This window comes from Gigantopelta aegis, unplaced genomic scaffold (assembly GCF_016097555.1).
Source record: "Gigantopelta aegis isolate Gae_Host unplaced genomic scaffold, Gae_host_genome ctg2600_pilon_pilon, whole genome shotgun sequence".
Taxonomy (NCBI): domain Eukaryota; kingdom Metazoa; phylum Mollusca; class Gastropoda; order Neomphalida; family Peltospiridae; genus Gigantopelta; species Gigantopelta aegis.
In genome coordinates, this window is record NW_024532969.1 from 6,605 (window position 1) to 70,341 (window position 63,737).

Below are 63,737 nucleotides of genomic sequence, written 5' to 3' on the forward strand. Positions count from 1 at the left end.
TTCCAGCATCTTTTGGAGTTTCACAATAGCACAATCTCCCATACAAATGAGAGGGATGATGGTTGGGATGTGGTTTGCCTCTCTTGGATGTGGTTTGCTCATTAATATCAATACAAAATATCCTTTTGGCTGTGATGATAATTTATCTGTCAAAGTTTCTATTACAACATTACTAGGAGTGGTTGTTATCTTTATTATACATGTTAGTATTCATAGTACTACTAAATGGTACAAGTTACGTGTGAGAGAGAATGAAATTAATATAGTTCAAATTGTTGATGAAACACTATGAAAGATATATGAACCAGAAAGAAGAATATGAAAGAGAAATATGAACTTTCTACTGACTGATACTTTGTCTTAAAAATTTATCATAATTGCGTTAGTTGTTTGACAAATAGATTGTTGTAATTTTAACACATTATATATATAATCTTTTGATGACACATTTAAAATTATTGATGATTGTCGTTAAGTTTGTTAAATATCAAGTTGAATTATTTTTTCATGTAACCTTAATAGCAATGGGACTAAAAATACACTGACTACATCCATTAATAACAACATGTAATAATTTAGTGTCATTGGTTATAGCCATTATGTTTAATCCCATTACATCTAATAAATGTACTGGGATTAAAAGTCTAAGAGTTTAAAAGATCTTAAATGTGATTTTTTACAATAATAAGATTATATTGAGAACACCATGAGCATTACAATAATTTAATTTTTCATTTACTATCCTAGCGTACTTAGCTTACTGACAATGGAATGATAAGTTAAATATAAAAAAAATTCTGATATAGTAATTATAAGATCCCTTATTTATTATTATATAGATTTTATGATTAACAAAGGGAAAAATAAACGATAAAAAATTGTCATAAAAGAATATAAATTAATTTTTAAGACCTCCTCTCTTATATATATCATTTACATATTTAGTGTTTGTCTCATAGTTAAACAACTGCACTGTATTTTTAGCCTTCATAAAATTTTTAATAAATGGAAAATGATTACAAGAGCTACTGCAAAATGTTAGACAAAGTGGAATTATACAAATTAGAATTAGGCAAAAATGTCAAGATACACCATATAATATTTGCTAATATAAGTGACTGGACTAACAATGGTTCATAGTATATGAATTGTATATATATAATAAAATGGCAGCCTAAAGTGTCATAACATAGAACAATTAGACCAGCATTTTATGTCAATGTTAATTTATACATATATATAATATAGTTTTCTGTATAGTTTTGTGATAATGTTTTATTTGAAATATTACATCTCATTTATTATCACAGTTATTGACATATGCACATTTGTATTTCAGTGAGTTAGTTAAAACACAACAGTCATCCATTCTTAATGGAAATAGTTACAATTACACCACACTGACATTCCATTTTGAATGCATGATCAAATATGGAACTTCCTTAAGCTCCATGTATTGTGATCACAAGCCATCTTTAATAAACAGCATATAATTATATAAGAGTCATTTTGATTATTTCAAGATGTTATTACATCATCATAAGCTCCTTGCCATGGTTAAAGATGATCAGAATTATTTTATTTATTATGTCAATTAATGGTAGAAAATATACAACTATACTAGTATATAAATAGTTGTGGTACGGAATATCCTCCATTTGCATTTTATAAATTGCTCTGAAAATTGTACTAACCAACAATGCAATGTAATACTGAATTTGAAGTCCTAGTTTCCATACTATACCCTTATAATAAATTTAACAATAACTTGGACTGCATTAATTGGTATAGCTATTATTATGACAGAGATCATCATAGATTACTGAGAAATATTTGATAGTTGAATTTTTACTGTTACTGAGCCATCTGTGATTGAATCCATTACTCAAGCAAAAGTTCTTATCCAATGTCAACAAAAAGGTTGTGGTGATGTAAGCAACTAATGACGTGAACTTGTGTTCTTCATGTAATAAATTTCACATAGAGTTGTTGTATGTGAAATTGATCAGTTATGGTAGGAGTGTGCTACAAGCCAGTACATACTGTAACCATATATACATTGTAATTTAATTATGTTTTAAAAAATTATTAAAGTTATAATGGCAGCTTACTTGGTAATTCTTTTTATCTAATGATTCCTGTTGGCTTTCCTCCTCATTTGTATCTTTTGATGATGTAACTGAGTAATGATTTTATCTTTTCTCTGTCAATTGAAGAGTTAGTGAGCTAATCATCTCCTGTAATTTTATAATCTCTTGTTGTCTGTCAGTAGCTACACAATACACAATATAAGATGCTGTACATTTTGAGTAGTTATATAATACCTTCTCTTCTTGGACAGTAGATGTGAGGTCTTCTAGTGTTTTCGTCTTGTCAATCAGCTCATATGCATCTATGTCTGATGACACCAAATAAAGTTTTATAAAGAACATGAGTACCTTCTTGTTTGCTATCAAGTGGTTCCTCAAGTTTTTGACTTAGAAGTGGATGACTAGTTTTAAGGAGATCTCTCACCTCTAATATCCTAGACCTCAGATCTACAATAGATAAAGTAAAGAACTATACATGTTGTTAATATACCTTTTATGTTCTCTGTTAAATGAACATTTCTTTCTCTCTTTGTTTCTTAGTTGTAAAGTAAGAGATGTTATTATCTCTTGTAATGATTGTAGCTCCTTCTGTAATTCTATAGAAATACAAAGCACATGTACAACACATGTATATTAATATTAGATTTAAACATAATAATTATATATAATAACAGGAACACATAACAAAAAAAAGACAACCAATGGAACCAGCAAGAAAATCCATCCAATTTATTAAATTCCATGCAGGTATAGAGAACTTAACAGATATTATGATGACATGAACACATATTGAGAAAAGAACATGAAACTTCCACATCATTGATTAAATGTCAAGTAAAGCTCTAAAGTGATATGAGGTTGGGAGAGCTATGGTATCAATTTTAATAAGTTATTGATCTAACTATAGTAACAGTAATTATAGAGCTCACCTTTCTGTGTACACTTTAACTGACTAACTTCTAATGACATTGTTTTTTTTAATTTTGATTCAATAATTCTTGGATCTACAATAATTTATATTAATGATAATTATAATGTTAATTGAGTCCTATTTAGAACAATTATAGTTTTTGTGTAGATATATGTCATAACATTTTATATTTTACTTACCTTCATCTTCTCCATTAACTGACTAATTCCACTTTCTTCTCTCTCCATTAATTGTACATTTAGTGATTTTATTTCCATTTGTAATGCCTCAATCTCTTCTTGTTTCTCTACTAATACTTTATCAGTAGCTATAGAACATAACCATATATGGTATGTACTACTAACAGTACTATACCTCACCTTCTTTATGTCTGGTTAAGTTTTCTATCTCTAAGGTCTTTGCCTTGCTCATTTTCTCTGATAGTTCCATCTTCTCTGTTTACATTAGGTACATAGTTATATCTCAATTAATGTATATGTACCTGATAAAGTGTCAGTTAATGATTGATACCTTTTCGTTTTATACCACGTCTAGCATAAAAAGTTTCTATATGATGCATTGGTTCATGTTCAATAGGATTCTCCATATACTTTATATTGGATAATGATGACTGTGTAACAATTGGCTCACATTGCATGTCATCAGATTCTATTTCCATTTATAAGAAAATATAAAATTAACATTATATCACTTGACAACAGTAGGTAGTATAGGTCTAAGTACGTATGAATAAAATAACTAACTTTGTTTCGTCTTTTCTCTCTCTAAAAGTTCATTAAGAACATCCTCTTTTTCTTGTAGTAACTTAACAAGTAGAGATACTTCTGGTTTCTCAGAATATGACCTAATATGATCATAAAGTGAGAATATATTTAAAATAATACTTACAATACAGTCACTAGATCAACATTAACTTTGTAAGATTGACTTGACTTGTCCCATTTAATGTAAGTGAACAACTTGGATTCAGGAGAGCTTTTCTCCAATATTACTATAGGAAGACTAAATACTAATTCAATACAACCTTCATAGTAATTCTCAAAATGTAATAGTGCACTAGTTTGAAAACCAGTAGTTTGGCAAGGTTACGTTGAATAGCTTTTACTTCATTTCCAGTAATGTAGACATCTGCTGACACTTTAAGAAGAACTTCAGTACGTTGAGATTGAGTGTGGGGAGGAGCACATGGTATTTCGAAAATAGAGCGTTTCAAATAAGGAATGAGATGTATATCTTCATATTTCTTTTAAACACTTCCTTTCAGATTCATCTCCTAAAAATCTTAACTATAACTTTAAGTGCGTCATAGTTGAACCATGTACAGTGTTTGTGGACAACTCAAAAAGCACATCAGACACACTGTCATCTCTTCTAAAGTCAAACACCATTGGGTTCATGTGGATCCTTTTTGGAAGTGTCATAGCTACATACAATTAACTGAATATCTCTTGGATTAACTTCACGCTTTCTAAATGATTTCATAAGTTGAGAAACAAAGACAGCATAAGCTTCACGTACATCACGATTGTCATCCATTAGCTGGTTTCTCACAGCTCCTGGTCACTCTCAGTTAAATCTTTCCAGTTTGGATAACGATTTTTTTCTTTCTCTGGAGCAAGGTAAAACATTGTTGTTTGTGGCAATGATATCATTCTCTTCAAAAGATATTTTAATATAGATTCAGCAACAAAACGATCTTCCATTTTCAAGAAAGCTTTTACCAATTCTTTGGAAGTAGCTGCACTACCATTCTTTCTTTTCCATGCCCACAACACCTCAATCTTCTTTTGTACATCACTTTTATCACTTTGTGAAATACTACGCACTTTTCTGTTGATAAATTGAGACAATGACCAGCTGCTATATAGTCATCATTCATATGTTGTGAGACCTCAATGAAAACTCCATCATCACACTCTTTATCTACCTCTTCATATGATAGACCATATTGACTTAATAGACTTGAAAGATCTAATATAAAAAGATATTGCAATTATATATTATACAAATATACAAAAAAACATAATTATTAGTGATACTTAATTTTTAATTAACATATTTTCTAGTCTACTATTGTATATTTTGGGTGGAGTCAATATCTGTCTCACTAGGTAAAGCCATGAAAATTAAGACTCAAAATATATATTGTAAAACATGAGAATAGATCAGTACCTTAACTTATTTTATAACAATACTAAAACTTAGCAATATCTCATAATATGATGATTGTTTAACTGTTTGTATGACTAAATGTTTGGTGTGATTATTATCAATATTGTCAATTTAAATATAATATATTATTTTAACTAGTTGTATTGTAATAGTATAACAACAAGTTATATAGTGAGTAATTAATTATGGATTTCATAGTAATCCACCTATGAAAACTGTATAAATAATTACATAGCCATGCCTACTAGCACTCTATTAATTCTTCATACACTACATGTGTGAAGAATATATGATATATGAATACTGTTAATAGCTATAATCAGATTCTTTACTATTAACAGGAAATCATATACTCTGTTTATGTTAAGAATGAACATTAACTCATTGTCTAGTGGGGAATGACCAAGAAAGAAATGGTTTGTACCATTCAAAACACCTTAGATGTCCATAAACGTTATCAGAATACTAGAGAACTAGTAATCTAGGAAAAGATGCTAGTTATTTACTCATCACAGACCAGAAACCTTACAACATAGTACTATAGTAATTGAGTTTCATTCGGTTACATAACAATGAGCTTTTTAAAAATATAGACTTCTTTCAAGCAACATGGTCTTCAATTAAATGTCACACTTAATTAATTCTATTTATTCTAACAATATTAGACTGGGAATGTCTCAACGTATTGACATTGACATACCTCGGTACAGAGGACCTAAAGTTGACAGCTCTGCAGCAAGATCTCTACCAACAATTGCTGCTGGTCCACCAAGATCCTCAAGAATTCTAACAAGACAATGACAATGTGTCTGTATTTCCTCTAAACTCTTCCTCAACTTCAATCCAGTTTTAAATTCGTTAGCTATGTCAGCAAAATTCTCACTTCTCATAACAGACTCAGATATCAGACTAACGGCAAATGCTTCCTCAGTAAATTTTGTTATACATCCTTGTAGAGCTGAACTGAGGTTGGCATATTGAGAATTAAAGTGTCGATAACGGCTTTCCTGTAGCTTTCGAGCGAGTCAACCATTGTCATAAAGAAGGCGAGGCTTGTAAACATTGAAATAACCCCACCCTATTTCGACAGCTATTAATAATCCTATGTACAAAACAAAGTACCAAAAATGTTAAAATTGAAGTTTAATAATTCCATTCAACTACATGGAAACACAAAAAGCAGATGACGTTAATAATTACACTATAAAACAAAACAAAACAAAACAAACAAAGATATTTAAAATATTGATATAAAAAATCATTATAAAGTTTAAAAATATGTAATACAATATTAATATTTATTTTTGTCTATATTATCATGTAAGTTGTCATTTATGATGTACTTCAATATTTTTGAAACAATATTTATCATTTGAAAATATGCTATAAACATTGAAGCTGGAACATGTGTGTAATAATAGTGACATCATTTCTCTATGGCACCTTAATGAACAATAGCTACTCACAGATGTCATTACAGTATTTCATATCAGCTCAAGTTTATAATTCTTCTTGTAGTAAGTCTTATGTCCATTTTTTTTTTTTCTTATATTTCATTGTACATGATAGAACATGTATACTTATAGCTGAAAATATTGCTAAGGGATCAGGTTGATGATTTTTGAAATTTGGCAACTTTGGATGCTACACTTATTTTAATACAATACATTGTAAACTTTATTCTCTCCATTATTCATACTATATTCAATACAGTACATGTACATGTACTATGCATTCATGTCGGTACATTTACAAATGTAGATAATAACATTCTTAACTATAAAGCTAATACTGACACTTTCCTTATATGAGTGAATTCATACTTAGCTTGTATGTTTGAAACTATAAACTATGAAATAGAATATAGTCTTCACATTGTATACTCAACTCCTCTATCTTGTGGATATCTTTTATAATACCAGTGGTAGTCTTAGGTACTGATGTCAAGAGTAACTATTTCTGTATTATTTGATAATGTGTTTGTTGTTGTTGACGTCTTCATCTCTAGTGACCATGTGACTTATTGTTATTTTATTTGTTGTGTCAATTAATGGTAGGTCATATACAACTATACTAGTATATATATAGCACTAAATAGTTGAATTATTATGACAGACATCATCACAGAGACAATACTAACTGTGAAAACTGTTTCTTTGTTTTTTATTTCTTTGTATCTAAAAGACTGCAGTCATTATAACTCATCCGTGTATTATTATATGAGAATATTGAATATTGAACTCTTTGTATTAATATATCTATTATATCTATAATATTATATTATATCTATAATATTATATAGAGAGAATTCTCTTTGTACAAGAAGAGTATAATAAGAAACATAACTTAAAGAACATGGGACAATTCATATCAAATTATTCAATTTACATATTTCAATTAATACTATTACACAAGTAGATCTGTCATATTGTATGTAATTATATACTATATTGTTGTGACTTCACTTGAATATATTAATAATTGAACTGTTACTTGACTACCAGTGCTACTAACAAAGGAACAGGGAAATCAATGATTTAAACTAGTACTGTAGTCTATTGTTATATTGTTATAATATATTTGTATTGTCACTATTATCATAATATATCACATGGAGAACAGAACTATAATAAAATGGTTCAAGTAAGTATCCATATTTTGAATTTTGGCTAGAAGCTGAAGAAGGACCATCCGAAAAACATTTATGATATTTCAGGAAATTTACTTTAGTCATGTATAGCGTCAATTATATTATTTGGAAAGAATTGTTATATTTATGATAACATTATTACCAAAAGTTTATTTATAATATATAATGTAAAATAACAGATTATTGTATTAAACAATATTACAAAATTATTTTGTATACTCCATAAAAGTATAAAATGGTTCTATAACAACAATAACATTAACCCTCTCATTCTAAAGTGTGTTTGTTAGGCAATAATATACCTAAATGTCCTAACATCACTAAAGACTATTGCAATGATAATAATATAGACACTAACTTGATGATGTTCCAGGAATATAAGAAGGTCAGTGATATAGATGGTATAAGAAAAGGGATAAAAATGGCCACTTGTCCTACATCTTGGGCTATTAAAAAGAAATGGGAAGAGGACTTATCTTATAGAACTAATGATTCCAATTACCTCATGCATCCATCTGTCTAGCTATATATTCATCTACTCACTCATGTAATATTATATCTATCCATTCACCATTAATATGTATGTCAAACTGTCCATCCAGTCTATTAATCCATCCATTTATCTATTATATCATTATATTTTTTAAATACAGAATCCACAATAGGTTGTGGTGTCTCATTGTAAACGTCTGCCTGAGTAGTATTAGTTCCAAATACCAAATCAAAAGTGAAAGTCTTTATAAGTTCTCTTATACTTTTAACTAACTAGCAAAAAACTGCTAACTATTAGATACAATCTAGCTACTAATGTTAATAGAACTAAGTTTGTTTAGTAGTAAGTTAATAGTTGTAGTGTTATCAAGAAATCTTCTGTAGGAGTGGTCAATTGGACAAGTTGAGTTTTCATTATAGAAGAAGCGAAATATAAAAATTGTTAACTTTGTTAGAAGACAAAGACTGGAAACTAAAGTATTTAACTAAAAATTGACTTATTTGAATTGGAAAGAAAAATATTTAGTGAAAATGTAGTACAAAATTATCTAATAATTAACGGAGTCTATTATGATTAATGTACAAACTCTTCAAACTTTTATTTTTAACAGCAACCTTTTGTAATTGTTGTTCACCAAATGTAGTAATTTTAGGACATTTAATGAGAGACAGATATTGTAATGTGTTATTGTTAACGATGAGATGAGAGAGATGAGGTATATCATTATCAGTAATGTTATTATCATTATATAACCATAATCCCTTGATTATTTTATTATCGGTTACAGCTGTTGTTAGTAAGTGGTAAGTATCTGGTAAGAGAGGTGAGGAGATAAGACGTAGGTCCTTCATTGTTTTGTTATAAGTTACTACTTGTGATAGTTGACTGATACAGTTACTATCAAAATGAGTGTTCCTTATATAAAGTCTCCATACTTGACATTCATTAATATCAGTTAATAGTGTTAATAAACTTTGAGGAGATAATGAGATGAGATCAATACTTGTTGTATGTTGTTGTCTCTTTAATTGATGTATCACTTTCTTTACATTCTGCCACAGTAGATGAAGTAAGTGTAACACTATCACTAGTCCACTTAACACTTCCAGTGTCTCCTATAAAAAACATAGTTACTATATAAGTCCACTCAATACTTCCAAGTCACATAAAACATAGTTACTATAGCTAATACACACTAAACAACATAGCTATACACACTCTACTAGCTCAACTATGACTATAAAGACCTAACAAAGAAGATGACACCATTAATAGTGTTAAGTTATTATAGCAACAATGTACAGAGATGAACTGCTTCTAAAAATGGACTTAAATTTACTGAGTGTTATACTAATAATTTACTCTATTAGATGAACTGAGACATGATGAGGATCTCAATATTTACTAGAGTGACAAGAGGTACACAGGGTATTGAACTGTCAGATAGTCATCAGTGAGAATGACTCAGTCATGTCACTAGTCAAGATGATTCACAATTAAGAAGCAATGCTCTAGCATGAATCATCATGATGTCTGATAAAGATTTTTTTGTTTGTAGTTTGTCTTTTGTGTGTTTATATCAACTTCATTGACGTTCTCTTTTTACTTTGCAAATGTCATGTTGTAATAAAACATTAAATGTAGTGTTGTGATATGATAACAAATTAATCACTACAGACAAAGTAAATGGATTACTTTCATAATGGCTGGATTTGCTCCCATCCTTTTTTTAAGCTAGGATAATGATGTTTTGATATGCACAATTGAAAAGCTGATATGGTAAGTAACAGTGTCAACAATTGAGAGTTTAGTATACTACTACTACTACTAATTATTATTATTATTATTATTATTATTATTATTATTATTATTATTATGGTCTTATTATTGTAATGTATTGACTAGCTATATATATAGCCACTGATCTGACTATTTTGTTCAGTATACTAACATGAGTTTATGAGTTTAGTCATGATTGATTTAATCCAGACACTGCAGTAGTAAGTATTAGTAAAAAATTTGGTTATTCATAGCTATTCCTACTATACGTATTTTATGATATATTCTGACACAATTACTATGAATGCCTCATTTGATAAAGCTGACAGTAATCTGTTACCTCAGCCACATATGAAGGAAGCACTTAGTCATTCAGCAACTAAGTAACTAAACCAAAAAGCCAACATTGGGTAAACTTACTTTCACTAGATGGAGGTACAGACTTTACGTTATCAGGCAACTTCTCTTTAACAACTGGCTTGGTAAGTGGATCATCATCAGTATCTTGTAACTCTAATACTACAGACATAGCTTTCCTAAGTTAGCTGATAGGAAAATATTGTCAGTATCAGATGTTAGAAAAGCTTCACCTAATAGTAATAGAAGGCAGGAATTACTCATTAAACAACTATTAGTAAGTATCTTAACACATGCAGTAACTATCATGCATACCCCCATAATCAACTGGTGTTTTTGTTTGATCTTATTGGATAGGAAGTTTTAAATTTTACAATTATAACATTTATCCATCAGGTCTTGTTCCTTAAAAATAATAAACTCTAGTTTTAGATGTCATGTGATAATATAACAATATTCATTTTCCAACATTTGAACTGCAATTCATTAGACACAACAATATCAGTGAATATATCATTCATGTCCCAAGAAAATCAAAGATAACAAACTACTTTACACATACAACATGGTAGGCTGAGGAACAAGATGGTTATGAGCTTTTTTAATGCTAAATATTTTAATAGTGAACTCAGTAATGGAGTGAACTAAAATAATAACTTGTATACTACCTTTTAAAGGTTGTAGAAGACTGGATGACTTCTCCTTATCCTCTTGTTCTATTGGAATGTCATCTTTCATTGGCTGTGACTCTAACAAATAAAGATGGTCTCCTCATATAGATCTCACTACTACTCTATATACTGTAATAATATAATATAGCATTCTTTATATTTAGGTTTGTTTATTAAATTTATTGTTATTATCTATAAATAGTGTTGTGCTTTGCAGAGTATATTAAAACTAATATATCAACAACATCTGCTTATTTTGTCTTGTAAATAGAGACTGTAGAAAACCTAATGGCTTCTCTTTAACCTCTAGTCCTGGTTCTATTGGTATGTCATCTTTTGTTGCTTTCGACAATCCTTTCATCTCTGACTCTACTAAATAAAAACATTAAATGCTTCCTCTATACCACTACTCTATTGACAATATAAATTCAATGGGTATGTCAAATTTATATTAAATTGATGTGACCGCAAATTAACTATTTATACAAACATTATTGGCAGATTTGTTATTAAAGTAATTCACCAAAAATTCATTAAGGAGTATAAAATGTAGTGCTGTCTTTGAATATGACTTACTTTCACTAGTAAGAATTATACCATGAGTCCCTTCAATTGACAATGTTTTTTTTTTTTTTAATTCTAAAGTTAAGACATTTTTAGAATTATTGTTCATATATTATGACAGCTCTATTATAGATACATGTATGTTGTTTAATTTACCATCACTAGTAGAAGGTACAGGCTGTACACTAATATCAGATGTTAAAAATGCTTCATCTACGATAAGTAGTTACATTATCACATTACTATATTAGGTACCTTTTTGTGCTCTTCTCTGCAAAACACTTGTATCTATTTCAATCTCTTTTAATTTTGAGGTAAGTGATACAATCATTCCTGTAAAGATTTTATTTCTTCTTCTCTCTCTACTACTTTTGATCTTTAATGCTTTCTCTGAAGCTAGGAGAGTTATATCAATATACAATACTACCATATATGGTAATACTACATGTACTATATACTATAATAGTTTTTATATATAGTGATATGAGAAAGCTAGTATGAGGGATATTTTAATATTACATACCTTCCTTTCTTGAAGAATAGACATTAACTCTCTAATCTCTACTTGTTGCTGTTCTGATGTCTTCTTCAATAAATGTAACTCAACTAAAATAGAGTATAGTTTATAATATAGTACTTGTAATGTTATATACCTTCTTTGTCTTTAAGAATAGATTTTAAATCATCTATCTCATTGTTTTCTCATTAATTGTTATCTCCTGTACTTCAAGTTTAGTTCTCAACTTCAAATCATCTTTTGTTTGTCTTCTATATTTCTTGAACAGTTTTCTATAAAAGATTGTATCTCAATACACTACATACATAATACATGTTAAAGACATTGGATTACACTGATTTATAACATCATTTTGTCATACGATGTGGTTACTAACGTTATCTTACAAACTTGTTGTGTATCAAAAGATTAATATCTCATCACGTTTAAGGACTTCCATTGAGGCTAATTTTTGAGCATTTGTAATGCTTGTAAATAGGGGTTGAAATGATGATTTATGAACTTCATATTAAGAAATGAATGCAACGTGATTATAGGTGAAACAGTAAAAACTTTGCAAAATTAATTTGTGAAAGCACTGCTATTTAACCTGTATAACCTAAATGATCCACTATGTAGTATTACATTCTATATTGTGACAATTCATGTTTCCTTACTTTCTTTTTCTTTAAGGGCTAATTTTAATACATCAATCTCCTCTTCCTCTCCTTCAATTCTGACATTTGTGTCTCTGACATGAACCCCACTTTATTAGCTAATAATACAAAACATAATAGTGTAACAAATACAATATAACATATAGAAATAGTGTAAAACACCTTTACTGCCTGGCATGCCAAACAGTCCTACAGTTATTTAGAGCTATGCAGTATATAACATTTGTATTCTGCCAGCTCCCAGTGTTGAATATAACAATTTAAAACAACAATTAATTACATTTAACTACATGTACTCAAACCACAAGTGTCTGTCATTAAAGAAACAAACTCTTTAGCTATTTCTAATAAGTTTATGTTATCAGTACAGTCCTTATATGTATGTAACAGCATGACATGGTTTAGCTCCTCTTGGATCATAGTACTTCGCAGGTAATTTTTTAGTTGGATAAGGTTGAAAAAGTGTGTTCCGTTCAATTAATACTTTTGTTATAGCAATAAATTTTTACAGAAGGTAACATGACCACACAATAATATGTAGTGATTGATTGTTAATGTACACAAATTAACACAATAACCACTTCAGTCAAGAGGTTATTGTGTACATAGTCTTGAGTGCAAAACAGGGGGCTTAGCCCCCTGATTTGAAGTTGGGAGGGCTTCAGCCCCTGCAAACCTTTCCTACCGCTATGTATACAAGTATTACATTAATGGTTATGCGACATGTGTTAGAGTGGGAGCTTCTAACTAGCTTGCTTCTCTGCTGCTATCCTCTGGATATCTTATGCAAGCTTTCAAAGTCAATATCTTACTGTATTATCTTTAAAGGATGATTTTTACAATATAGTCTTGTTACCTTCTTGCTGTGTGAGTTTAGTTCTCAAATCTTCAATTTCCAGTGTCCTTTCTCCTACTAATTGTTTCTGTGTCTCCAATTGCTTCTCAAATGTTTTCTGGTTCTCTTTATCTCTCTTTGCCAAAGATTTCATTTCCTGTATCAATAGCATATTGATACTGTTGTAGTAAAAGTTTATATATACCTGATCTTTATTGTTGATATCCCAAATGATACAAGGACCGATAGAAAGTCGATTCGAATTAATCCTCTCTTCGTCACTAGTTCAAATTGTCTCCTGAGCAATGGCAATGAGTGGACCAAGTAGAGTGTGTGGAAAGGTACAGATAACAGTGATTGAGTTACTTCTTTAATGACAACTATTTTGACTCTTTTGGCTAATTTTTTTAAAGAGACAGCTAAAATATCTTCAATATCTTTCAGTGTGTAGTCATCAGTAGGATCCCAGTCAAGGACAAATTTTGCTGTCTCACATTTGAGAAGACAAGGGATTTTTGATACTAAAAAGTTTTCATTGAGGACATAGTTCAACTGCTATTCTTGTGTGAGAAATGTTCAACAATTTCCTTGTATGCTTCAATGTGTGGTTTGCTTCTTCAATGTCAAAACTGCTCTACAATAGCTTCTAGATAAGTGATATCAATCAATGTAAAGTTGTCATGCACCAGATTCAGGATATCGTTCAGCAATTGTTTTAGCACCTGCTAACTCTTCTGGTTTCAGGGTCAGAAAATAATAAAGCAAGCTTTTAACTTCTTGTGAGATGGTTGGCTTTAGCAATAGAAGAACGAATTTTGAAAATGGCCTTTGCAAACTCTTCCTCATTGACTTAACCAGTTGGTGTCATACTTTTAGGAATTAGTACTCAGTTGTAAAACACTATTATAATTATAAATTATACTATTAATATATTATAGCTATTATTATATTATATATTGTAATTATAGCAGTTATAATCACTCCATTCTTACTACTATGTACTTACTTGATCTGTAGTAGGAATTTATAGAACTTGCAGTGCTAAACTAAATGTTTTGCATTTGGTTTCAGCTCAAAACTTGCTCTTTAATACAAAAAAATACTATATGTTAAATCAACTATTAAGTTGGTTACCCAGTGGGAGTACTGAGAACTATTCTTATAACCAGATCGTTGGACAAGCATAGTGTCGCTGAAGCCTTTCGAGAGCGGGCCATATCTGTCCCGTAAGAGGTATCATTACAAGAATGGGGGGGATCTAGACATAACTCGTCGTAAACAAACTTTGTAGAATGGAAGGTTGCGCCACATTTACCAGGGGGCATCCATGACAGTAGTTTCAGTACCTGTCGTAAGGCAGTTCACTTTTTTGGTTGGGCTGCAACCCGCAAAAATGGTCCATATTATCGAGAAGTTTAGACTATCTCATCAGAGGTACTTTCCCAGGGGCACCGTGGGTTCCTGATGTACTATGTCGTGCAATTTTAAAATATCTGCACCACCGAAGTTTACCAATAAAATTATCCTGAGTTATACAGGGACAATTTGACCTAATTACATTGAGTATAATTTAGATATACAAATTTAGGAATATTGCAGTAGTTGCTAAATCACTAAAATATAAGTTCCAAGGACACAGTTAATAATATGCCTAAAGTACATCCCACATCCATACAGATACACTACAGTAACTTACTAAAGTCTTTCAAAATAGCATAGCTAATGGACGACATAATAGAAAACGATTTTGCAGGTAACACTGGCAAACACTCCAGGTTGTTATATTTGGTAACGGACAGCATACGTACTGCTCTCAACAAGACTATTCTTCTTGGACTCAGGGATTGTCTGTAGATCTCTAAATTAGTAAGTGTTTGTTCTGATCTTAATATTGAATCCTCAAAATGGAGAGTCGGTCCAACACCAACGGCGCATGAAGAGACTGTGATAGAGTGGCATAGTGACAACCAGAGAATATACAGCAACGACCAGGTTTCAAGGACTGATCTGATCACTGGGACCTTTATATATATTGCAAGGAGCACCAACTAATAAAGATGTTTCCTGGTCTTCTGGAAATGGTTTGAGATGATATGTAAAGGATTTATAGTTCATGTAAAAATAGCTATCAATAGTTATGTGTAGGTACTCACTATACTGGTTGGATAGTTAGTTTCTGCTTAATTCTCTTGTCTCTTCAAAATTTAGAAAACACGTTAGCTAGTACTTTGATGTAGTTCTTGTGATCTGAAGAACTGCAGTACGGTACAGCAGACAAGCGAGCTTTGTTCTCGTATATTATCAACAGAGACCTCTAGTGTCTCCACTCATCAAGGAGCGCTACTTCACTGCATACATCTCTCACCTATAACAGCTGTGGACATTTGGACAGGATAGATCAAAACTTGTGAGCAGGACTGCCGTTCTCCGTTACTATTAAATTATTGAATGTTATTTTCAAAAATAAGAGAAATTAATAGAAATTATTGCATTAGTTTTCATATCATACCTGGTTGTGTAAATGTTTTCAGACAAACAAAGGTTTCTTCATTCTTTAAAAACACTAGCTAGTTACATCCCATGATGGTCTTCCATTCTCATTACCTTGTCAACTCTGTCTCAGCCAAAAAGTTTAAACATTCTGAAGAATCGAAACTCATCATAGCGGTTCCACTCAATCTTTGTGCTAGTGTAGGCTGTAGTATACCCAACAACAGACCTACTCAAACCATCTCGATATTGGGAAATATGCTTGTTAAGATTTCCAAGACATCACTCAAGTGAGTTATATTGACAACGAGGTCACAAAATTTAAAAAAAAAATACCTGGAACGATTACCATGTATGACTGTAGCAGTCAATACTTCGTAGGAATATAATACAAAAGGGACAATTATCTAGCTATTACCTAGTTGAGCCTGACTCAGAATAGATATGCAGGCCGCGCTTCACATCACTTGTTGTTTCTTCGCTCTATAGCTCGCTAACCTTTGAGGTGAAGGGTCGGAGTATACGTATACGATTGTGCCACGACCATTGAACTTTATTTCATTTATTATACTATAATAAAGCTCTCAATAGAATAGGCGGATAGACAGACTACATGCAATATGATAGGATAAAAATGAGGGGCAGATATTGTCTATATAAGTACATAGAAATAAAAATTACTATATGAATAGTGCCAAGTGATCGATGCTTTTGAACAGTGTTTTAAGTGGTTATAATTGAAGGCAGGATTTATTAAGGTCACTAGGAAGAGAGTTCTTACAAGACACAGATGGAGGGGCTGAAGGGCAGCAGAAGATTAAGAGAAGGGAACTGAAAACATTTGTTAAGATTACAGTGTCTAGATCTTGCAGGGAGAGATTTGAAGTGATCATAATAGAATGTCCTTGGGGATTTGAGAGGAACCATTCATAATTTGAAGAGAAGATGAGCTAGCTAAAGATCATTATGTCAAGGTAATAATATATATGTATATATATATATGTATGGTATTGATGGCATAGACAGAACTGACATGAAGTGGAAATGATGCATTAACTGGTCATAAAGAATGATCTCTACCATGTACTACTCAGGGACAGTGTCAATTTGTTAATGCATTGATCTTATTATTATATTAGTATTATATATAAATTATATCGTTACACTAGTTGTAATACTCTTATGATGTGTTTTACATATCAAGGACTGTACTATCATGTTAATAAAAATATATACATTACTGAATATTCTCTGTGAAGCTTAGTTACTTATAAAATGGATATGTCACTTCATTCATCCATTATGAGTAAAAATATAGTTACATAATTACTACCTACGATTAATATATAGTGTGTATCCATACTGTACATCAACTTAATGTAATAAATACAATTAATACAGAGTTTGAATCGTGGGTACATTAAAAATTTTATTTTAAAAACAAAATATTTGGCAAACGCAATAAAGTTATTACATAGAACCATCTGTTTTTTAACTCATCATATAAATTGATCAATCATGTAATCTTGACACTAGGATTACATTAATATAATAGGACAGAAATGATGTTCGTTCATTGTTCTATAAGACAGGGTTACAAAATAGACTGTATATAACCAATTTGGTCATTAGGTTTCATGAACACCACAGCTAGTGACAATGTAGAACGATGAATCCATAGTTCAGTAAGATTCTCCTTTTGCCAATTGGTTCAGTCTTTCTACTATATATCAGCTAAATGGTGCACATTGGCAATCATTTGACTGTTTGTCATAGGAATATCTACTGAAATGAAACATCCACAAAATCAATATTGTGAGACAATATGGATTATGAGATCAGGAGAAGTGTCATATATCATCATAGCATAGAAAGGTCCCACATACCAGGAAGTAGTAGTGGTTTTAGAGAGACTACTAGTAATTATCTTTAGAGTATTAGATAAGAGAGGTGAGGAGTAAAGTAGTAGGTTTCTTATTGTATTGTTGTAAGTCAATAATTTATATATGTGACTAAATTGAAATAGGATCATAGATAATTTTCATGATCAAATATGTGTTATTTACTCATAAGATCTATCTGTGAACAAAACATCCGGCTTGATTGTTCTTTCAGTTTTAGTTCAGGGTACAAAAACTTTAATAAGTTTATATAATACATAGAGATATGCAGATAGTAGTAAACACAATATTGATTAAAATAGTGTTTTATTTTTGCTTTAAAGACATCAAATTATATGTTGTAAAAAGTTGTTACGATAATATATAAACATTATTATTGCCATTATATATTATAATACAGGAATTCAAACACTATAACATAGTTACTTTTGTATATTGTTACTATATATATTGTAGTATGTATTGTATATGTATAGGTACTATACATATGTGTGTATATATGGTATATGTACAGTATATTGATAGATGTATTATTGTATTGTGTAGATTGTAGTGTATAATTGTAGTATGTATAATGTACTATGATAATATGATATGCTATGTAGTATATATATTGTACTATGTATAACCACTGTACTGTACTACATATTGTATATATGTATTGTACATATATATAATTGTATCGGTATATTTATAGATTGATTAGTATATTAAGATACTGTGTATATTGTACTATGATATATTGCCCTATGTATAGTTACATATGCATTTGAAGTGCCAACAATGGCATGCAAAACTTTTATACATAGTTTATGTAGGTGTGGTCAGTTCTACTTGTATAAAGCAAAATGAGTACAAAGAGTATAGAAAAAAAAGATAAGCAAAAAACCTATGACCATTCATATCAAAATTATTCAACTTTCATACTTTAATCAAGGGTATTACACAAGCAGATCTGTCATATATATGTACTACATATAGCACACTGTAAAACTTACTTGAATAATATATATAAATGTAGATTGACAGCCAATGCTGCTGACAAAGAAATAGCTGACAAAATCACTGATTGAAATATACTGAATATATCTAATCTATAATTATTACCAATTTTTAGGTGTTATAATTCTATTTGTAAATGTTAGAAATAAACAATATCAAGCGTTTATGTTAATTAATTGGTAGTGAATGATAATGTCCAGTGGAGAGTTTAATTATAAAAATTGTAACTTTGTTAGAAGGACAAAGAACTAGAAAACTAAAGTATTTAACAAAAAAAATTAACTTATTTGAAATAAAAAAGTTAAAAAAATAAATTAATGGAGTTATTGCCATTAACAAACAAACCATTCAAAACTTATATTATTAACACAAACATTTTGTAATGTTGTGTCACCAAAGTTTAGTAATATTAGGACAGCTAGTAAGGTATAGCACGTTGCAATGTTTTGTTATTATCAATAAGATGACAGGAGATGAGGTATATCTTTATCATAATGTATGTCATCATACAAGTTATAATCTCCTTCATTCTTTATTATTAAGTACGTGCTGTTGTTAGTAAGTGGTAAGTATTGGTAAGAGAGGTGAGGAAGTAAGATATAGGATCTCCATTGTTTTGTTATAAGTTACTACTTGTGATAGTTGATGATGCAGTTACTAGCAAAATGAGTGTTATCTATATCAAGACTCCGCACTTGACATTCATTAATATCAGTAATATTGTTAATAAACTTGGAGGAGTTAACGAGTAGAGTTCAATACTCCATGTTGTGGGTGTTTGCCTCTTTAATCGATGTACCACCTCTTTCATTTGCCAAGTAGATGAAGGTAAGTGGTAACACTTAATAGTCCACTTAACACTTACAGTGTCCTATAATAAAACATAGTTACTATATAATATTGGACATACATAAACAATAGCGATACAACCACTCTAACATGCGTAACATGATTATTAAGGCATAATGAAGAGGACAATGCTAGTAATTGTGTTAGGGTGCTATGACAACAATATATAGGAAAATAACAGTGGCTGAGATGAAGTGGTGCCTGGAGCTACTTAACTTTGCAGCTCGTTTTCTTACAACTTATACATATCTATACTAGGCTAATGATAAATTACAGTAAACAATGACAGGTAATATTTATAATAATATCTAACTGAGGCGTGAAACAAGTCTGCAAATTGTGTGTATTTGATGTCAAGTAGGCAAAAAAAATTTTTGCTTATTAGTAATAATAACAAAAAATATTTATAGCATTTGAAAACCATACCTATTCCACTGAAGGTCTTGTGCATAGCTTGTAAGGTTGGTATTCTAACTTGTAATGTATGCAGTGTTGTTATTATAAACTTGTAATGTATGCAGTGTGTTATTATAACTTGTAATGTAGCAGTGTTGTTATTATAACTTGTAATGTATGCAGTGTGTTATTAAAACTTGTAATGTATGCAGTGTTAGTATTATAACTTGTAATGTATGCACTGTTGTTTATTACATGTAACTTGTAATGTATGCAGGGTGGTGGCGAAGACTGGTTAATCTCTATTAGATTTCTGTTTCAATCAACATCTTTTGTATTGTATTGTTATCATTGTATTTTAAAACAAGTGCCTGGAATATGAAAGATATGAAACGTACTAAAATTACAAACTAGTTTGTAGCTACAAATAGAGTTAGTCTCATCATCAAGCCACCCACTCTATGGAGACCAAGGGTAGACCCCAGGAATTTGCTATATGCCAATCAAAATTACTTAACCTCACTGCTATGACAATATATGATCAACATTTAATCCAGTAATTTACTAGATATGATGTATATGATATAAAATGACTAGGAACATGAGATGGAATAAAGAAAATAACTATGATTGGTGTCTAACTACATTGAGTCATCACATCTCAATGCAAAGAAAGTGAATAAATAAATGTACAGATACTCATACTCCAGTGGTAGGAGGGACCAAAGATATAACTGTATAGTATGTTCAGCCCCCCACCACCTGCAAATTCCTACATAAAGGGGTGTAGCTTAAGAATTATGTACAATTCTGTTTCGCAAGGATTACCCACACCCATAGTAAATAGTCTGATGTTTTAGCTTGATTTCATGGGACAGGTGCAATACAACAATTTATCCAGGTGCTGTTCTTAAAAAAATAACTCTAGTTTTAGATATCACATATAACGCCCCCCTAACAATATCATATTTTCAACATTTGAATAGCAAATTTCATTAGAAACAACAATACCAGTGAACATATTATTTCTTATCCCACAAAAAATAAGCAAAGATAAACTAAGACTACTTTTCAACAATGGGATATGGTAGGCGTGAGGATAAGATTGAAAGGCTGTGAGCATTTTTGATGCTGTATATTTAAACACAATGGTGGAGTTAACTAAAATAATAACTGTTATTATACCTTCTAGAGGTTGTAGAAGACCGGATGATTCGTCCTATCCTCTTGTTCTATTGGGAATCAATCTTTCATTGGCTGTGACTCTAACAATAAAAGAGGTCTCCTCAGTATAGATCTCACTACTATTCTATATATACTAACAATAATATATAGTATTCTTATACCTTTAGGTTCATTTAATAAACCTTTATGGTGTCATTATCTTAAAATAGTTGTTTTGAACAGAGTATATTAAATATATATATCAGTCAAAATAATAACATTTACTTACTTTTTTGTAAATAGAGGACTGTAAAAAACCTAATGGCCGCTTCTTTAACCCCTCTAGCTTTTCGTTCTATTGGTAAGTCATCGATTTGTTTCTTTTGACAAAAACTCAATTTCATCTCTGACTTACTAAATAAAAACCATTAAAATGTTCATTGTAAAACTACTTTAGATCTATTTGATAATATGAAATGAAGTTCAGTGAGTATGTCCAATTATATTAAATAGGGTGTGACAACAAGGTATAGTAACCACTTACATAAACATCATTGAAAGAGTTGAGTGCATTACTTTAAATTAATTTGCCAAAAATTCATTAAGGGGTTTAAATGTAATACAGTCCATTTGTATTAAATTTACCTGTACCATAGTAGAAGGTACAGGTTGTACATGATAGGGGAACTTCTCTTTAACATCTGATTCTGGTATTACATCATCAGTAACATTATCTTTGACACTACAAAGCCAAATAATATAAATATATATCACATACCTCCCGATGTAGTGTATTTACCTTTTAGTAATGGGACTCTTCTTGGCTAGTTTTTGTTTTTAAGGGATCCACATGAAGTGGGTCAGCTGTAGGGGAGTATTGTCACCCCCGCCCCCCAATATCAGATGTTAAAACAGTTTGCCTACTTATAAGTAGTTACATAACATACTTACCATATCACGGGTACCTTGTATGCTCTTCTCTGAAATATTTGTATCTATTTCCCTCTCTTTTAATTTTGAGGTAAGGGACAAAACATTTCCTGTAAAGACTTTATTTCTCTTTCTCTACTACTTGTGACCTTAAGGTGTCTTCTCCTGAAGCCTAGGAGAGTTATATTCAAATACCAATACTACCATATATGGTAATAAATAAATGTATTATAATAGTTTTATACATAGGGACATGAGAGAGATAGATGAGAGGATATTTTAATATTACATACCTTCCTTTTCTTGAAGAATGGATTTTAACTCTCTAATCTCTACTTGTTGATGTTCTGATGTTTGCTTCAATAAATGTAACTCAACTAAACAGATTATTTTATAATATAGACTTGTAATGTATATACCTTCTTTTATCTCCAAGAATAGATTTTAAATCATCTATCTCCATTGTCTTCCATTAATCGTTATTTCAAGTACTTCAAGTTTAGTTCTCAACTTACATCATCTTTTTGTTTGTCTTCTAATATTTCTTGAACAGTTTCTATAAAATATATTATACCTTATATACCCAATTACCACTATATACTTAAAATATTTTAATGAAATCTTTGTAATGTTTGAAATGATACATTATGATGTTTATGAACTTCTATTAAGGTGTGAATGTAATATAATTTGTGGATGTGGTGGTAAAAAAAAACTTGTAAAAAAAAATGTAAATTAATTTGTAAAACCACTGCTATTTAACCCTGCATACTGTAAATTGAGAAATATTAGTGTTGGTTTAGCTAAGATAGCGTTAGGTATAGGTATTTAAAGTCACTAACTTAATTAACATTCAGGACCACAGATCATGTGCACGCTCTCAGTTACCACAAGGAAAAGTGATCACTCTATCGATGTTCAAAGCTGGCATAGCACTAGTATGTCTCTTCTCAAATGGTTGAACTCTGTGAGTAACAAAGGGCTTCTCACTATTGCCACTGAAGATCAACCATCAAGGCTATTAACAGACAAGTGGAGAAGGAAATAACGAGCAAGGATATTAAAAGAAAGAAAGAGGGGACATACTACTTCACTTTATGATGACCCCCAAGACACGTGCAAAAATAGCCAAGTATGCCAGAGCCAATGGAAACAAAGCTGCTATTGATAAATTCTCTCAAGGACTTGGTAGCCCATATCAGAGAGTTCAGTACAGAAACATTGCACCAAATCTGTTTTGTGAAAACTTTGTGAGAACCATATTCACCAAGTTTTCATTCCAGCAGCAGGATGTACTGAAGAGTTGCAGCCTCTCAATCAGCCATGAATCAAGAATTCAAGGCACCATATGAAAATCTTTTTACAAGATGGTATTAAAATGAAGTAAAACGAGCATAGATGAGGACACCCCATCTGGAAGAAGTAAAAAATTGACTTAAAAAACTAGTATTGTAAAAACCACTGCATGCTAACAGGTCTTATTTTGGCTATATCTAAAAACTCAGGGAAAAATAGTGGACACTGTAGGTACTGGATTTGAGAAAGATGGAATTCTAGACTTCCAAACCCCAAAGATGGTGATCCTCATTAACAGTTATATCTAAACTTGAATTTTTCGCTAAAATTAAGTGTTCGCCAATTGTGTTCATTTTTCTAAAACGTTAAATATTTTGGACAATTAACTTTCTTGATTACAGTAAGTCTAAATAATCCACTATATAATATTAATGCTATATTGTGACAATTCATGTTTCCGACTTTCTTTTTCTTGTAAGTGCTATTTTAATACATCAATCTCCTTTCTTTCTCTTTAATTCTGACATTTGTGTCTCTGACATGAACCCCACTTTATACCTAATAATTACAAAAACATAATAGTGTAACAAATACAGTATAACATATAGAAATAGTGAAGTAAATACATTTATGCTGGCATGCAAACAATCCTACAGTTATTTAGAGCTATGTAGTAATATATGCATTTCTATACTATTAGTTGGTATTGGTTGCATGTGGACAATTTAAAACAAATTAATAATATTTAACAACATATACTCAAATTACGGATGTACACTCAATGATTAAGCTCCTATACTATACAAGTATTATATTAATGATCCTGTGAATTTTAGACTTGGAGCTTCTAACTAAGCTTGCCTCCTTGCTGGCTAGCCTTTGATATCTATGCAAGTTTCAAAGTCACATGTCTTACTGTGCCTCTTATTTAAAGGGTGATTTTACAATTATAGTCCCGTTACCTATCTTGTTGTGTGAGTTTAGCTTGCAAATCTTCAATTTCAGTGTCTTTCTCCTGCTGAATGCATATTGTGTTCTCCAATTGTTTATCAAATTTTTTCTGGTTTCCTTTATCTGCATTACCAAAGACTTTCATCTCCTACATTATAAAAACATGGATATGTTTGTGGTATAAATTTAATATACCTCATATCTTACTTTGATATCCCAAATGATACAAGGACAAAGAGAGTCGAATTAATCCTCTCTCTTTATAAAGTTCAATAGTCTCTTGAGCAGTGGAAATGAGTGGACCAAGTAGATGCAAAGGAAAGGTACACGTCACAGTGATGGAGTTGTCTTTTTTGACTGAAACTATTTTTCCTCTTGGATAATTTTTTTAATGGAAACTGCTAGAATATTTCTGATATCATAATAGTATAGCTGTCAGGTAGGATTCCAATCAAGGACAAACTTGGCTGTCTCATATTTCAAAGGAAAGGGAACTTTTGAGACTGGGGAAAACTTTCCTCAAGACACAGGTTCAAGTGCTACATCCTGTGAGAACTTTTCAACGATATCCTTGTATGTTTTAATGTGTTAGTCTTAGCTTCTTCGATATTGAATGTAACAATTGCTTCCATATAACTTAATCAATGACAGTGCATTTGTCATGCACCAGATGCAGGATATCGTCAATTGTTTTAGCACCAGCTAACTCTGGCTTCAGGTCAGGAAAACGAATAAAGCAAGTCTTTTAATTCTTGTATTGATAGTTGGCTTTTAGTGATAGAGGAAGAATGCTAAAAACTGCTTTTGCAAACTCTTTTATAAGTGATCTAAAGGTAGGCTCCATATTCAAAGGAGATAAATAAGTCAATAGTTGATAAAACAGTAGATACAAATACTGTTAGGATTATTTGATTTTAACAACTTACTTTGATCTGTAATCACTTTATATACATAGTACGTCATGGTTAATGATTCCTCTTGTGTGATCATTTAAAAGTATTTCTATGATTAATTACTATACAGTAAAAAACTATAATTACCTTTCTATTACTTGACTGTAGTCTTTCAAAATAGCATAGCTAATGGCACATTAATAGAACACGTTAGACAGAACTGGCAAAACACTCCCAGGTTGTATATTTAGTACGCACAGAGAACGTACTGCTCTCAAACAAGAATATTCTTATCTCTCGACTTCAGATGTGCCTGTAGAGTGACTAAAATTAGTAGTGTTTGCTCTGTAGTATTATTGAGTCTCAAACATGAAGGAGTGCACACACCAAACAGGGACTCATGAAGAGACTGGGTATAGAGTGGCATAGTGATAACACAGTACTATAACTTAGCACACGTCAGGATGAATATTTACTGGGACCTGGTACTACATTATAAGGAGCACTAGCTAATGAAACTGAATGTATCCAGATCTTTGGAAATGTCTGGTGCTCATTAAAAAATGTTTGGGGAGATGATCATTAAAATATAGAAAGTACAATATAAGTATGGTATTATGGGTATAGAGTACTAAATATACTGGTGCAGTCGTCTTATCTGTCATAATTCTCTGTCTCTTCAATTTTGACACACACTTTAGCTAGGACTTTGATATTCTGGATCTGAAGATACGGACAGTACATACCAGCAGACAAGAGAGTTGTGTTCTCTGTATTTTCAACAGAGACCTCTAGTGTCCACACTTCATCAGAGGACTCACTTAACTAATCTTTCACTTATAACAGCTGTGGACACTTGGACAGGAGTAACAGAATTGTGCAGCAGACTGCATTCTCCTGTTTACTATTAAAATGATCATTATTTAATATATAGTCCAGATATATATAGTGTGTCATATAATACCTGTCTGTATAATAGTTTTCAGAACAAGTGTTCTTCCATTATTCTTCGAAAGAACTACAAAGTTACATCCCCAAGATGTCTACCCTCTCAATTCACCTTGTCAAACTCTTCTCAACCAACAATGTGAGACACTCCTGAAGAATCGAGCTACATAATATGATGATCTGATTCAAATCTTGCTAGGTGTAGGCTGTTAGTTTACCACAACAGACGACTAAATGAAACCATCTGCGATATGGAAAACATGTTTAAAACGTCTATATATCACTTAAAGGTGCTATCTGATGAGGAAGGTACCAGATTATCATGATGACTGATATGTTCATATCATATAGATTATAATACAGAAGACAATTGTCATCACAATCTTACTAGTTGAGCCTGATAGAAAAAGGATATCAAGAGTGTAGCATCAAACTTGTTTCTTTGCCATAATCATGTTCGGGTGTTTCCGCTGTGAGAACCACTCCCACACATGGACGACAGTCTATTAGGGGGGGCTCATTATTAAACACGTGCGGCCACTGCGAAGGCTCGAGGTTAGGTAAAAATTTATCTTTATAGAATTAACTGATAATAAATGAATTTTTTTTTTTCTATAAGAAAAAAAAAAAAAAAAAAAAAAAAAAAAAAAAAAATAACAAAAAAAAAAGTTTATACAAAGTGCTAAAAATCAATATCTCATCTATGGTCAAAAAAATTCTTAAGTGTTAAAAAAAGATGAAGAAAGTAGGCAGTCTGAAAATAAAAAGCATGGCCTTGGACTCTGGACCTTGGAACCGGTCTGTTGAGGGTTTATTTGGGACTAATGTATATGATATTAACAGTTAAAGTAGAAAAAAAAGTACAGTATCTTATCAGGATACTACACTTTTATCTATCAGTACTATATGTAAATAGGTGCTAACTCAGATGTATTTAATTGATGGCAACTACAAGATCAGTGTTGAATATAAGATTGTATCTTGTTAGTCTGAGCCTAAGTCTCAGTACTGATTTGGACCTTGTCCTCTATCAGTTGTTGAGGGTCAATTTGAGACTACTGTTATATAGATATTCCCGTATAAGTAGATACTATTACAGTATCTTGCTAGAATCTTCTTGCATACTGTATTTAGGAGATACATGTAATATCGCAGTGCACAGATGTAGTTGGTCTTTAAGTGTCTACTACAAGGCTCCGTCTATACTAGTGTTGTGCTGTTCTTGTCCCTAACTAATACTTAATAACTAATGTTCTAATCAGTACATAGTACAGTGATTCCTATGAGAAGGGAGTATAATTACTATTTTAAGTTGATTCTAGATTCTCTATATAATTCGCACCATATTTTAACTAGATCAACATACTGATTCGCAGTTCACTGTAGTTGGTCTATGTGTCATGTGTACTGTACCTTACTATGGACAAGTACTGCTTACAAAAATATATATGTACCATTATATTTATATGTTGTTTGTTAGTATTCCTAAAGGAAAGACAATGGGTTGCCTGTCTTTTACTCTTTACTTAACTATCACTGTATGATTTAAATACATGCTAGTACATAACTATGACAAGTACTGCACAAAATATATTATGTATATAATAATCATACTAGTTGTTTGTTTAGTGTAGAAAGACAAAAAGTGCCATAGGGTACTCTAGGAGGAAGGTAGGGTCCATTGATGAAAAATTGGAGCAAATGTTGCAAAAAATTAGTTAACTTTATATAATACACTATTATAACATGAGAAAGTTTACCAGCGCAGTTAATAACCCAGATACACAAGATGATCATTTGATCTCAGTAACATAGCATCACCACTAATGACAGGTAATACTTCCTTCAATTCATTAACAACTGACAGTTACACAGTAACCACAACGATGAATAATGTTGAGTGTTGTGACTTGTTACTGATATTTACTGCCATAAAGTGAGTAAGGATCAGGGTACTCTACAACAGCAGCTGTCTAGAGGAAAAGAATTAAAAGGACCCTACTTAAGCAATGCAGGACTGGAGGGGGAGAGACCATATGCTTCCGAGTGTATAATATATAGATATACTTGTCTTGCTCGAGGGTCAATTAGAGATGACTGACCGAAGCGCTATTCTATTATAGCTACATTTACTTGCTAACAGTGGACAAAAACAACATACACAAACACTTTCAGTTGTTAAAGTGTTCAAGGGGTAAATGGGATGCAGTAACTAATGTGGTTTTCAAGTCTCCCTAAAATCCAATGGAAAGAAGAGATTGTTTACTTGTGTACCTGAAAATCTTGGTTGGGGATTCTTTAACCATTGGCCTTGAGGAAATTTTATTATTGCATTCATGACTATATTTTTATGATTGTTATACTTATACCCGGAAATGCAGTGAAACTTGTCGAAGTGGGGAACAAGGGAGTGGGGTATTCATCTATATCAAAATGTTTGTCCAACGTTGCGTCAGGAGGATATTGTTGTAACATCAATGTCATCCTAAACTATGATGCCAGTGCTCCATGACCAACTTTAATATGGTAAAGTAAATTAGAATATGTTAATATTATAATATTTCTACATTGATTCCATCCCATAACAGTCGTAAACTTATACATGTGTGTCCTGGATGAAGTACGCTAATGTTGAGGTAATGGAATTGTAATCTGCCGATAATCTGTTTGCAGATAAGCCTTGCCAAAATGGCAGATCCATGTATGGCTTGTTATCGTTCCATGCTAATTACACATGTGACTGCGTGGTACTGAAAAATATAGGGTACTAACTGTACTGGTAAGTTGTCATTGCTATGAGCAGTTAGGTTATATTAGTCGAGATATAAATATGACAAGAAACTAGAGCAAACACTCATAAAGTTCATATATTTACCAAAACTAATTCTTTTGTATTCAATATCTTTGGTACTTAGGACATTGAGAAGGCTGTCCAATTGTGTAATCTTAGTGGGCCATGTGTGTAAAACCCTATCACCTCCCTATATGCGACAAACATACCGTTTTCAGAGAACCAGTTGCTAGAATATGTTGTTAGAATTGAAGTTTGAGGTAAAAAAATAATTAAAAAATGAGACTGAAGTTTCCAAGCTATATAATTAAAATTTATCAAATTTATAAATAAAGTATCTCAAAAATTTGAATCACTTAGGCCTAATCTTTTGGATGTGTCAGTAACTATATAGTGGGAGGAGGTTTCTGATTCAACATATATATATATATATATAGTTGTTGAATGTAAAAGAGCTAAGGTTTTTTTTGCGTATACTGCGGATTGGGGTACCAGGTTTAATTATTTATTATCAATGTTAATTGAAGTATAAGGATAATTCATAACTCATCGTATAAAAGTTTTACCGGGTCAATGATGTAAAATTTCAGGATTTAGAAGGCACGTGACATGTTATTGTAGTCGTACAGGGAAGATTGACTTTAGCCGCTTTAAAGAGAGAATGACCTCGTATCAACCTCTATCTCATTCTCCTTCTACTCCTCAAAACTAAGAGTGAAGTTTGTTCTAATGAACCTCCAAGTTATGTGATACTTTAAGCTCTTCACAAATACAGATGAACGGCCATGATCAATCTTATCCCCTGTTGCTAATGTTATTGCACCCCCAAGTACTGCTGCAACCGCCGCACCGCACCACAGACGGGATTGTATCATTATCAACCTTGTCCAGCACCAGTGTGTGAATAGCATTTTGGAAAAAAGACCAATTCCATTGCGTTGTCCATTTGCCAGAAAAATGTGGAAACTGAGATTGTCTACGAATTCGGTGCGATGGTTTGGATTTGCTTGCTGGAATTATTTTTCTCTGGGTATTTTTTTGATATTTCCATTGTTTTATTTTGGATTCCATTTTTCGTTGATGAGTTTAAAGATATCCATCATATTTGTCCTAATTGTTTGTGTATATTTTTGGAAAAAAGAAACACGATATATGAAATCTTGTACAGTTAACATCTATTGGGGGAGATACCTATATAGACTTCATTACTAGTTGCAGTCATGTCAGTATGGTTTTGTTTTTTTTTAGTTATTAATATATTATTTAAAAGTACTATTAATAACGTTCCTAATTGTTGTCATGTTTATTTTCACTAAAATTTATTGGTTATCCTTGCTCGTTTGGTTACACAAAAATAGATGGTGTGACACTGAGAACGTAAATACCACACTATTCCTATTAGTAATAAACTGATGATCAAGTCGTTATAGTAACATGTAGTTGTTGATTGCTCAAGTTAATACATGAGATATGGTGTATTGTCTCAAGGTAATAACCACATTATATATGTACAACGTAGTGATTTACTATTCCACTTTATTAATTAATATACAAGGTGGGTGTTACTGTCTCCTAATAGGGAAACTATAGTATATGATTTGTATGCACCTTTAACTTGTGGCAACTGTAGTAAATAACAGTGGTGGTGTTATTACTAGAATGATTTTAATAGAAATGGACATATATACCCAAAACAAACCTAAAACTCAAACCCTTATAATAAAAACAATACTAATAACCATGGTCAAAAGCTACTCATTTAATTTAATAAACTTGATACTAAAAACTGTAACTCTTACTGAAATGAAAGCTCACACAAAAATGACCTGTGGAGTGTGGATTAGTACATCTATAAATTTAATACATCTATAAGTTATTAGGAATAGACTCTGTAGTAAGGTATTATCCAGATTTCACTGTAATTGTCTAATTCATCATCAAAGAAAGAATCATCAAGATTTACTGTACTTATATTTTGGATATAGAGAGAGCGAGCAGCAGCAAAGAGAGAGAGAGAGAGAGAGAGAGAGAGAGAGAGATGCGGTCGAGAGCGGTGAGAGAGAGAGAGAGAGAGAGAGAGAGCACAAAAGAATGAATAGATGGTATGAATGACAGTCTATTAATTGTATATTGATATTATATAAATTAATGTAGTTATTGTGGACTCCACATATTATTCCATCGAGATAACATGGTCATGTTAGTCTATCCACAGTAAATACTTTAGCACATATTGCTATTAAAATTAATTGTTTTTTTTGAATTGATTCATGTACAATTTGATTGCGTGCATCCGGCCTTAGCTATTTTTTTGGGGACGAGACTTTGATTCAATAATGATGATGACAAGGGAGAAGGGATTATGTGATGTACTTAAAGTAATAATTATATACCATGCACAGGATGTGACTTGATGATTGACAATGTTATTATAAAATAAAAAGCGGTGTCTGTGTACCCCAGGCACTCCCCTAGATCCGCCCGTGGACAACAATTCATAACTCCTAGTATAAAAAGGAAGTGGGGCGTTTGGAGGCGAGACTTACAGCGGTCACGCACGTTCTTGCCATTGGACCAAGAAAGAATGTCTTTGCATTATCCTCCATCTCACTCTAGCTCTCTGCGTTTATCCTCCATCTCACTCTAGCTCTCTGAGTTATCCTCCATCTCACTCTCCTCCCATGCTCAGATTCAGACTGAATGGCTTCCCAACATTACCTGCAGCTTCACAGATGCAGACCGAACGGCATTATCAACCTTATCTCCTCCTGCTCGATCGCTATCACCACCACGCCACCGCCACCGATTGACTTGTATCGTTATCAACCTTGTCCAACCAATGCTATATCACCAGTTGTGTTGAATAGACAGTTTGGACAGACACCTGTTTCATTGCGTTGTCCCAATTGCCAGAAAAGACGTGGTAACTGAGCTCGTCTATGAATCAGGTACAATGGTTTGGATTGCTGTCGGAATTATTTTTCTCTTGAGTCTTTTTGTGATAATTCCATTATTTTTTTTTTGGATTCCATTTCTCGTTGATGATTTTAAAGATATCACTCACACTTGTCCTAATTGTTGTTATGTTTTTGGAAAAATAACAAACGAATGTGAATCTTTTCAGGTACATTGAGGGAGATATACTATAAGACTTGATTGCTATTGCTGCCATGCTGCTATGTTTTTTTTTTTTGACTTTATCTAACATCTTACAAATCATTAATAATAATTTGCCCTAATTGTTGTCATTTTTATTAACATTTATTCTTCACTGTAACAATTGATATTGGTTGATTGTGGTCATTTTTGGGTTGAACAAAACACATGATGTGATATTAAGAAGTAAAACACGAGACCATTCTTATTAGTAATGATCAAATCCTGTAATGACGTGTAGTTGTAGAGTTATATATAAAGATTCTATGCAATGTCTTATTAGTTGCAATAAACCACATTAGGTTTTCCTGTTTACACCTTATGTGGGACACCTGTACATACATTCAAGGAAGTCTATATCATTGTTTGCACCAAATGTGGAAATGTAGTATTAACTAACATTACAATGACATCAGCTAGAACTATTAAGTTAACAACATTAAACAGCTGCACATAAACTAATAATACTGCACTCATTATTGATTTCATTTACATCAATGATGATGATGATGAACAGGGAATGGTTGGATAAATGAAAATGAAGTTACATTGAATATTGATTGAAGTGTTTTTATAATATGATTTGACTAAAAATTTGACTAAAAGTGAAGTAAAATAAATAATATAGCAATTTATCCATCTATTCTATATTGATTACTGGTCAAGAGAATTTTTTAAATATTAGGTTTCAAATTGAGAAAAAGGAAAGAAGAGCTACAGATAAATTATATTCAACAGTAGTGTTATCTCTCATGTAATACAATCTTTTGGGTGTGTCATTATGAATTGTTAATAATGTTTTACAACTGGTGGTAAACATGTCCTCTGGTGTCTTCTGGTTTTCTTCTTGTTTGTACTTAAACAATTATAAGTTAATGTGTTGAGACATGCTTGGAACATAGTCTGATAAAGAGATTGCATACTGCTAAATCTTTCTTTGAGTTCCTTAATGTGTTAATCTTTCTCTATAGCTTTCTTTTTCTGACAAGGTGGACGTAACTAGGTGGCAATGGCCCCTGTTGTAGTTGTCTATATATTACAACCTCCTGACTCAGATGAGGGATCTAAAGGTTTATTTGTTGAGACTGCCAGTCCTCATTGGCTATAGTGTGTATTAATTATGTAGTTCTGAAGGTATTGGGTTCATGCATTATTATATCCTCCTTATTTACACATTAATTTCATGCATGCCAAGACCAAGTGTGTTTTCCTAAATTACCTAAGATTGTTTGAATAGACTCTGTAGTAAGGTATTATTCTGTAGCAGGGAAAAAAAAAGAAAATAAGTAGCCCAGTGATTTCGATATCATCTGCCAAAACAATCTGAGCCAAAGGGAAAACACTTACACAGTTAGGTTAAGTGTTTTTAAGAACACTCAGAATGCTGGAAAGTGGTGATCTGGTAACAACTGCTCTCATCAGTACTTTGGCATCATTGACTAATACATTGATTTCTGTTTATTATAATTTTGTCTTAAATTATACAGGTTAATTATTCATAGTTGAATTACTAAGTGAAGTTAATTAATTGAATTAAAAATAATTATGTGGGTTGAGCTTAAATTTTTAACCCTGCTTTTCTCATCTCCACTATTGATCAAAAGTCCATCCGAAAAAATAGCCTGGCCCTACAAATATACAATATAAAAAGAGTACTATATATCAATTCATAGTGACAGCCCCTGGACCAGCATCTTATTATGACTAATTAAAAAGAAAATATTAGTTCTAATATTAACATAACAGTCAATTCAAAACACTATATGATGTTTAATTTTTGCTACATACAGCTGGTTAAATTAACCTCTTCTGATCGATTGATATATAGTAATACTAGTCATTGATAGTTGGAACAGTTTGAATGAAAGAAGTTAAGTTTCTTGGGTGTAAGAAATTTCAGATTTAATTAATTTTACTATTTATATAATATTAATTAATAATTCATACTTTTGTATCAATTTTTACCGCTCTGGTAGATAAATTTCAATGATTTAGAGACGAACGTGCACGTGATATATTATAGATTGAGCCTACCCTTGGAATAAGAGATAATGCCACATATTGTCCTCAAATCTCAATCTCCTCTTGCTCCTCAGACACAGGCTGAACTGTATTCTCAATATTATCCTCAGCTCACAGATTCAGACCGAACAGCATTGTCAAACCTTATCCCCCTGCTGCTCGACCCGCCATCATCACCTATCGACTTGTGCCATTATCAACCTAGTTCCAGCCAATGCATATATCAACCAGTGGTGTTCAATAGGGCAGTTTGGAAAAAACACCTGTTCCATTGGCGTTTCCCAATTGCCAGAAGACGTGTAACTGAAGGCTCGTTATGAATCAGGTACAATGGTTTGGATTGCTGTCGGAATTATTTTTCTCTTGAGTCGTTTTTTTATAATTCCATTGATTTTTTTTTTTTGGATTCCATTTCTCGTTGATGATTTACAGATATCAATCACACTTGTCCTAATGTTGGTTATTTTTTTGGAAAATACAAACGATTGTGAATCCTGTCCAGTTACATGAGGGGAGATATACTATAGACTTAATGCTATTGCTGTCATGCTGCTATGGTGTTTTTGTTTTTGATTTCATTAACATTGTTACAATCATTTAAAAAATAATGTCTCCTAAGTGGTTATCTTGATTGTTATTGCAGTCATTTTTGCTATGGTTTTCATTTAATTTAATTTAACATTGTTACAATCATAAACTAATAATGTCTCCTATTGTTATCATGTTTATTAACATTTATTCATCACTGTAATAAGTACAAACTGATTATTTGATCCGTGGTCATTTTGGTTACATAACAAACATGAAGTAATAGTGATAAGTAGTAAACACAACACTGTTCTTGTTAGTAATAAACTTAGTCTAATGATCAAGTCCTGTAGTGACATGATTGCCTAGAGTTATATATGACATTCTGTGTGTGTCTCATTAATTAGTAATAACCACATCCGGACGTCTGTTCCTTCCTCTTTGGAAAATTTACATTATTATTTGCAGCTGTAGTTTTGTGGGCAATTTTAGATTATATTAGCCGTGTGGTGTCATTATACAGTAGCGATTTACGTTTGTACTTCGTTAATTAATCTACCAGGGTAGGCATTGTTGCGCCTTCATAAAGTCTGGTTTTATTGTATGCACCTGTAATTTGTGGGAGTTTGTAGTAAATTAGCAGTGTGGTGCTACTAGAATGATTTTCCAATAGGCAATGAAATGCCTATATCCAAAATAAACCCCTAAAACTCCACCTTTACTATAGAACGGGTTGAGGAAATAGGGGGCACAGACCTAATTTTAAAAGCTTAAATGAAATATTCATATTTATTTATTCATAGCCCACCGTTTTAATTGTAAGGTGTGGTTTGCAAGAATTTTTGCTATGAATATACTCTTAAGTAATAATTATATACCATGCAAAGGATGTGACTTGTAATCGACCTAAAATATTATTATAGAATGGCGTAGCCAGCCCCGAGAGGGAGGGGCTGGCTACGCGAGACTATGTACAAACCCAGGCACTCACCCTAGATTCGCACGGTGGCAACAATTCATAATTCGTCAGTATATCAAAATTTTACCAGTGGTAAGGGACTGGGCGTTTGAGGCGAAAAAACTCCTAGCGGTCACATACGTTACCATCCTTGGAGCAAGAAAGAATGTCTTCGCATTATCCTCCATCTCACTCTAGCTCTCTGCGTTATCCTCCATCTCACTCTCCTCCCAGTGCTCAGATTCACTGACTGAATGGAATTCCAACTTATCCTGTAGCGCTTCACAGATGCAAGACCGAACGACCCTTATCCTCCTCCTGCTCGATCGCTATCACCACGCCACCGATTGATTTTGTATCATTTCAATCTGTCCAAACCAATGCTTTATCACCAGTTTGTGTTCAAATAGGCAGTTTGGACCGACACCTGTTCCATTGCGTTGTCCAATTGCCGACAAAAGACCTTGTTAACTGAGCTGTTCTATGAATCAGGTACAATGGTTTTGATTGGCCTGTGGAATTATTTTTCTCTTGAGTCTTTTTTTTATCATCCCATTGATGTTTTTTTTGGATTCCATTCTCGTTTGATGACTTTTAAAGATATCAATCACACTTGTCCTAATTGTTGTTATATATTTTGGCAAATATGAACGAATATGAATCCTTTCCGTTACATGAGGGAGATATTCTATAGACTTGATTGTTATTGCAGTCATTTTGCTATATTTTTTTTTGTTTTTGATTTCATTTAACTTTCTTATAATCATTAATAATAATGTTCACTAATTGTTTTGCCCATGTTTAATTTTAGAATATACAAAAGGAATTAAATTCATTTATGATTTGATTAGATCAGAGCATTTATAAATTTCTAATTATTATTTGTATTTTTTTGATTTCCATCAGGCAAACTTACCCACTCACTTTTTCTCATTATTGGATTATTCGTTGTACAGTGACACACGCCCTTCTGAATTATTGGGGTTTTCATGTTGCCATGTTTGATGTGGATTGCTGTCCATACTGAAAGATCTCTTCCGTTTATTTCAAAAGTATATACGATCTGATATTGTTGGGTCTCAAGGAACGTACCCATTTGAGTTATATCGTAAATGGGCATAACTTTATGTATGGTGTGTTTTTATTTCGAAGCACACTTTCAACTGGTAAGACAAGAACATCTATATCAATACATGTGTGCTAATCTATTTATGCATTCACCATACCTGGTATCAAAATAATTTCAATGTAATCTATTATTATTGCTATCACAGAAAAAAATAAGTAATATATTACAAATAATATTACATTTCTAAATTCTAAATTCTCATATCATCCATCTACTCAACCACATCCATTACTTCATCCATCCATCTCTTCATCCCATCCGTCCATCCATCTCTTTATCCATCCATTCATTCATCATCTCTTCATCCATCCATCCATTGATCAGTCCATCTCATTATGTAAAGTTGTTCTGGACAAGATCAAACAAGTTCAAACATACAGTCCAAGATGATCAAGTCAAAATAAACCACGTATTAGATGCTAAATGTAGAGTGGTACACGTCACAAAACTGCAAATACATTGATCATTGTGCTATACTGGTCTAAGTTCCCACAGGTCTAAATGTCACACTATTACCAAACATGATCTAGTCTGCCAGATCATGTGACTTGAACAACAAACACATTACTATATATGGCATGGCAGGGCCTCTCGTAAAGAACCAAGCAAGGAGAGTAAAGCTAAAGAAGGTAGGGGTGTGGTTTCTTAGAGAGGATTGGAAAAGCGTGTTTCAACAGTCAAATTTATCGGGTAATAACTTAATAAGAACATTGCTAGCTATAAAATCTAAACTTTAAAAATAACTGCATAAGATCTTTTTATCTAAATAGCATATTACTAAGTCATAAGTTGGTCACCTGGTCATCAATAAAATACATTTCATATGTATGTAAAAAAAGGGAGACATAATATTTTAAAGGTCACATTATATATAATTGATAGAACATACCAGGTACTTATTTTGTTATTTAGTATATTAACAGTTCTAACATATACAGTGTACATGTTTGACAAGAATATTTCAGACATCTTGATGTCCTTGTAATAGATATTAATTATTAATGTAGTTATTATATTATATGTTTGTAAGCCAGTAATTTTGCACCCCTGGCACCCTATCATTATAATTATAGAATAAAAAGCGGTGTCTGTGCACCCTGGCACACCATCATTATAGAATAAATGCGGTGTCTGTGCACTCTGCACCCCAGAATAAAAGTGGCGTCTGTGCATCCCAGGCACTCCTTAGATCCGCCCGTGGACAACAATTCATAACTCGTATTAGTTTAAAAATTTGTCAGTGGTAATTTTAAAAGGAAGTGGGCGTTTGGGGAGAGCGGTCACGTACGTTACCAACCTTCTCGTCCTTGGAGCAAGAAAGAATGTCTTTGCATTATCTCCATCTCACTCTAGCTCTCTGAGTTATCCTCCATCATCAATCTCCTCCCACTGCTCAGATACAACTGAATGGCATTTCTCGACATTTATCCTACAGCTTCACAGATGCAGACCGAACAGCATTATCAACCTTATCCCCCCTGCTCTCGACCCCCACCGCCACCGATTGACTTGTATCGTATCAACCTTGTCCAACCAATGCTATATCACCAGTTGTGTTGAATAGACGTTTGGACAGCCACCTGTTCCATTGCGTTGTCCATTTGCCAGAAGACGTGGTAACTGAGCTTGTCTATGAATCAGGTACAATGGTTTGGATTGCTGTTGAATTATTTTTCTCTTGAGTCTTTTTGTGATAATTCCATAATTTTTTTTTGGATTCCATTTCTCGTTGATGATTTTAAAGATATCAATCACACTTGTCCTAATGTTGTTATGTTTTTTTGGAAATACAAACGAATATGAATCCCTGTCCATTACATTGAGGGAGAATACTATAGACTTGATTGCTTATTGCTGTCATTTTGCTATATTTTTTTGATTTCATTGACATTGTTACAATCATTAATAATAATGTGTCCTAATCGTTGCCATGTTTAATTTTAGAATATACAAAGGAATTCATTTATGATGTATTAGATCAGCATTATAAATTTCTAATTATTATTTGTATTTTTTTAGTTTCCAGGAGATAATTTAAAAATCGATAAGTTGATTTAAACCAAAATATGATAACCTTACATTACATGTAAATCACTGACAGGTAGTATAGATTACAAGGTATTCATACCTAATATACTAACTGATACCTGGTACTTGTGTAGATACTTATAAGAGTTATGAGAAAAGATTATGTTAATTTAATGCCCAATTAGTTAGACACAAGAATTTTCATGGATGCTGGGCCTATGTTATGGACTGTCACTATAGAATTTATACAGGACAGCCCCTACACATCACCTAATAGTTTGTTCTTTGTGAAATGTTGATATAATTTAAACTGCATAATCCAATTATATCAATGTTAATTAATACTATTCAATGTATTTATGAAATCAAGTTACATATGTGTCAAAACAACCAATCTATTATTTTTAACAATGGCAAAAAATTACTACAATTAATATTAGTTAGCAAGGTTGTATTGTTATAAAAATCATCCTATAGACAATTGATAGGTTTGAGAACTCCTATGTTACATATGTTATTTAAAACTAAAAACTTTAAAGAATCAACTATTGATAGAGAGAGAGAGAGCACCAAAAATGAATAGATTGAGGTATAATGAGATCTACTGTCTATTAATTGCATATTATAATATAGTTATTGAGGACTAGAGTTAATTCAATAATATTATGTTATAATATTCAACTGGGATTATATGTTCATGTTAGTTTATCCACGATAAGTACCTCATCACATATCACTGGTAAAAATAAAATTGGTTACTGTTTTAATTGATTCGTAGACAATTTGATTACATAATTCCCAAAATACTTTAATGTTTATTATATATCAATTCTAGTGGACAGCCCCTCACTCCTCCCATTTTATTATATTTAAAAAGAATATTAGTTTTAACATTACATAAACAGTCAATCCTGTGTTAAAAATTAGTATATATGATATTTATTTTGGCATCAAATAATTTGCTTAGACAATTTGTATAAACTATATATTCAATAAGTAAATATATTAGTACTATATAGGTTACTACTTGTATACAACAAACCGTTTACATGTATTGTACAGTAGCAACTACAAAATCATGGTTGAGTAGTATTGTTGTTTTGTTCGCATTTCTGCATTTTTTTGCATGAAGTATTAATGTTTTGTACATTTACTTTTTTTAAAACAAATTTTTTAGCTGTACTCCTGCTTTCAATGTATGGCATCTCTATCACCATCACCATCTATCTCTAACACAACCTTTTATCATTGATATTATCACCATCAACACTAACGTCATCCACCATCACCAATGCCACACCTCACAGATATTATTATCTCTTGCCTCTATTACTACCATCTATGACATCAATTTCATCAGATGAACTATCTTCACAGTGGAATATTTTGTTATCTTAGTACTAAGTGTAAACATAGTCATCATAATATTATTTGTAGATTCTCCTTCATTTAATAGACTCCCTCCAGTTGTTATAGCAGATTGTAGTTCCCTTTCCTTAATAAACTACTTATTATGTATAGCTAATAATAATAATTAAAAGTGGAAATGTAGTATTAACTGACATGCACATTGACCGCAAGTTAGAAGCTGTTAAAATTAAGTGACATTTCTGTTAAATAACTGCACATATTATTTTCATGTACAAGGATGATGATGGATGAACAAGGAATTGGATGAATGATGATAGAAATACAACTAGTTACATACTTGACATCAATGCTGGTAGATAGAAAATAATATTAATGTAATTGATATGATTTGACTAAAACTGAGGTAAAATAATAAATAATAAATAATATGGCAATTTATCCATCTGTTCTATACTGATTATTGGTCAAGAGAGTATTCTAAATATTAGGCTTCAATTGAGAAAAGGAAACAGGATATATTCAACATGAGTGTTATCTCTATAGGTACATGTAATACAATCTTGGGTGTGTCAGTATGAATAGTAAATAAATGGTAAAGTGTTGGTAAACCTCTTCTCTGGTGTCTTCTGGTTTCTTGCTTGCATATAACTTATTGTTGTCATTGTAGTAAATAACACAATCTCTTCAGTTGAAAACAACAGGTCAAAACCCAGTGCCCTTGTCGGACATGATCAATGGAGTCACAGATCTGAACAAGATTACTCTCGTACATGCTGAGAATCATCTTGCCTCATGGGCAGTCTCTTACATTCTGGTGGACTATCTTGTGAAAACAAAAATGGATCAAACAGTTGCAATCATTCCTCCAACAACACTCAAACAACTTGTTGTCATGGTTAAACCAGCAAAATATTTATTTCTTGATATCTGATTTAAGGGCTAGCAGGCTTGCTCAACACCAATGCCACAAATAAATATAGAAACTGTTTTAATAATAATAGGGATTCTCTTCTTCAGAAAATACTCTCTCACAAGGTATCACTTCAGTTTTAGGGATCGACAGAAATTATGTTATTCGTCCATCAGCCAAAATTATCCACTCAATTTTTTATTTTTTTGGATTATTTTTCGTTGTACAGTGACAACGGCTTCTAAATTATTGGGGTTTTCATGTTGCCATGTTTGGGGATGTGGATGCTGTATACTGAAGATCCTCGGCCTTATTTCAAAAGTATATACTATCTGATATTGTTGGGGGGTCGCAAGGAAAGTACCCATTTGAGTTATATGTTAAATGGGGTTTAACTTTATGTATGGGTGTGGGTTTTATATTTCGAATCAAATCTTCAACTGGTAAGACAAGACATCTATATCAATACAATGTATTGCTAATCTATTTATGCCATTCACCAAAACCTGGTACAAATAATTTCAATGTAATCTATTATTGTTGCTATGCAGAGAAACAATAAATTAATATATTGCAAATATTATTACATTCCTAAATTCTCGTATCATCCATCTACTCAAACCACATTAATTCTTTCATCCATCTCTTCATCCATCCGTCCATCCATCCTTATCCTCCCATCCGTCCATCCATCTCTTTATCCATCCATCCCATTCATCCATCTCTTCATCATCCATCCAATGATCAGTCCATCTCATTATGTAAGTTGTTCTGGACAAGATCAAACAAATTCAAACATACAGCCAAGATGATCAAGTCAAAATAAACCACGTATTAGATGGCTCAAATATAGAGTGGTACACGTCACAAAACTGCAAATACAATTTTGATCATTTGTGCTATTACTGGTCTAAGTCCCAACAGGTCTAAATGTCACACATTACCACATGATCTAGTCTGCAGAATCATGTGACTTGAACAACAAACCACAATACTATATATGGCATTGCAGGGCCTCTCGTAAGAACCCAAGCAAGGAGAGTAAAGCTACGAAAGAAGGAGGGGTGTGGTTTCTTAGAGAGGATTGGAAAGCTGTGTTTAACAGTCAAATTTATCGGGTAATAACTTACTACGATACATTGCTAGCTATAAAATCTAAACTTTAAAAAAATAACTGCATAGATCTTTTTATCTAAATATCATATTACTAAGTCATAAGTTGGTTACCTGGTTAATCAATAAACATACATTTCATATGAAAATGTACAAACATAAGAGAAGTAATATTTTAAAGCTCACATTATATATAATTGATAGAAACATACCAGGTATTTATTGTTGTTATTTAGTATATTAACCGTTCATAACATATAGACAGTGTACAGTGTGACAGAAATATTTCAGACATCTGTGTAACTTCATGTCATCTTGTAATAGATATAATTAATAATGTAGTTATTAATATTATATGGTTTGTAAGCCAGTAATTTTGTTAAAGAGCATGTAATTGAGATAGTAAAAATAAAGAAGTCTTACACCTTAACTGTATTTAGTGAGTGTGGATAGAGAAATAAACCACCTTTTAAAAGTGCTGCTCTTAGGGATGGAAGAATGAAAAGATAGTTATAATTGAACTAAATGATAGAATAAAGGATGTATATACAGTGAGCAAGAGAATGTGAAAAAGGACACCAACATAGAACATATTGACCATCTTCCCCACTAGATGGTGGAGGAGTAAAACTAGGTTGCAGAGAAGAAGGGATTATGTAATGTATGGGAAAAAAATTGTATGTATAGTTTGAATTGAGAAGAAGGAGTTTTGGACCCCCACCATTTAGACAAGCTTCATGTTGTTATATTATTGTGTGTGTTTCATGTAACGTCCTAAACTGTAACAAGTTCCTCATAAAAAGCACAAATTGATAAACAACAATACTGATGTAACAAACAATTGTCTAAAAAAAAAAAATAACACAAAAAAATTGTTTACCACACTTAAAAACACAACTTTCAATTTCACAAATGACTATTACATAAATACTAGTAGGAAACACCAAAAAAATGATAAAAACCTTATGTTTTAACACGCAACAATTGGAAAGAAACCCACACAACATACAAACAGAACACACATATTTATAAAAACACACTACAAGCTAGAGCAATGTCTAGTTTTCATAGCAATCAGAGACAGAACATACATACATAAAGTTATTAGAAATCTGTTTGCTGATTGGTACATAGTAATAATAGTAATAATAATATTACTAATGTTCTTTATATATGTTGGACATGTTTCAATTCCATCCACTGTTTTCACTGTAATCATCACCGACCATTCTTTCAAAGAATCATTTAATGCTACGGGAATGAGGACGATCATCAGCATTCTTAAGAAAATAGAGAGAAAGATTAAACGATGCAATTATAACTTGAGTACCTACTCCTGCCAACATCTTCTCATGAGATCATATTTACTTCTGCAGGCAAGATCTAGGGTGTGTATCTATATTCCTCGTAATACTATGTCCTAAATTGTACAGATTGTAATAAATTTTACAATAACACATTAATAATAATAATATATAATAATAATAAAGGATACACACATACTATTAGTTAAACTATATCAATTTTGTTTCAATAGTTCTTACTTCGTCTAGAACTTGAGGATATAGTAAATGCAGGACTAGTGTTTTTTGTTTTTCTTTCGCCACTCCATAATTCCCACATTAAAATACCTAAAAATAGTATCAACTTACATCATTATGACATCATCTGCTTGCTAATCCACCATCAATGATTTCATTAACCATATTCCATCTGTCCATTCATTTTTTTAAAATCACTTACCCAATGACCAAACATCCTGATTTTACTACTAAATCTGCTAGTAATCACTTCAGGGGCTGCCCACTTTATCGGAAACTTTGTTTCCTTCTGATGCGGGTGTATTCATCATCAGTCACAAAATCTAGCCAGACCAAAATCAACCAACTTAACAACATTTCTTTCTCCAACAAGACAATTTCTAGCAGCCGATTTAACAAAACACCAAAATTACTTCTAATATTTCTATTAGTACCTTACTACCTATGAATAAGATATATTACATATTAATATAATATCACCATGGTACAAGTATAATAAAAGTCATCCTACGAACAAAGCTTTCATCAATACCTATGTTTTAATTACTACAGAATGTAACAAATTAAGATATAATTTATATAGTAATTATTGTATCACCATGGTTCACGTCACCTGGAAAACCACGACCAAATCTCCTCTATGAATAAGCCAGTAGCTTCAAGGGAATTTCATAGCAGAACTATCTTTGAATAGCCATATCAAGAATAATTTCAGTTTTCTCTACAAATGTTTTGTTATTACGTAGATATTGTAGGAACAGCCTATGGGAGAAGAAAAGAAAAGGAAAAAAACTCAACTAGATACTACTGACAGACTGAAAATGAACAAAGAGTCAAAGCAACACATGGATAGAATAGTAGACACTGCTACAATAAATTTAAGATAATCATGTTATAGATAACATGGAAGAAAGACAATGTCAATTGACAACATTGTGATGGGTCACTAGTAAAATAGGATCAATTGTAATTCGATCATATTGTCAATGATAACTTTCAACCTACAGTCACTTCCTCTCACTTTGAATCACACACACACACCACACACACACTCACACACTCAACATACACACACACACCACACACACCACAACATGAATATACACTTCAAACACTCAACCATTCACCATTAATTTCAGTGATAATAAACACAGGTCTTGACGTATCACAAACTCCATACAACTGATAAATTGTCATGTTGGAATTTTCTATTAAATGAGTGGGTGTATATGATGGGTGTGGCCAATACAACATTGTAATTGACTCACTGCATTACTTTAGCTTCCTCATAAAGTCGTCTTCATTCATGGCCTCCTTCTTTCATCATTTTAATAGCCACATCAACTTGATTACGCCATTTACCAGCCACAACTCTCTCTGAAATGGACAAACAGTTGTCATAATGGATCAACATTCGTTACCGAATGGATGCATGAATGAAAAGAAAGGATCAACATTCGTTACAGAATGGATGCATGAATGAAAGAAAGGCATCAAGATTGTTACAAATGGATGAATGAGTCAATAAATATGAATGGACAGCTGAATATGAAAACAAAATGACTTGTAATTTACTCCAAATTGTCCACTTCCAGTTCCTTTCCTAACGTCAACTCTGACTTATCAATTTCCCATTTGGAATCTACAACAATAACAAAAAAAATAACAAAGTCATTGGCAGGCTGTTCTCGTGTTTTACTGTTTACATATAATGTTTGTTTTCACTATTACCGTCTTGTTATTTTACTACATATATATAATATCATGACTCAGCCCATCTCAATTTTCAATAACAGGACTATCCACTAGTATCTTGTTAATATAGGATCATAGTAGAACTAATAGTGCATGAAATAGAGCTGTTGCATATTAAGTACAGTATCATATTATGTAGAAGGAAAATGGTGGTTGAAGGGTTAAAATTTAATACACTCTAAATACTATAATAGTAGTCATGGCAACAAGTATTGGCAGATCGGTCCAAATTCACTAATCATTAATTTAAAAAGTTTGCTAATTTTCTAATTATGTGTTTTAGTGTAGAGCTAAAATTTACATTACAAGACAAAAAGCCATTGATTAAAGTAACCACAATAGTAACAGCTGCCCACACTAAATGCACCTGTAATACACTGATGTAAATATAGTGGAGAAGAAGAAAACCACATAAAATGTAGTGTATGTTCAATGTCTGATATCATATTATACTTCTGTAATATGACACAGTCATGCTCCAAAGTGAATGCCTTATAATATATAAAAGTAATTAAAATTCTATAAATACTCTAAAATTCCTTGTATAGACATTGCTATTGTGTGCCTGACAACTCTTTATTTGATTTGATTATAAGGGCTGTCTCTCAAATCATAGTAACTCACTATATAACATAATATCCCTATAATTACTTACCGAATGCTGATGAAAGTACAGGTTGATTAGGAACAAGTTGTTTAGGAGGACGTCGTAATCTTGTAACGAGACCTAGTAGATAAAGGGGTGTCTCAAAAGGTTAAAATTGAGGTATAACTAGGAGAAGGTAAATAGTTAAAATTAGGACATATACCTCCTCCATTTAGTTTGTGATATTCAATAAGTTCTGAGATAGTAGCAATCGATGTTTCTCAGATATGTAATACTTTTTATCAATGTCTTCCTTGACATGATAGTGTCTGACTTGACCCTCATGACTAGACAGAGAGAGAGAGACCGAGACCGAGACAGACAGAGACAGACAGACGACAAAGAGAGAGACAGACAGACAGACAGACAGAGAAAGACAGAGAGAGAGAGAGAGAGAGAGGAGAGAGAGAGATCATATTACCCATACATTATTTAGTACATACCATATTGATAAAGTATACATATTTTCTCTACTAGAATTTCTAACTACAAAAGCACCTTCTTTACCCTATGACATTATAAAAACATATTTAAACATGTTGCTATGGTGACTAACCTCTTGTTTTAAATGTTCTCAGCTCTTGCTCGAGACAGTGCTGGAAAGAACCACCTACAGAATTAATGGACAGATAGACAATGGATGAATGAATGTGTCAAATGGATGAATGAAAGTGTCAAATGATGAATAAAAACAGCTGCTATGGACAAAACACAGTACATGTATAATCCACTTACTCTTCACTTTCAAGACCTAATTTCTTAACATAATTACTAGGGACAAACCTTCTTGTCTAAAGGAAGATAATTTAAGAGGTGATATGGTTAGTACACTAAATCAACACAAACTATAATTACATTTCCCTATCTCTTAACCACATACATTTCATTAAAGTACAAATTTAAACTAATTGTCTGTAACAAATATAGTTTGTACATGTGATACTATGCATGGACATGACTTTGAGTAGCCATTAAAATGAGGTGACCCCTGTAATTTATAGTAACCATTAAAATGAGTGACCCTGTAATTAAGACATTTATGTTGCATTCATTGGTGATTGAAGTGTACATGCATTCTTTTGTAGAGGGTCATCATTTGACGTCCTCAAAGTAGAGTCTATTCTCCACACTGTACTTGTACAAGTTGAGTTAATTATAACATATAATAGTGAGGAAATCTGTAATATATTGAACACATTGGTTGAGATATCTCACAAAATTCTAAAATCATTCATCATCTCTTAAGGAACTATTTACTACAATCACTAACATTGCTATAATTATCTCTCTTCTAAATCATACTATTGAAACAATATCATTGATATTTCAGGAATCTTGTACATTTTGCTAGAGAAAACAACACACACACACACATCCTTACTAACTACCATATCAACTACACACAGTACAATCCAAAGTACATAATAGTCTATAGTAATTCAAATACCAAGTCCATATTCCTCATATTGTACTATTTAAGGACTATATCATCATGTAGTCTATGTGGCTACTCAATCACTCAATCAATAAAGGCTACTACTTATGGTTATTTTACCCATTATCATTTCTTGCTCTCCACCAGTGATCTCTACTATCATCAAAAATGACGACCTTTTGACCTTTACAGAGTGGTAAATCTCCCTTCTCAATGCCTGGATAATCATACATGGCAATCACTTCAAATTCTTGTCTTGGCGGAGGCGGGTTGAGGTTTAGATTTCTAAAAAATAGTAATACAAATGATGTAATAACATCAAGAACTATAAATAACTCACAGGGACTGGAGGTGGAGGTTGAGAGTCGCCTATTCCAGGAGGATTGTGATGTTGATAGGAGGAGACATGATGACCACCTCTTTGATGGTGGTGAGTTGATACAGCCATATGTGTTGAAGGGTGGTGGTTGCTGTTGCTGACTACCAGGATAGTGCTGACTATGAGGTTGCCCCCCCTCCATAACCAGGTCCTCCTGCTGTTCCACCCCCATACCCAGGTCCAACACCCCCATAGCCAGGCCCCATACCCAGGTCCATAGCCAGGCCCGTACCCAGGTCCATAACCAGGTGCTCCACCACTAATTGAAAATCCTAAATGGCCGCCATTAGTATCTTGAGGAGTAGGTGGGAGGGGTTTACGTTGATTAGGACCACCCCTCTAGTCGGACTGATGCTTGAGGGGACAGCTGCTCCACTCACTGGTGATGCATTAAAGTGAGGGTCATCTTTGATGAAAGCTGGTGTACACCCGTAAGAGTGTTTGCTACGATGATCACAACAACTCCATTTACCATAGTAAAGAGACCAGGATGAAAATATTCTTGTAATTTGCCATTAGTTCTACAATCTAATAACAAAAATAATAAAGTCAAATTTAATGAACTACAATTACTTAATTTATCTATTCATTCATCCATCTGTCCATGTACCTAACCTATACATCATTCCATCCTTTTATGCATCTATCAAACTAACATTGTCTTATTAGTTCTATCCATTCCTCTCGTTCATTATCATCACTTGCAATCACGTATAGAGTTAACTCTCCATGGACTACTTGAAACGATGGCTTATCAAAAGCTGTGTCTGCTACCTTCTCTACAACTTTGACATTAATCAAATCAACATGGCCTTTCAAACCACCTCGTTTCTGTGTATGAGAGAGAGAGAGAGAGAGAGAGAGAGAGAGAGAAGAGAGAGAGAGAGAGAGAGAGAGAGAGAGGGAGGGAGAGAGATTTGTTACATAAAATCGTTTTATTTATGTTTTTTAAATTACATCACAATGAAGGAAGACTGAATAAAAATGTCGGTTACAAAAATAACAAGGAAACAATACTGATAACATATACACAGAACAACAGTTTTGAAAGTTTTGGAAGTCCAATTATAACCAAAACATAAAAAGGATAAAACCAATATATATAATATAAATTAATATCACATACAAACATGTATTGATATACTGAACACATTTGGATGTGCTTGTACATTACCGCACATAAAATTTTCACACATTAGAACAGAATATGTAGACACCAGTCAATTTGGTCCTGGTAATATCACCTGATAAACATGTGGTACAACAAAGTGCTAGCTAGGTGTAAGTAAAATGAAAGGATAGCAAGATGATATTCTAATTCCTTTATTGAGATCAAGTGTTCTTGTCAACACCTACAGTTATACATTATGAGAATATAGGACACCTCATCAGTACAAAATCTTATTGTGAGACACAACTACATGTATATAGTAAATACACACATAGTCCTGTTATTAAAAGAAGTGTTCTCCTTGTAGAAAAAATATGGAAACTCTTTAGTGAGTGAATAACAAAAGCTAGTAATAACTGAACTGCATTCTTTTGTTAAAACAAGAACCATTTAAAAGTATAAATTGCTGGCACAGAACATAGAAATGCAGCTGAACATGTACACAAATGATGTAATGTTTTCATGTAAAAAAAGTGTTTTCATGTTAAACTCATGTATATAATGTGTAAACTTGTAAATGTATACATGTGCTCCATGTAATACTAACTTGTTAAGCTGGTATGATTGGCAAGGAGCTTTACAAAGTACAGCATTTCTATCTGCCCCACACTACAATAATGACATAGCTATTGTACAGAGAGAGTTATTCTAATGAAGATAAATTTGGAGTAAACCTAAAGTCACTCCTACACATAAGAATGTCCCTTAAAAGGAAAGAACATGGAAGCAGTGAGTAACAGCTTAGCAAAGCACTTCAAATTGTATTTCCATAAATATTAAAAAAGGTTAATAATAGTAGGGAATTAAAAAGAACAAATAGAGAGAGAGGACACACATGGACTTGCTTACTCTAATAGAGTAATAGCTACTAAATATATTTATAGAACTATGATTATAATCAATGTAATGTGATACACACAATCTGTTGACATACTATGTAACTCAATGACAAACAGATATTTAATAGTACTAGCCCCTACACATAAAAATGAACATATATATATTGATAAACAAACTGATATAAAACATTTCATGTGCACTGTATAGACAATGACAATGCGTACACACATATGTGTTTTTATTGATAGCACCCTACTAACATTACTTTGTAACAACATAAGATTACTTTATACTAACATCTGTTGTTAGTTAATAAAGAATTGACATCTGTTTAATGCTTACTTACCAAACCTTTAAATAATCTATCATTACATCCATTACAAAGTCTATTTGACCCTCCATCTATCCATCCATTCATTCATTTGTTTACTTGCGACATACTTACTCACAACATATTCATAAAATGCATACAGAGAGTCCAGTAAGGATAACTGTTAATTATCGTGTACATACACACATTAAATTATGAACACAATGCTTATTTTTATAAAAAAATGAGACATATATACTGAACATGTATGTCTTGACATGACATGTATGTACGTATGAATAAAATGATGACTAGACAAAAATAACATCCTTTTCTCTTCCTACTTTCTGTTAAATCTACATCAACTTGTTAGAGTTCTTTGAAGTAAGCTCTAGAGATTTACATGTAGAAATCAATACTCGTGATGGCTACCATTAATAAAACTTAGACTAGCATCACGACCTGCAATAGTTACTTAAGTACAAAGGTTCACTAGCTTACTAGTGGTAGTTACCTTAGTCACTGTGGTGAGTTTTCCTAGTTTAGAGTTTACCACAGTGACCTATGATAGCTACTATTAGTAAGCTCTAGACTAGTAAACATCAGTACTTACCACAGTGACCTAAGCCAGCTACCATTAGCAAGCTCAGTACTTAGCATTAGTACTTAACCACAGTGATATAGGATTAGTAAGCTGTAGACTAGTGAACATCAGTACTTACCACAATGATATAGGATAGCTACCATTAGTAAGCTCTAGACTAGTGAACATCAGTACTTCTAACAGTGATTTAAATATGCATAATGATATGAGTGAACACACATGCATGTTGTGGTGCTTAATTCATTGAAAATGTCATAAATTTCACTTCATCATTAACCATAACATGTCAATCATAAACTATATCATACACAAACTGTTATATATAGATAACACTACAACACTTACATCCAAACTTCCATCATAATAACACAATTTGTTAGGGGTCAGTACAAACACTCTCTTCTTGAAATTAATTGCTCCTATAGCTGATTTGCCCTGTGATCTCTTTACCATGCACCCTACTTTCAGCTCAACCTCTCCGGTAGTACCTGGTTGTTGCCGGGCATAGCTTAGCGTCAGTTGTGTCGAGTTCTGATCCAAAAAACTATCAATTCAAGTAGTTTAAGGTCACGTAGTTTACACAGAACACAAGACCTTATACAGATCTACTTGATAGTTGAGTCTTTGTTCTCTTTCTCTTGGAACTTGAAAGAAAGGGCTTCAGTCGCTGGAGAAAAGCTTTTTGCTAGTCATTGACCACCATACTTGGATATACGGATGTCTTCCTCAAAACATTAATACCGTAAATAACCTAATAATTAGAAATAATTGTTTTCCTAAATTTTCGTGTGACGTTCACGTGATGAATTAGCACACCCACTAACAATGGACACTGAAGTGGAAGCTAAGCACCCACCTCAACTGCAAATCGATGAGGACGACACTCTTCATAACGTAGACCTCACTTCTCTAGGCCAGCAACCAGTACTAAGTTTCCACAGCCCTGGAGAAGATGATGAAGAAACAAAGCCAACCACATCTGCAACATGCTCTGCTGAAGCTTCCTCAATTGAGGAGCATCCCCCAAACCAGCCAGAAGGAACAGAGCTTCATAAAAGACAAACACGTTCTTTTTCTGAGACCACACATTCATTTAAAGATTGGAGCGTCCAACACCTCCAAGGTGACACGCCAGGTCATATCAGAGCGTTTTGGACGGAGTTTAAAAACTGTTGATCCTGAACTTGAAGCTCGGCTCAACACTGTTCGAGAAACACAAAACAAATTTAACCACCTAGTATCATTAATGGGCCATTTGCAAATGCATTTTAAAAATGTTGTGGAGTCTCAGCGCTCCTTGGCAGAACATTTTGCATTTTAAGCATACGTTGCCCCAGAACTCCACACAGAATTTGATTGCAATTCAGAATCTCAGAAAAAAATTGCCAAAAATGGAGAGACCCTTCTCTCATCAATGAAGTTCTTTGTGTCCAATGTACACACTCTTTCAGCAAAAGCTATGGAAGACACACTTATAACTGCTAAAGCATATGAGACTACTCGTGTACTGTACGATGCATATAGGAGTGACTTAGAAGCTGTCCAGAAAGCAGCCAATACCTCACAGGTTTGTGTACAAAGAATAAGACAGTATGATACAATGAATGATGTCTGATACAATTTACATTACTTAGACATAACAATTTAATTAGAATGTATTTTTAATTGTCTGCCAAATGCCAACATTGTTTTACATATTTCACAGTCACTCATGCAACTTGACTATAACATTTATTATTGTAGTTGTTATGTTAGCATATGAAAGTAATAGTAAGTTCAAAGGTAATAAAGGAAAGGGATGAATGATACCATAGTATAGTTGTTATTGTTAATATTGGTTTTTAGTAGGGGACTTTATAGTTTCTAATTGCATTAGTATGTGGTTATTGATTGAATATATCTATTTAATGGACAGATTATTGGATTTGGGTCCAGGAATAAGTATGTAATCTAAGTACATTAAGTAATTTGTGTCCTTAGATTTAGATCTGGGAATGAGTACAATGGTATAGGTTTGTGTCCTTAGATTTAGATCTGGGAATGAGTACAATTGTATTAGTCTGTGTCCTTAGATTTAAGTCCTGGCTGGGTCAATCATAATACTATATAGTTTGAATGAATTTATATGTAATATGAGGATGTATGTAACTAGTGACAATGTTGTCTTGTTCCTCTTATCTCCAGGCTGCAGCAGCTCGTGTTCCAGCTGTAAGAGCTGAATTTGAAAAACACAAGAAACGTTATGAACAATTACGTTTTGACTTGGACATCAAAATGAAATTACTTGATGAAAATAGGGTATGATATAAATACCTACCTTGTTTCAGTTACTCCTCTCCTCTCTCTCTCTCTCTCTCTCTCTCTCTCTCTCTCCCCCTCCTCATAGGTCAAAGTGATGCAGAGACAGTTGATTCTACTCAATGAAGCATTCGCTGCCTACTTCTCTGGTAACCATGCTGCTATGGAAGACTTGATTGGAAAGTTCAAAGCCAAAATTGAGGAGAATGGACCCAGTAATGAACCCCCATCCTGGCTAGAGGAACTACCAGCTGAGCCCAGTAGGGAGCCCATTAGAATGACAATACTTAGTTCAATTACATCCAGTCACTCACCCACTCTCAACAATTTACTCTTTTGTATGCACACTTTAACAATAGGTAGTTAAACATAACCTGCTTTATTTTAAGTATTACATATTTTCAATGCTGTTAAAAAATTATTTCTGCTTTCATTGTCGCTCTTTTGAATGGCATTACAAAAGAATAATTGTATAATATATTGTTGTTACTGTATCTTAAATCCCAAACTGTTTTGTCATTCAACAATAAACTTTGGGGATTATTTGATTTTCTATTAATAATATTGTATTGGTATTAAATCATTATGATCTACAGTTAAGTTATTTGTAAATCTCAAACTGTTTCATCATTCAAAACAATAAAGTTTGGAGATTATTTTTCATTTCTATTAATAATAACACAACACTATTAAATCATTATGAAGTTAAGCTATTTAAAAATCACTTCTATTTATATTAAATATGTACTATAATTAGAGCTATAATTGTGTGATGATAAGTCTAATAGCCGATTAAAGTTTTGCAGCTGTTGTAGTTTTAATGTGGTCATGTGACCTCATCTGATGTCATATGATGTCTGAAAGTGCTACAACTCCAGGCAAGTCTTTACCTATGTTCAGAAAATAATTTCATAAACAAAACAATGAATTAATTACATTAAAATCAAGACATGGGCAAGCACTTGAGTGCTTGTGCTTGAAAGCACTTTAAGCACATTTTTTGGAATGCTTGGAGGTGCTTTCAAGCTTTTATTATATATAAGCATTTATGCTTGTGCTTGTGCTTAAGCACTTTATAGCATTAGTGCTTTAAAGCACTTTATAAGCACTTTTAAGCACAAAGGCTGCAAGTTCTTTATGCACTTAGCACATCTATTAATACTCTTTGCTTTTAGATCTTTAGGCCAGAGAGATGCCGACTGGTAGATACTATATTCTATAACTAATGTTTATACGATCTAACAAGAAGTATTTTAAAAGTTGACTTAGATAAAGAGAATTGTTTATTTGAAGGACATTTTTTGTCAAAAATGCTTGTGCTTGTGCTTCAAGCATTTTTTAAGTGCTTGAATTTTGTGCTTCAAGCACTTATTTTTTTAGAAGCATAAATGCTTGTGCTTGTGCTTAAGCTCTTTTATGAATGCTTTAAGTTGTGCTTCAAGCACTTCAGTAAATGCTTGCCCCATGTCTGCATTAAATATGATGTAAAGAAATTATTTCATAATACAGTTAATTAGAAAAACTTACCTTCAAGTAATTCCAGACTGGCTCCACCCCCTGTACTCACATGACTCACTTTATCTGCCATACCAAATTTCTCAGCACATGTAGCTGTATCTCCTCCACCTAGTATAATAACAGAATTAATATTGTGTTACTATTTAAAAGTAACATGTACTATAATTAGTATCATATACCAATGATTGAAGTGGCTCCTTTCTCTGTGGCTGCAACAATTGCTTCCAAAACTGTCTTTGAGCCAGTGGCAATTTTCTCCATTTCAAATACACAACAGGTCTAATGTATGGATGAATGAAGACAAACAGATCAATAGATAGATGGATAAAAGGATAAATGAAGAGACAAACAGTAAGTTGAAGTAACCAATATTTTTAAAAAGCAATATTATTTTATTACTTACCCATTCCAAATTATTGTAGCAGCTCTTGAAATAGTTTCCACAAAGACTCATTGGACTTTGGTCCAGCGTCCAGTCCTTGCCAACCAGCTGGAATACCACTCTCTACAGTAGCAGATCCAACCTAAAAGGTCAAAGGTCAGTTATTATAAGTACAGCATATTTGGACTATTCTCCTACACATATGTACCCTTAATAACCTCTGCACCTTTCATTACATGTACATGTACATATACATGTAATGATATGTACATGTACATGTATCATTCAATGAACTCATTAAACTCAGTGTGTGTTTACTCACATTGGCATCTTTATCAAATTTATCTGCTGTAATGAAATCAACTGGAAATATTATTTTTACTCCTTTGGCTTTGGCTTTTGTCATGAGTTCTCCAACAATTTGAGAACCATCTTCATCATAAAGAGAGTCGGCAATCTAATTAAAATGGGTAGATGGGTCAATGGAATAATGAAGGAATGGATGAATGGATGGATAAATGGACAGATTGGTATAGAATGAGAGATAAACTGATAATAAAGCAGCTGGTAGGTCACACCCACTTCCATTCCTTGCAATTTCTTCAAGAAAGTATAGGCCATTCCTCCTCCAATAATCATTTCATTCACTTTATCAAGGAGATTTGTGTATTAGTTGTATTTTATCATGAACCTTAGCACTAAATGGACAGATAAATGTGTGAATGGACAGATAAATGTGTGAAATAGATATCAACAAGTGTACATATTGGTTGATAAAATGTCTTACCCTCCCAAGATTGCTAAGAAAGGTTTCTTAGGGTTTCCCAGTGCTTGACCAAAGTATTGTAATTCTTTCTTCATCAAGAACCCAGCTGCTCTAATTGGATGTTGAATACCTACCATAGAGCTAGCAAGAAAAAAAGGAGATTAATTAGTTGCTGTTCTTCAAAAAAATATAACTATCTTTTAGCTATCATCAGATTAAACCAGTCCTACTATAAATCAACATATTCAAGCAACAAAGATTATTAGGTAGCAGTTTTTTATAATGCTATTCCTATTGTAGTATTGTTTCAAATGTTTGTACCACCATCTCTACATTTCATGAATCTGTTTTTGTAAACATTTTTATGCATTAGCAGGTTACATACAATATAAATAGAGTCAGATAAAAAACCTTTTGCTTTATTTACAGTACCTGTGTGCACGATGAGCAGTACCAAAAGCATCATTAATATATACACTCACCCAAGTTTCATTAGAGATGACCTAAAAGTTTGTACATCTTCTTTACTAGCTTTCACCTTGATATAAAAATACAGGTTACAAACACAAACTATTAGTAACACACACAATAACTACTTACCTTCTTTCCTTCACTGTCCACACCTTTTCCTCTCTTCTTCAATATGAAATCGCAAGTTCTCTAACAAAATCACACTACCTGTACAATGGACAAGACAGGGTAATCAGTTGTATCTTTTGTAGGTCCAACCTGGTTCTGGATTAGCACAGGCAGCCTCTACATCTGGACCGACACAGTCAGTAAGAAAGGTCACCTTCCTATAAGTGAAGACAAACCTCATACCATTAAAAAAAATTAATGACTGTGTTACTACCACTTCCCAATAGACGTTGGTATTCTTCAGCAACAGGGCAAGAGAGTATTTTTCAACTCCTTTGCCCATCGGTCGTCCAAGATGGCTCATGGCCACCACACTATGAGCGCCATGATCAAGGAGGTAGTTGATGGTTGGAAGAGCAGCAACAATCCTGAAAGAGCAGAGCAAATGCATCTTGAGGTTCTCTTTTAAAATGTACTAGGTACCTTGGTTGCTCGTAACAGTTCTTCCTTCTAAAGGAACATTAAAATCTACCCTGCGTCAAAAAATATCATTGATGTTTAATTAATACTTATTGCAGATCACTCGAGCTTTTGTTAATGATCTCTCCTTGCTTACCTCACAAGTACACGCTTGTCTTTAACGTCCACCATATCTACACTGAGTTTTGGAACGCCATGGCTGTTAGTGATGGACCTGTTGCAGACAGGGTACAAGCTCCACCTTTTTTAATAACTAGAAACATAATAATTTATAATTTCGCGTGTCATGAGTACAATTATAAATGTACACATAAAAATATATTCATTATTATTTATACATTTCACATAGGTTTTATACAGTTATAATAATGATTATATCTAAAAATATAATAATTATTTATACATGACATATGTCATACATATAATATATATATACACATTTGATATATAAAATTTATATTATATATCAAATTAATTGTTTTACATAGTCTGGATTGCCGTTCCTTCACTTTCTTTCTAAGCGAAAGTGCAACAATGCCAAGCTACTTTTTACCTGCTGGGTCCATTCACAGTTCCATTACTTTTTTTGTAATTAGCTCAGCATATTAATAATGTCTTCATTTTGCTACTAATGATAGCAATATATGTTTCCACTATTGGTTTTGATCACTAATCCTTTGACTAAAATAATGGTCTAGTCTTGCTGTGTTTTTTAAATTTGTCCCCAGGGGACACCCACATATAATTATAGCTCATATATCAGAGAGTCTGCAAACAACACTACATGACAAAACACAAAATCATTCTTATCAATCACATTTAATTAGTCAATTAAATTGAACAAACTTTTTCCTCTTTAGTTTTAAGATCAAAGATTGCTTATTTCTCTCAAAATTGCAGTAAAAAAAATTACTAAAGTTAATTACTAGTAAAAAAATCCTAAAAAAATAAAATTTTATGAGTAAAAAAAAAATTAAAAAGGAAAAAAAACAAAACCCACTTCAATCACACAAACTTTACAACTACTTTTTATGTTAGTCAAATTGTCTGCTCATGATAAGTCCACCTGGATCTTTTCAATTTGTTGCTTTAGTATTACTCATAGCAATATATACATATATATATATATATATTATATATATTAATATAATATATATATATTAATATATATGTAATATTTTTGTATTATAATATTGTTATAATACATGGGGCATAAGGTATGTATAATAAAAATTGATATATATATAAATACATAATTGTACATATAAATACATAATACCGGGGGTATATATATTATAATACATACATTGTACATACTTATAATACATTCACTATATTTTTACATTTTACATAGGTTTCGTAACAATTATTATATGGGGGGGGGGACTATATCTGAAATATAAAGTATATACATAATGTATGTACAATATATATACATTTGACATATAAATTTATATGTTGTATTAAATGTAAAAACAATACGCTGTTTTTAACTAGTTGGATTGCCATCCTTTTTCACTTCCTCTCTAAGCAAAAAAAAAAAAATGCAGTAATGCCAGACTATTTTTACCTAGGTGCATCATAGTCCATTATTTTTGTAATGGACTCAACATAATCTATTAGTAATGTGTTCGGTCTGCTACCTAAATGATTGCAACATCTGCGTCCACTATTGGTAATTCTTGACTAAACTAGTGGGCCTGGATACTTTTAGTCTCGTCCCATTACAGTTTGTATGTTAGGGAGTCTGGGCCACACTACCTGGCAAGTAAAACTAATCTCATCAATTCTAATTTTATTAATTAAAATAGTCAGTTAAGCTGAACCAAAACATTTCTCCTCTTTAGTTTAAAATTCAAAGAAGATTGCTTATTTTCTCAAATTACAGTAAAACAAATCACTACAGTTAATGTTTTACTAGTCAATCCTAAAAATAAGTTCTTATAAGTTATAAAAAGAAAATATAAAGCAAAAAATTAGTACATCTCCTATTAAATACAAATCTACTTTTTGCTAATGAAAAATCCATAACGTTTCATAATCTGTGTCTACTGGATCACGCATCATTAAACACTGTTAATGGGTTGTCTTTAGATTATGAACAACCGCACAAAAATGATAGTACTAAGACAAACTTCGTTTATTATAAACATCAGAAAGGAAGTTTCACTTCCTTAGTTTAATACTTAATTCAATCTTATTATTTCCTGTTTAAAATAACCTGCAACAAAAAATCAATTGTTAAATACTGGTAGTTAACTTCTATACAAAATAAATTAATTGAAACGCACAAACTAAAAAAGATCCACATCAAGTTATCACATAAAGTTGGCACATAATATAAGCACATCATCATGTCTTTAGTATTTATACTGCTAGAGAGCATGGTCATGATATAATATCATAAGACATATATTATATATATATACATAAATACATAACATACTACATACCTATTATATTATATATATATATATATGATATATATATTATATATATGGTGTAGATTGTGAAGTTGTGTCATTATACAATCAGAGCTGTATTGGCCATATACTATTGGTACAAGTCCAGCATAAGGTCAATAATTTCTTAGTTTGGGTCTCATCACTTCACCTCTATAAACCCAAAATTAATATATTAAAATGTAGGCACAATAAAACACAAAAACCATTTAAAAGTAAGTATATTCTTAGAAAAACTTCTTTGCCCAACACTTAATGATCATGATAATCACATTAACAACACTATACTAGCAAAATACTAAATCATTCTACTACAGTAAACAAAGTCCTATCATTGTTCGTCAAAATTTGTTATGTTCAACCATCATGTTCACAACTACTTTCCCACGAAGTGTACATCCTCCAAATGTTCATGAGGCAGCTATCATTTGACCATTGGAGTATACGTGCACCACATAACTGGTCTATATTCCGTTATTCAACCATTCCTTTACTTCTCTAACACCTATCCATCAGCTTCTGCAATAGAATAATAGAACTCTCGACCCACCAAATATACGATTTATAACTATACTGTGTATAGATAATGCAATTGGAAGATAACAGTACCAAGGAAAGGACCTTATTTAGTGAAGTTTTGAAGGAAGGACTTCTGATGATGACACATATTTGGATCCACTGAAAACTTTGAGGAGAATAAATAGCGGAAACTGTTCATAATTCTGTCCTACAGTATCTAACACAACATCATAAGAGTGTTTAGTGAGGGCTTCAGTAAAATCTCCACTCTTGTAGTCAATAGCAATATCAGCACCAAGACTGTGAACAAAGGATATATTAGACCCAGAACATGTTGTGGTTACTTCAGCTCCCCATGATTTCAAGAGTTGAATTGCAAATGATCCCACACCACCAGCTCCTCCATGAACAAGAACTCTTCCCTCTTGTGTTATGTTTGTTTAGACCTGCTCTCTTGACAAGAGCTGTCCATGTTGTCACAGCAACCCAAGGAAGTGCAGCAGCTTCACGATGGTTGATGTCCTTTGGGTTCAAACATACTTCTTTTTCATTTACAGCAACATATTGGGCATGTGTTCTTGTTGTTTAAATGAGACAGCAGCATAGACTTCATCACCAGGAGAAAAAATTAGTTACCTCGTCACCAACTGCTACAACCTCACCAGAACAATCTCGTCCAAGAATTAAAGGGAAAAAGAGAACGACCTTCTTGTTTAGCAAACTTGGAAACATGCTGCACCATATCCACCTCTCATACCAAGATCTATTGGATTAATGGATGCAGCATGGACACGAATGAGGACATCGTTAGGTCCAAATGATCCTGCATAACTTGGCTCCAGTTGTAGAGCATTTTGTGGAGACCCCAAACTGAGTAGTTACCCCATGCTTTGATGACGAGAAACAACCTGGATAAAAGGAGAGTGGTGACGACTATTTCTGACAATAGTAGCCAAGCTAGCTACTCCCAGTCCAATACCAAACAACACAGTATTAGACAGATGAGGTGTACTTGTAAAGAACACTGGAGACAAAGGCTCCAAATGCAAGCTCTTTTAAAAAAACCAATGAAGTATAATTGGAGTACTTGGAGGTAATTTAGGTAAGGTTGATATGGTATATCACCACATACTGTAGAGAAAATATGTTGTGGCTTCAGAGGAACTTGGTTGGGAATATGATCGCCAACAAAATGTTGCCATCAGGTCGAATAAGGTAATAGTGGTGTTTTTTTTTTTTTTGTTGTGTGTTTTTTTTTTTTTTTTTTTTTTTCTATCAAATATTCTATGAGTTCTGAAGATTAGGGTAAGTTTGGACCTTAGAGGTACTCCATGATGCTTCATTTCTTCCTGAAGATTTTTACAATCTCTGTGTCCTCCAATAACTAAGAGGAACAAAGCTTTTCCCAAAAATATCATGAATGGTATCGTGGTCTGGTAGAACCCATTGAGGTGCACAGACTCGCAGGAAGAGTAGAGGCACACAAAACTGTAGTTATGTTGTAGTTGGCTTTTACAAATGTGTGTGTCATCTTGAAATTCATGCACAATGATGTTGGAATCAGAGTGTTGATAACCTAACATGAGGATCTGTTCCTTTTGTAAAACTGCTTCCTGACCCATCTTAAAAAAACCAATTAAGTCACGTAAGATAGGAATGGATTCGAAAATTGGAAGCCATTATCTGAGCCTTTGGATTTAATATAGTTGATGCATACTGCAAATCCAAACAAGTCCTGTTGTTTGCGTCTGTTTGCGCTCTCTGCTCGTGTTGGTACGATTCAAACAAGTGGTATTCCTCCCAAACTTGGATCATGGCTGCCAATTTCCAACCCAAGTTGCTGGCATCTGGTAACCAATAGTTAAACCATAGCCTCCAGCTGGAAGCACATGGTGAGCTGCATCTCCAGCTAGTAAACAGTTACGACCCTCTTTATATTTAGTAGCAACAAGAAATGCATTTTATATGAATGTGAAGCTATTACTTCAAATTCAACATCATTATACCAATACCAGCTAAAACATAGTCTTAATGTTATCACTACTCTTTCATTGCTGTCATCTGTGTGGGGTAGCGGGAAAAAACATATGGAAGGCATAGTCCCCTTTAGCATGAGGGCTGGCATAAACCTAGACATTCCCATGGTCACATAATGCCACCAAGTCTATTTGTCTCTCAAAGACAATTGTGTAAGCTCAGGTGATTAAATGTGATACTATAACCTCGTTGGATGAAAATTTCCCAATGTTATGAATGCCTAGCTGTTTACGAACCCAACTCTTGCCTCCATCCATCCAACCACTACTTTGCATGTATTATCTTCTCAGTATACACCACTGACTGCCATTAACAGGGGGACTCCTTTTCATCTTGAGCTAATCAACAGCCGTAAATTGCCACAATATATATAGGATTCTGGGACAGGATTCCAACATGTTATTAGAACGAGGCTCTTGAACATATGCGGACAAAAAAGAGGAGGACTTATGTGTTTTTACGATCAAATCCCAGCATTCTCTTTATCACTGGAGTCCCATCCATGGCATCACCCCAGGGAAGTGAAGTGTTTCATGAACCAGGGGTTTAGATGCCAACAGACTAGTACCAAAGGGGGCAAATGTAATAGGTTGGTTACGTGGATAAGAATTGTTTTGAAAGGTCTTCTCTAATCCAAGTCGTCGCATGTGTTCTAAGGCCCTGGAGTGTAGCGAGAATAGTTCGTACGGTCTTTGAAGGACATGCTCGTTTCTCAATGACAATCGATTGATACCCTATAAAAAGATAACAAGCCATAAGTGATTGACACAAGATATTTGTAAACTGAGTTTCTATTGCATTAAATATATGATAATTTCCACTTATAGAATTCGTGTTATTGGCTTGAGGAATTGAGCTTTGATTAGTCACGCAGTTAACAAGTATGGCCGATATATAGTGGATTGTTAATGACTATAAACATACTTGCTAACTTCTGTTGTGACACGTATGCAGTATACTAGCTATAATTACATAATATGGATGTGTCATGATCTTTCTGCTATGAAGATAGGTACTTCAAACAATAGGAAGCTAATTTAAAATACTACAAACTAATTTTTGAAGACTCTCGTAAATAAAAAAATGAGGATTATTGTACATTGTCAATAAAAAATTACACAATTTTGTGATCATATATTTTTAGGGAATATACAGACACAATGCAACTAAATAGGTGAATTGTTAACTGTATTAGACCATTGCTTAATAGTAATGAAATACTTGATCAAATTTAATAAAATAAACAAATTAATTCATACGATGATAGATTCACCTTTGTAATGTTATGATGTATAACAACAAAATTTGTGTGGTGTGGTGTAACTCCCGTGGAAATCTGATGTGAAAGGCAACGGTCCACCCCAAGAGCAATATCGGTCTACGGATACTCATTAAAACCTGTTAAGGTTTGTCTTTAGATTTGAAACAACCGCCCAAAAAATGCAACCTTCTTTTATTATAAACAGAAAAGGAA

The 63,737-nt window shown here is 32.6% G+C and overlaps 1 protein-coding gene and 2 pseudogenes across 1 annotated transcript; 1 reads left to right on the plus strand and 2 right to left on the minus strand.

Annotated features, from left to right (window-relative positions):
- Positions 1-2,324: 2,324 nt before the first annotated feature.
- On the minus strand, positions 2,325-48,539 carry LOC121391539 (annotated as a pseudogene).
- A 3,508-nt stretch (positions 48,540-52,047) lies between these two features.
- Positions 52,048-53,526, plus strand: LOC121391537 (arfaptin-2-like). Its single transcript, XM_041523131.1, has 3 exons — positions 52,048-52,345; positions 52,590-52,789; positions 53,407-53,526. The coding sequence occupies exons 1-3, from the start codon at positions 52,048-52,050 to the stop codon at positions 53,524-53,526; spliced, it is 618 nt and encodes a 205-aa protein (XP_041379065.1).
- An 840-nt stretch (positions 53,527-54,366) lies between these two features.
- LOC121391538 lies at positions 54,367-57,459 on the minus strand (annotated as a pseudogene).
- Positions 57,460-63,737: the final 6,278 nt, after the last annotated feature.

What these genes read in the sequence shown, in the direction of transcription:
- LOC121391537 (XM_041523131.1), top strand. Translation starts at nt 52,048, where the DNA reads ATGGACACTGAAGTGGAAGCTAAGCACCCACCTCAACTGCAAATCGAT. An exon ending in GAGCGTCCAACACCTCCAAG is followed by an intron (nt 52,346 to 52,589) that starts GTGACACGCCAG and finishes ATTGCAATTCAG; the next exon opens with AATCTCAGAAAAAAATTGCC. An exon ending in AAGCAGCCAATACCTCACAG is followed by an intron (nt 52,790 to 53,406) that starts GTTTGTGTACAA and finishes TCTTATCTCCAG; the next exon opens with GCTGCAGCAGCTCGTGTTCC.